The following is a 72,089-nucleotide window of genomic DNA, read 5'->3' as shown; positions in this document are numbered from 1 at the left end:
AAGTTTACTAGTATCAAACATAGCACTTAATTTCAGGAAGAAACTTCTGAGAATGTATGTCTGGAGCACAGCATTGTGTAATACTGAAACATGGACTGTGGGGGAACCAGAAGAAAAGAGAATTGATGCAGTTGAGAGGTGGTGCTAGAGACGAATGTTGAAAATTTGCTGTGCTGACAACATAAGGAATGGGAAGATTCTGCGTAGAATCTGAGAAGAGTGGAATATATGGAAAACACTGACAAGATGAAGGGACAGGATGATAGAGAATCTGTTTGACGTCAGGGAATAACTTCCATGGTCCTAGAGGGAACTATAGAGGGTGAGATCTATAGAGGAAATCAGAGGTTGGAATACATCTAGCATATAACTGTCATCACAGTATAAGGGGGTCGCGTGTGTTGGATAGCATTTGGCCTAGAGTATGTTCACCGGAAGATACAGGCATACTGCACAATATCATTAAATATACAGAAAAATCATCCCCGGCAACTTCTGCGGTTCTGCAAAACATCCTTCATCTTTATGCCATTACATAAAATCACTTATTATATACATACGAAAACACAACATTAAAAACATATTGAAAATTACTTCTGCCAGCTTCTGTAGTTCTGCTAAACACACCATTACATGGCTACGAAGTCTTTCGCGACGTATTTCTTGAATAAAAATCTCTCGGTGTACATGCCGCGTCAATTCAGGATAAAACTCCAAAGCTTTCGACCACTACCTCCATGGTCGTCGTCAGGGCTAAAACTGACTGTCGTGAACTAGCGATGTTCCCACTTTTATAAGCAAAGGACGGCTTCTGATTGGCTGGAATACGTCATAGCAACAGCGATATGGCGCGTAGTGAAGTGGTGCCCTCTACTTCCATAGATGTAGTTTCTATCCCGCGTTGCTTGCAGCGCCATCCCTTGAATCAGGAGGTAAAGTGCGGGAAGTTTTTCTCTGCGATTTTTCTTTATCCAGTGCACTCTTCCACGTGTTGCTAAGTGCATAGCCGTTGTCTCTGTTAAAGTTACCATCGCTAAGTCTAATTTCGACTGCTTCCCGGATCACAGAGTCCCAGTAATTCGATGCGTGGGCTATTACTCTGGTTTCTTCAAATAACATCTTATGCTTGTTAGGTAGGCTATGTTCAGCCACCGCTGATTTTTCCAAATACCTGTATTTCAGGTGGCGCTGGTGCTCGATGCAGCGGTCGGCAACGGTTCTTACAGACTGGCCCACGTAATTCTTGCCGCATTCCCAAGGAATAGTATAAATTCCCGAAACTCTTAAGCCGAGACTATCTTTGACTGGTCTCAACATTTCCTTAATTTTCCTAGGTGGTCGGAAAACTGGTTTTATTCCTTGCCTCTTGAGGACTCTGGCTATCTTGCTCGTTGTAGCACCGCAAAAAGGTAGCCGCGCTATGTGTTGGTCCTCTTCTTGTATGTGGCCGGCATCGTGTCTTACTTTCTTGGACAATACTGATTTAATTTCACCGGCAGAATAACCATTCCTCTTGAAAACAGTCGTCAAATGGTTAATCTCGGGACCGAGGTGGTCCTTGTCGGAAATAGTACTGGCCCTGTGTACTAAAGTATTCAACATAGCTCTCTTCTGAGATGGATGATGGAAGCTGTGGCTATGCAGATATAAGTCTGTATGGGTTGGCTTCCTGTACACAGAATCGCCCAGTCGTCCATTCGGCTTTCGCTCCACCAACACATCTAAAAAAGGTAACTTCCCTTCCTTCTCTACCTCCAATGTAAAATTTATATTTGGATGTATACCATTTAAATGTTCGACGAACTGCTGCAACGTGTCGCTGCCGTGTGGCCAGATTAAAAAAGAATCGTCGACGTATCTGTAGAAGCATGATGGGCGATGGTGAGCACTGCTCAACGCTCGTTCTTCAAAGTCCTCCATGAAAAAATTCGCTATTGCTGGTGACAGTGGCGAATTCGTCATTTCATAATAATTTCCACTGTATAAAAAGTAAGTGGTCGTCAAGGTATGTCGGAACAACTTCAAAATTTCTGAGGAAAAATGAGCAGCCAACAGTTGTAATGTGTCATCCACAGGTACTTTGGTGAACAGAGAAACATTACATGTTACATAAGAGAATAAAAAATATATTAAACGTCTTGAAAGTTCATTCAGGCCGCCCTCTGCAGCTCTGCAATACCTCATAGACATCTCACAAAAGAGAATACAATTATACAGAAGAATAAAATTTATTGAAATTACTTAATTCCACTAAAGTCCACCTCTGTGGTTTTCAAAACACATCAAATAGTAAACTTATTTTTACTCACTTTGCAGGCAATGTCCTCCTGCCTCTAATATTAACATTTTACAAAAGCATTTCTTCACACATTAAACTGGCAACTCAATTCTGCCTCTCACCAACATTTTACCACAATATCTCTAATTTTTCAAAAACTTCCGCAAACTACTCACATTATAGAATTGTTTTTCAGCTTACTTTCATCCTACACCTATTCTGGTTAGTATTTTAGTTCTCTACTTGAAACACTATCTTTCTTATGCCTTTACAACTCTATTATTTTATATCATTACACTTACAGTAGGGAAGAAGGAAAGACGATAGCAAAAGTTCTGAATGATGAAGAGGTAGGTTGACAACACGAAATGAAGGGGAAGTAGTATTGCCAACAACTCAGGATGCCTGGTGTTCGTCAAACACCTGATGACAGAAAGAATTCACGTCCCCTGAGGATACTTAGTTACTGCTGTTTAAATGTTGCTGTATTACATATCTTTTTAAGGCCACTAAGTTTCTTATTCCCAATCGCTTGTATGATTTTATCTCGACATAAAGCCTTTTTTCTTGTCGCAGAAGGACCTTCTTCTTTCCCTTCTACATTTTCATTAATATCATCAATGTTTTCTATGGTTCGGCAATAACGTATTGGCAGATATTGGACGATAGACCCTTGTCCTCCATCAAAAGGAATGGATATATTTTGCCCATGTACTATTACTACCACCTCAGTTTTTTTCAAAATCTAGCTTACACTAGGACCTTTAATAATCAGCAAGTTTCGTTCAATCTGAACACCTCCAATAGTGATAGGTATCATTAATTGCTGTTTTACTGCATTTTACTACTACCAGTAGCCACAATAATGTTCAACCCACTTACTGGCATCATAACTATTTGCTTACTTTCGGGTAAAGCATTTAAAAATTCCTGTCACACTGCACACACCTCGGCCCCACTGTCTATTAAACACCGAAATTTTTCATTGAAAACTGACACCTCTATTACGGGTTGTCTAGGATCTATTTTCATACACTTAGATTGAGGCTCGTCTAGTAAATCCTCCACCACTTCTCGTCTGTCAAAACCTACCCCTCCTGTGGAAACTAAATGTACCTTTACTGGATCCTTCTTCACGTTATTTCTACTACTGGCAGCTTTGGCTAAACTGCTCTGAATGGAAAAAGCGTCACCTTCTCCCTCATCATCATCATCATCTGAAATATCCTCTGATTCTGCAACCCTTCCCCCAGTGTTGTTAGAATTACCTACATTACCCCCTTCTTCCTCCTCTCCAAATTCTTCGTCTTCACTTTCCGAAATCACTCGAACTACTTTATTCAAAAATTCTTCGACACTTACATCCTTTTCCTCCGGTATTTCCATAGTACTAATTCTACAGTTTATAGGTAGCCTCTCGTCTGGCTCGCAGTGCTGATTCACCCCCACCTCCTGATCTAAGTCTTCACTTTCTGTACCTAGTTCTTCTTAAAATGGTTCCTGTGATCTTTATTTGAACTTTCCCTTTCACCAAATGCTGCTGAATTTCCTAGATCAAACTTAGTGTCAGTCTCCTCTGCCATACTGTTTTCGGTCAAGCCACACCCATGCTGTTTATTGGGTGCCGCTAGTGGGTTTAATTTGTACTGTTTCGGTCTGCAAATGCTAGCGCTATTACAGACTGCTACTGATTTCCCTCTTGTGCGCTGTCGTTGCATCTGATATTCCTGTCAGTGAGTGAGCTGCGCCTCTCCTTACGTCATCAGACTGCAGCTGACGGCAGTCAAAGTACCAAGCTCGATCGTTGAACCGGCTCACAACAGCACCTCCTCTACCTCTATAATCGTTCGCTCGCTGCACGCCGATCCTGTTTACATGAACTTCATCTCTGTTCTCATTGGATCTTGCGGGAGCCTATAATCTCTCCCAGCACCCTCTTCCTCTTTCAGAAGGTTCTCAACTCTTTCCAAATAGTGAACAAACCAGTCAGTGTCATCCCTAGGTGCAGAAATTATTTTGTTCCTCCATTACAGCAGCAACTTGTTTTCGATTCTCATAATTATTTGCTCCGTTTCCACTTTAGAATTCAAGTATGATAAAGTAGTAACCCATTTTTTTACAAATCTTTTAAAACTTTCCTTCTTAGAATCATACTTCTCCCCAGGCCAGAATTTATTCAAAACATCCATTTATTTTCTTTTTCCCCAATACTCATGGAAAAAAGTATGTCTGAACTCCACTAATCGGTCACACTTATCTGAGGCCAAGTTTCCCAATTTCTTGCCTCTCACATAAAATTTGAAATAATGGATCCTACCATTTGTTTATCATTCCAACATTTAGGAAAAGCAGCCTCAAAATCACTCCAAAATTCCGTTGGATGAACATTTTTACTAGGATCAAATCTCAAAATTGGTCATGTGTTACAAAAGCAATTTCATATGATTCTGTTACACCATTAGTTACTACACAGCCACTATGGTTGTTAACATTTTGCTCTACTCCGGTTAGTCTACCCTCATGCTCACACAATTTCTCATTCACATTGGTACTGAATTGCTGGACATTAGTTTCTATGTTATTTATTTTGCGAGCCACTTGCATACCAACCTTAGCACACACATATTTTCCATCTTTAACTTGACTTTGTAATGCAACATGGCTATCCTTACAGTGTTTTTCCATATTCTGAACCTGTGAAACCTTCCCGTCTCCTCAATACCTCTTTTGTTATTACGCAATATCCGTCTCCTCTATATCTCTTTTGTTAATGATAACCCTCCCTTTTACAATAAACTTTGTAACATTCCCTTAGGATTTCTATCTCTTGCTTAGTAATAACAAATGAAATCTTCCCTTTGAAATTAATTCTCTTTCTCAATCTTCGCATACAAATTTAAATGCTGCTTATTAAAAGTTATTTCTGATTTTTTCGACGAAACATAGAATGTGTCGTCGTTGTGGCCCTCAGTCGTTACTTGCAATATCCCAAAACTGTTCCTTACCTTTTTTACAGTTACTGGATCGCCATCTGGCTGCTACATCGAACTGCGACATTAAATGCTGGTGGGCTGTCATAATAAGTGGCTGTATTTATTACCAAAGCTGACGTTATTCTTTAATAGCAAAGCTGACGTTATTCTTTAATTAATTTGACTGAAGTTACGTAATTCATCGTTACTTCTTGACAACAATAAAATTTTTGCAAAGTTTTACATTGATGGTTTTTGGGATGGATTATAATCAGTAATGCAACATTGCTGGCAAAAATAAATTATATTCCGAAAACGCATCAAATATTTACTGTTGGTAATGAAATGCTTTACAAACGTTCTAATGGTACTTGCTTTTTACAATAATCTTACAACTAGCATTTCGCAAACATACCTTCAGTAGTCTTGGGTTTCGCAAAGAAAATAATTCAATAATATTAGTTCCTCTTATGATAATAGTTAGCTGATGTCTCTGTACATCCGTTTATAATCTCTTGTAAATCATAGCTGGTGGCTAGCAGGCACACTGCTCCTCTCAACCTCTCGTTTTAGACCTGCTACCAACTCGCTTCACATCTCGCTTACTACTGACTTCCTATGAACGCTAATGTGCGGTCTCTCCTGCCAATAATGCTTTCTGGTGCAGGCAATCCCTGCTACCATTACAAAATGTATCAATGCGCGGTCTTTCCCGCTCTTTTCTTAAAATGTATCCATACGCGGTCTCTCCCGCCCTTTTTAAAATTATATCAATTTGCGGTCTCTCTTGTCAACAATACTTTGGTGCAGACATTCCCTGCTACCACAATTATTTCCAACATGACAAATATTAATTATTCCTACTTAATCCTATTAATATAATATAAACATCTCTCATAAATTGTGGTTTGACAATAGACAATAGAAATATACACGTCTTACATAACTATCCACTGGGTTTCCTAAAAATTTACCTACGTCATTAAGTCATTTGGACTAGACGTAAGGAGAAAATTTGATTATAGAAATATGTGTAGTAATAAGTAAGATAATGATAGAATATTTCTTTCAACAAAATACATTCATATACTGTCATAAGAATTTATTTTTCTAAGTCTAACAACCCCCCCCCCCCCATGAACCTTGGACCTTGCCGTTGGTGGGGAGGCAACAGTCTGGATGATTGACTGATCTGGCCTTGTAACAATAACCAAAACGGCCTTGCTGTGCTGGTACTGCGAACGGCTGAAAGCAAGGGGAAACTACGGCCGTAATTTTTCCCGAGGGCATGCAGCTTTACTGTATGATTAAATGATGATGGCGTCCTCTTGGGTAAAATATTCCGGAGGTAAAATAGTCCCCCATTCGGATCTCCGGGCGGGGACTACTCAAGAGGATGTCGTTATCAGGAGAAAGAAAATTGGCGTTCTACGGATCGGAGCGTGGAATGTCAGATCCCTTAATCGGGCAGGTAGGTTAGAAAATTTGAAAAGGGAAATGGATAGGTTAAAGTTAGATATAGTGGGAATTAGTGAAGTTCGGTGGCAGGAGGAACAAGACTTCTGGTCAGGTGACTACAGGGTTATAAACACAAAGTCAAATAGCGGTAATGCAGGAGTAGGTCTAATAATGAATAGGAAAATAGGAACGCGGGTAAGCTACTACAAACAGCTTAGTGAACGCATTATTGTGGCCAAGATAGATACGAAGCCCACACCTACTACAGTAGTACAAGTTTATATGCCAACTAGCTCTGCAGATGACGAAGAAATTGAAGAAATGTACGATGAAATAAAAGAAATTATTCAGATAGTGAAGGGAGACGAAAATTTAATAGTCATGAGTGACTGGAATTCAAGTGTAGGAAAAGGGAGAGAAGGAAACGTAGTAGGTGAATATGGATTGGGGCTAAGAAATGAAAGAGGAAGCCGCCTGGTAGAATTTTGCACAGAGCACAACTTAATCATAGCTAACACTTGGTTTAAGAATCATGATAGAAGGTTGTATACATGGAAGAACCCTGGAGATACTAAAAGGTATCAGATAGAGTATATAATGGTAAGACAGAGATTTAGGAACCAGGTTTTAAATTGTAAGACATTTCCAGGGGCAGATGTGAACTCTGACCACAATCTATTGGTTATGACCTGTAGATTAAAACTGAAGAAACTGCGAAAAGGTGGGAATTTAAGGAGATGGGACCTGGATAAACTGAAAGAACCAGAGGTTGTACAGAGTTTCAGGGATAGTATAAGGGAACAATTGACAGGAATGGAGGAAAGAAATTCAGTAGAAGAAGAATGGGTAGCTGTGAGGGATGAAGTAGTGAAGGCAGCAGACGATCAAGTAGGTAAAAAGATGAGGGCTAGTAGAAATCCTTGGGTTATAGAAGAAATATTGAATTTAATTGATGAAAGGAGAAAATATAAAAATGCAGTAAATGAAGCAGGCAAAAAGAAATACAAACGTCTCAAAAATGAGATCGACAGGAAGTGCAAAATGGCTAAGCAGGGATGGCTAGAGGATAAATGTAAGGATGTAGAGGCTTATCTCACTAGGGGTAAGATAGATACTGCCTACAGGAAAATTAAAGAGACCTTTGGAAATAAAAGAACCACTTGTATGAACATCAAGAGCTCAGATGGAAACCTAGTTCTAAGCAAAGAAGGGAAAGCAGAAAGGTGGAAGCAGTATACAGAGGGTCTATACAAAGGCGATGTACTTGAGGACAAAATTATGGAAATGGAAGAGGATGTAGATCAAGATGAAATGGGAGATACGATACTGCGTGAAGAGTTTGAGAGAGCACTGAAAGACCTGAGTCGAAACAAGGCCCCCGGAGTAGACAACATTCCATTGGAACTACTGGCGGCCTTGGGAGAGCCAGTCCTGACAAAACTCTACCATCTGGTGAGCAAGATGTATGAAACAGGCGAAATACCCTCAGACTTCAAGAAGAATATAATAATTCCAATCTCAAAGAAAGCAGGTGTTGACAGATGTGAGAATCACCGAACAATCAGTGTAATAAGCCACAGCTGCAAAATACTAACACGAATTCTTTACAGACGAATGGAAAAACTAGTAGAAGCCGACGTCGGGGAAGATCAGTTTGGATTCTGTAGAAATACTGGAACACGTGAGGCAATACTGACCTTACGACTTATCTTAGAAGAAAGATTAAGGAAAGGCAAACTTACTTTTCTAGCATTTGTAGACTTAGAGAAAGCTTTTGACAATGTTGACTGGAATACTCTCTTTCAAATTCTAAAGGTGGCAGGGGTAAAATACAGGGAGCGAAAGGCTATTTACAGTTTGTACAGAAACCAGATGGCAGTTATAAGAGTCGAGGGACATGAAAGGGAAGCAGTGGTTGGGAGGGGAGTAAGACAGGGTTGTAGCCTCTCCCCGATATTATTCAATCTGTATATTGAGCAAGCAGTAAAGGAAACAAAAGAAAAATTCGGAATAGGTATTAAAATCCACGGAGAAGAAATAAAAACTTTGAGGTTCGCTGATGGCATTGTAATTCTGTCAGAGACAGCAAAGGACTTGGAAGAGCAGTTGAACGGAATGGATGGTGTCTTGAAGGGAGGATATAAGATGAACATCAACAAAAGCAAAACGAGGATGATGGGATGTAGTCGAATTAAGTCGGGTGATGTTGAGGGTATTAGATTAGGAAATGAGACACTTAAAGTAGTAAAGGAGTTTTGCTATTTGGGGAGCAAAGTAACTGATGATGGTCGAAGTAGAGAGGATATAAAATGTAGACTGGCAATGGCAAGGAAAGCGTTTCTGAAAAAGAGAAATTTGTTAACATCGAATATAGATTTATGTGTCAGGAAGTCATTTCTGAAAGTATTTGTATGGAGTGTAGCCATGTATGGAAGTGAAACATGGACGGTAAATAGTTTGGACGAGAAGAGAATAGAAGCTTTCGAAATGTGGTGCTACAGAAGAATGCTGAAGATTAGATGGGTAGATCTCATACCTAATGAGGAGGTACTGAATAGAAGTGGGGAGAAGAGGAGTTTGTGGCACAACTTGACCAGAATAAGGGATCGGTTGGTAGGACATGTTCTGAGGCATCAAGGGATCACCAATTTAGTACTGGAGGGCAGCGTGGAGGGTAAAAATCGTAGGGGGAGACCAAGAGGTGAATACACTAAGCAGATTCAGAAGGATATAGGTTGAAGTAGGTACTGGGAGATGAAGAAGCTTGCACAGGATAGAGTAGCATGGAGAGCTGCATCAAACCAGTCTCAGGACTGAAGACCACAACAACAAACAACAAGTCTAACAAAGAGAATATTCAAAAGAATATACATCAAGATATACAAATAATATGAGTCAGAAAGTTGGAAGTGTATATCAGGTAGTAAAAGTTATATATATATATTTATAATAGTAATGGATGGCAAAAATTAGAACATAGTTTATGTTTCATTATAAATTGTCATCTATTGGTACCATATTTAAGGAAGGGAAAAAAAAGGAATTGGATGGCATTGTCAAAGCATTGGCAACTGTCTGTGAACTCACTCAAAAGTCCGTTTCTTTCCCTCACATAACACAACACCAGGTTTCGCCATGTGATTCCGTCGTCTCTTTGATCCATAGTTTTAGTGTAACCAAACACTAAGTTAACCATCGAATTACCTGAGTTTCCGCAGCTACATCAGGTACAAGTTTGAACTCCAATTGTCCATTAGTAGTGATGGTGTGCATCTTGGTATGCAAGCACCTGTTGACGTACATCATGACTGTGGTGTGCATCTTGGTATGTCGACACCTCATAGAAAACATCGTAGATTGAAGTAACGTGGTTAACTATTCACTTTGTTTGTGCTCCATAACCATGGGGATGCACAGGAATTAAGGTACAGGTATAATCATTTTGTCGAAAGGTTCACGGATATGGTTGATACCTCTATTACCAAATTTTACATCATCTCTTTCCTCTGTGCTCATAAAATTATTTATTTTACGTTTAAAAGGACAAAATATGTCACCTTGTGTGACTGTAGAAAGTTTTCATAGTGTTAAACAATTGCATAAAAAACACATTTTCCATCTGTAGTGAATTCAGAATACAATACATATTACATTACGTGACAGTCAATAACATAAACAAATATTTCTGTAAGTGGAATTTAGTAGTACATTTAGGCATCAACATTTAAAATAAAATAGACAAGTACCTTAATACAAACTATGTCACTTCCTGTGACTCTAAGTAAATCGTAATCTGGTGCTTATATAAATAATTACATAAACACACTGTTATATTACTTCACAGGTTGTGAATTCAAAGTTTTTGAAATATGAAAGTACATTTTGACAAAATATGTCACTTTCTGTGACTTCAGTATGTTCGGTAATGTGTTCGTCAGTTATGAGTCATATTGTCAGTCGACTATGTATTATGTTTGAGTTGTGTAGCACACATTGTCATTCTTATTTAAGAGAAAACATTTGTATTTTACGCAGAGTGCGCATCGGTATGCTGACATTTGGTGTGATCTGTTTTTTCTATGTATGTATCTGATGTAAAAGATATCATGTTCAATGCAGAAAAAAATTTTTCGAATAGCAAAGTATATATAGTAAGCAATTTAATGTGGTTTCTCCATCCGTAGTGCTTGCGCTGTGTCACCTGTTATCAAAATAAACCATTACTAAATTATATTCCTTACATACTAACATCTTCATTCTCCTCTCTCCTTTGTACCTCGTGTCATCTCTCTGCTTAGCCTATAAGAAAATATTCATTGTTAATAATCATCAGCGCATGGCATGACTTCAATATCTCTCTGTATTACCTATAACAAAATATTCATGGTTAATAGTCGTCAGCGCATGGCATGACTTCAACATCTCTCTGCATCTGGGAAATCGCGTCAGCTCTCGGCATGACCTGTAAAGCATTTATCCACATTTCTCCATATTCCATACTTATATTATAATCAAAACTACGTTTATTTTGGTGAACTATGACAACAATTCTGCATGCACGGGTTAAAGAATACATCTAATTGCTACTACTGTATGAAAATTATTTGTACGTGTTATACATTTATATTTAAAGCAGTCATGTTAATTGCTTCACTTACCTTACATAATGTGAAATAAATGTCCTGCGAGAACGCTTCTAAGACTGCTACTAATGTTCAGTGTATTCATTTGCGGTCGAATCGAGGTGACCTGTTGTGAACGTAAATAACCCATTAGTAGCTCACTGTATTCGGGCTTTCTGGAATGTGTCAAAAAGCTCATTGTTATACTCTGTCAATATGTATCCCTGTAAGAAGGTTTTTCTGTTTTAAGAATTTCTTTATGTTTGACATATGATGGTTTCCTCTCGATTTTTTTGTTCTGAGTTTCTCAATGTGTACTACATTAACGTGCGGAATATTTCGAATTCTGTACGGTCCTGCGTATAGAAGTTAAAATTTTTTGCATCGTTTCTTCCCTTTATGTGCCAGATAATGGGTACGAACTAGTACCTTATCGCCAATCTCGTACTTGCGTAATCTACTTACCTGCTTCTGCTGTCTCTTCCGACGATCTGCAGCTCGTTTAATGTTCGCTAGTGCCATGTCTACTACCTCACAATGACGAAGTCTACGCTTTCTTTGGAAAAGTAATCATTTCAGTAAGTTTATTCGGTGGGTCTTTATTCGTCGGTATTACAGTTGGTGAGAGCATCGTTGACTCATTAGGTATTGCATTTATTACTTTCTGAAACTGTGAAATGTATTCGTCCCATGTTGTATGCTTTCTGTGGAAATAAATTCTACAAAGTTTCCCGATCTCTTTCATTATTCTTTCTGACGGGTTAGAAGAACTGTGATATCTTGATGTGTAAATTGGTGTTGTGTTCTTACTCTCTAACATTTGTTTCCATATGTCTGACCTAAACTGCGGTCCGTTATCTGAAATAACCATCTGTACATGTCCTGCTATTGATAGAAAATCTCTTAAAAATGCTCTTGATACTGATCTAGCTGTTGCTTTCCTTAGTGGAGAAAATTTTGCAAATTGGGATGTCAGTTCTACGGCTACTAGAATATAACTATAACCTTTACTTGTTCTGGGGGATTTGACCGAAAAGATCTACTGCTGCCATGTGTCTTAACTTAACCGGTATGATGGGATACAGTGGTGGAATATGTGATACTGTAGATAATTTAGCTTTATAACACGTCTTGCAGGATGCTATAACTTTGCGAATGTGTTTTTCCATAATGTTGAAGTGACAATTTTGTAGAAGAATTAGAAAGCATTTCCTAGCCCCGTAAAGTGCATAGCTTAGGTGCGTATACCATATCAATTTCTTTCTGATCCCTTCTGGAATGCATAAAAGCAAATTGTTGCCGACTGGGTACGAGCGAATAAACAGAATATTTTGATGTATTGTGTAATTATGTCTGATTTTTGCGTTGCTCTTGTCTCGCCAAAGAGTTACAATCTCTTTTAGTGTTTCATCTTTCTGCTATTCTCTCTCTATGCCCTGTAATGCTGATGATATAAAGTTTTAGAAAGCTACTTGTTTGATTTACATAATACTATGGTTGTTGTTGCAGAAGGTTTTCTTTCTCTAGTCGTTTATGCTGAATAGATCTCGATAGTGCGTCGGCAACAATATTCTGCGTGCCTGGAAAGTGTACAATAATAAAGTCGAACTCTTGTAGATATAATTTCCAACGGCTTAATCTATCATGCGCAAGTTCTGCTGGTAATAAAAACTGGATTGCTCGGTGATCGGTATATACTGTGGTGTGTCTTCCATATAGATAATGACGGAATCTCTTAAATGCCCATACTACGCATAGCGTCTCTAATTCTGTTACAGAGTAATTGCTGGAGAAAGTATCCTGCTTGCAAATGCAATATGTTTAACGATTGTCTTACCGTCCTCCTCTACTTCCTGGAAAATATGTACTCCTAGTGCTGTAGTTGAACTATCTGTTGCAATGGAAAAGTTTTGTGTTGGGACAGGATGCGATAAAAAAGGTGCCCTTAGTATCGCTTCTTTCAAATTCTCGAATTCAGCTTCAGCATCTTCATTCCATGACCAAATTGTGTTTTTACTTGTGAGCTGGTATAGCAAGGGTGTGTCTAATGCTTTATAATGAATGAATTTTCTAAAATAATTAATAAGGCCTAAAAAGCTCAGAAGTTCCTTCTTATTTGTTGGCACATTGATATCTTTCAATGCTTGCAATTTGTCGGAGTCTGGTGCAATACCTGTTTGTGAAATGATATGACCTACAAATTTTATTGCGGGTTTTTCAAATTCAGATTTACGGAGGTTTATAGTTACACCATTCTGCTCGAATGTATTCAGTAATTGTTGAAGGGTGTGGTTGTGCTGTTCCCAATTTTCTGCTGCGATTATAATGTCATCTACATATGTAGTAATTTTGTTTTTAAGATCCTGTGGGAGAATTGTATTCATGCCTCGTGTAAAGGCTGCAGACGAAATCGTTAGTCCAAACAGAAGTTTACAAAATTGGTAACATTCACCAAAGCAAAGTAATGCCGTATACTTTCAGCAATTTGGATGCAACTGGATTTGCCAAAATCCTGATTTGAGACCGAGGGTGGTATATATAGTGCTGCCATGAAACTTTTGCAGTAACTCTTCTAACGCCTGTGGTCGGTCAGTTTCTGTAATGATTATTTTATTAACCTCACGTGAATCTAAAACTAAACGGAGTGATCCATCCTTCTTTTCAAGGATGTGTAATGGATTTATATATTGGCTTGCTGCTGGTTTAATTATACCCTGATCAGTCATTGCTCGCAATTCTTTCTTAACTGCTTCTGTGTATATATGCGGGATTGGGTAGTGTTTTGCTTTGAAAGTCTCGTGCGGTTTCACCTGAAATTCATACATAAATCCTGTCATCGTTCCTGGAACATTGTTAAGAAGTGTTTTATGTTGCACAAGAATATTTTCTAATTCTGTGCGCTCTGTGTCGTCTTTTGCTATACTGTCTCCAATCTTTCGTGTAATTGTCTCTAATAAATTATACTCCTATTCTTCTGCCATGTCGTTATTATGTTTATTCGTGTACAGTGTGAGATAACAATCGTTATCTTTAGAATCTGCAATAATCTCGATCCTGTACATCTTTTGTTCTTCTGAGGATACTGTGTTTTGAAATCTCACTACCACTTCACTGTCTTCCTTCTGTAATGTTAGGTGTGACGATTTAAAGTCAATCTTTGCGTCGTACTGTACGAGAAAATTCATTTCTAATATTATATCAGTCGTTAAACGTGGAACTATCCAACAATTACTGTGGAAAGTTTGCCCTGCAAAAACAAACGTTAATTTTGTCTGTCTTTTGACTTCAATGATTTTTCCAGGAATGCTCCCTTAACTTTAGTTTTGTGTAATGAGAATACTGGGTAATCATTATTGCTGTTGCATCTGTTAAATGAGTCTTCGTTGATTACGTACATTGGTGAGCCTGAATCAATTATTGCCAAAATATTTTGTGACTTTAAATTTATCTGGATTATTGGGTGGCATACAGTTTTCTGCATGAACGGTTTTTCGTGTAACAGTGTGTCTCGCACGTCGTCGAATGTAATGGCATTCTCTATCGTTATCTTTTCTCTGTCCTTATCCATAGTGTCGTCATTTAGAGATTCATAGCAGGCTATCTCTAGTCATAAATGTTCTGACATTTCATTTTCTGTTGGGGAGTGTTACGTGTTTTCTATGAGCTGTACTGTTCTACCGTTTAGATTATTAGCGGTAGGTGGCGGACGAAATCTTGTGTGCACTGTTTGAATTTCTATGAAAATTATCATTGTAGAATGTCGTTTGCGGTCGGTGTTCGTTTTCTCTCCTTCTGTCGTCATAACTGTGGTTATACGGCAAGGCACGCGTGTTTCTCTGAAAAGGCTGTCTTTGTTCATTTTGTGTATTTTGCGGCTGACCCATGTAATTGTTTGCCCCTGTCGCATTTTCTTGGAGGTGAGTCATGTGCAAGTTTGACCGGTTCGGCATTTCCTGTCGTATATGTGTCGTGTTATTTGGATGGCTTTGTTGTTGTCTTGAATTGTAATGTACATTGTTATTATACTACTGTTCATTGAATCCCTGTGTGTATTCCCGATTAAAGTTTTCAATTTGGCTGCGAAAGCATTTATTATGTTTGTTATTGCCAAAACGTGTTTGCTCAAAATTAGTATTGTTTGTCTGGTTTGCGTTATGTCGTGAAAAGTTCTTATTAACAAACGCATAATCTGCCTGGTGTACCTCTAGCAATTGCAGGATGTCTCTAAATGCGTACACGCTGTCCTTTTCTGGCCTGTTAATAATGACACTTTTAATGCTCTGAGGAGTTTTGAAATGCACAGTTGTATTAATGCAGATTGAATGTGTGGCTCATTGAGGTATTGGTTTTGTTCCACCATATACTCGAAAAATTGTGTGATTGTTGGGAAAGTAGAATTCTCGAAATTTGGCAGACTAATTAGCAGATCTTTAATGCTACTCTGTGTGGTATCTGACCAATATGCTGCTAGAAATGCTTCCTGGAATGCTTCTACTGAAAAATATTGTCTAGCAATTGGTCGAATTCTTCTCGCTGGTTCCCCTTCAAGAAAACTAATAATAATTTCTAGATTATGTTAAACTGGCCATGATGGTGGAAGAGCCGCATTGAATTGTTGGGTCCGATCCAGTCGTTTTTAAATGTTTCAAACTTTCTCACTGAAAGGAAATGCTTGTGGTCGAAATCGTCATATCTTTGTGTGTAACTATTTTCGTAATGTTGTGAATATGAATTTGTGTGTCTTTCTGCCTGGTTAAGATCTCTTACTCTCCGAAGTATACCAACATTATATGTATTGTGCATCTGAGGCATGTCGTAATGGTGTGTGTTCTGTTGGAATTGATTGTTTGCAGTTGTTTCTTGTGTGTCAGCTATTCTTTTGCCGTAAAGAATTGATTTACGGATGTAACAAATTATTACGTGATTCTAGGTCTGCGATTGTTTGTTGCACATTTGTAATTTGCGTATCTTTACTATTAGAAATCTGTTCAACTGAGACTGGTGTAGTGTCATCTGATTTACTGTCATTGTTAGTATCTAACAGGTCTATTCTTGTAGTGAGTTCGTTGATCTTTTTTGTCAATTCGTTTCGTAATTTACGATTACTTTTGGTTACGTTCTTAAAATCTGCTTTGAAATTTTTTGTCAGTTAGTGTCATCACTTCTTCTGTTAATTTATCCATAATATTCTGGATTTCAGTGTCTGTAGAAATTTTCGCCTCAATTGTGTGTAATTGGATTACCGTGAGCCTTTCTTGTATTTGAATATTTGTCTCATTAACCGTTTCGATTTCTTACGAAATCGAGTGTATGTGATTGTCCACGTAAGTTTTTCCCTGAGCAAACAGTTTCTTTTCGTCGTCCTGTTGCTGTTTATTGATTGTTTGTGATAGTTCTTTTCGTCCTTTATTCTGCGATCGCACCAGTTTGCGGTGACGTATCAAACATTTTCTGTGTGATTGTTAAAACGTTCATCAATGTGAGCGTTTTGTTTAGAAAAGTTCTCTGTCATTGTTTCTCGTATGCTTACCGCGAATGCTTCTTGTTATCTGTTATTTCTTGAATCTTGGCGTGTAGTTCTTGGTTTGATATTTCAGCGACTGCTTGAATTTGTACTTGGATTTCGTGTTTTAGATTTTGGTACACTTTGTCTAATTTCTGATCTGTGTGTGTGCGTTCTGCCTTGATTTCGTTTTTTAAGTCTGCTGATTCTTGTGCCCTTCTGCTAAAGTTTTGATTCATGTCTTGTCTCATTTGTAGCAAAAATGCCATTGTTGGATCCGTTTCTGATTGACTTCTGTGTCTATTTGTATTCGTTGTATATCTGTGTTCATTTGAACATCCTCAGACGGTTGTAATCGTGTCACCTCTTCCGTGGTTTCGAAATTTTTGCCAATAAAACTGTGGTATCTGTTACGCAGATTGTGTAGCTGTGTACCGTTTGAATCTGTTTCGGCACGTAATGGAGTCACACTGTTTGACTGCATTATAGTGGTTTCGTTACTGAAACTATTATGTCTGCTACGCGTAATTTGTGGCTGTGTAGCGTCTGTTGTATTTAAAAACAAATTATTTTGCACTAATGACTCATTTTCAGTTGGCATATCTGAACTTGATTGTTCGTCAAAAGATTCCATATTATTACTATTCTCAATTGTCTGTTCACCTAAAGTTTCACTATCGGGTTTAAACCATGTATTATTTCTGTCTATTCCTGAAAAGCATTTCTCGTCAGTATTTTCTACACTTTTATCACTTTGAGAACGAGTAATTATTCTGCGGGACATTGTCTATAATTAGCACACGCTACAAAATATAGCACTGTTTACAGCGGATGCAACACTTAAGAAACACATTTCAACGCAGAATCAATAGAGCAAACTGAATTGCCGATGGGCTGTGAATTAAAGATATACAGTTTAGTATAAGCGTTGCGCCACTTAACACTATCTTATTCATACAATTGTCAGTATATTCATTTCCACAGTAGATTCACTAAAGAGTCTTACCGATTGGATGTCGCCAAGTGAAACCTTCCCATCTCTTCTATATCTCTTTTGTTAATGATAACCTTCCCTTTTACAATAACCTATGTAGCCTTCCCTTAGGATTTCTATTTCTCGCTTAGTAATAACAAATGAAATCTTCCCTTTGAAATTATCTCTCTTTCTCAATCTTCGCATACAAATTTAAATGCTGCTTATTAAAAGTTATTTTTTGATTTTTTCGACGAAACATAGAATGTGTCGTCGTCGTGGCCCTCAGTCGTTACTTGCAATATCCCAAAACTGTTCCTTACCTTTTTTACAGTTACTGGATTGCCATCTGACTGCTACATCGAACTGCGACATGAATACGCTTACTCTGGTTAACTATACCCTATTAACTGCTGGGGGGCTGTCATAATCAGTGGCTGTATTTATTACCAAAGCTGACGTTATTCTTTAATAGCAAAGCTGACGTTATTCTTTAATTAATTTGACTGAAGTTACGTAATTCATAGTTACTTCCTGACAACAATAAAATTTTTGCAAAGTTTTACGTTGATGGTTTTTGGGATGGATTATAACCAGTAATGCAACATTGCTGGCAAAAATTAATTATATTCTGAAAACGCTTCAAATATTTACTGTTGGTAATGAAATGATTTTACAAACGTTCTAATGGGACTTGCTTTTTACATTAATCTTACAACTAGCATTTCGCAAACATAACTTCTGTAGTCTTGAGTTTCGCAAAGAAAATAATTCAATAATATTAGTTCCTCTTATGATAATAGTTAGCTGATGTCTCTGTACATCCGTTTATAATCTCTTGTAAATCATAGTTGGTGGCTGGCAGGCACACTGCTCCTCTCAACCTCTCGTTTTAGACCTGCTACCAACTCGCTTCACATCTCGCTTACTACTGACTTGCTACGAACGCTAATGTGCGGTCTCTCCTGCCAACAATGCTTTCTGGTGCAGACAATCCCTGCTACCATTACAAAATGTATCAATGCGCGGTCTTTCCCGCTCTTTTCTTAAAATGTATCCATACGCGGTCTCTCCCGCCCTTTTTAAAATTATATCAATTTACGGTCTCTCTTGTCAACAATACTTTGGTGCAGACATTCCCTGCTACCACAATTATTTCCAACATGACAAATATTAATTATTCCTACTTTATCCTATTAATAAAATATAAACATCTTTCATAAATTGTGATTTGTCAATGGACAGTAGAAATATACACGTCTTACACGTGTACATGAACTTTATTTGGTTCAGAACCTACTTGCTCTTCCAGTTGTTTGCTATCCTCAGCAACTTGCTTAAATTGAACAGTCAATTCATCTTTTACTGTTTCAACAACCTGGTTGCATTCTTGTTTTATCTGATTAATTTCACATTATTACTGAACAAAATTATATCATTTTTCCAAGTATCCCCCAGATTCGAAATTTTATCTTCCATCCTAGCTTCCATTTCTATTGACAAGTTAGTGAACCCCTGATCAATTTCAGCATGTAGCTCATTTATTTCAGAACTTAAGGAATTCTTTATATTAGTAACTAATTTACTCATTTTAGTTTCAATATCAGAACTTAATGAAGATTTTATTTCGCCACCTATTTCCTTCATATTAACATTCATCTGATTCATATTTTTAGAATATTTACTAACATATCTGAAACACTATGTCTTGGTTTACAAGCCACTGATACTGGCTCCTGCTTCGTTTCTTTTATAGTTACAGGTATGTATTTAGCATCGACTTCTACGATGCCCAGTTCATTATCTACACCATAGTTAGACGACCTTGACTGAGGTAAACCACTGTCCTCTGTTTGTGATACATCAAAACTGACATTACCGATCATGGAATGATTTTCGTAATTTACATTACCTAAATCTACCTTCAGTTTCTAATCTACTGTCTCTGAATCAGTTTCAGCAATTTTGCAAAGTTTCTTGGCACACACACACAAAACTCTAAGTAGAACACCACTTATCTTTTGCCTCTTCCAGCTGACTGTATGGCGAGACGAAACAGCGGGTCCATATACCAGGCGCTGCTTCTACCAATCCAGTTTACGGACCAGCACTCCATACACGGCTGGCAGCTGCTCCGTCCACCTGGCTGCTACTGTAGAAAGCCGCCTCTCGAAGTTCAGCAGTTGCCAACATAGCCAGCCACCTCGTTCTCCTTATTGCCGTCTCCCGACGAAAGTTCATTTAACTCGCGCCTATTGTCCTACTATAGTTCCTTTAGTCACATGTGTGAATACTTCACGATCTCACTTGACACTGCTGCGTTTATAAACTTCCTACGCATCCGGACTATACCATTGTTTATCCCGGGCGATAAAGACTGAAACTGCAGCGGGCTGGGGTGTGAATTTGTTGTTCATAGTACTGCTCACTTGCAATAGTTCCACCTACCTCACTACGGCGTCAGTTCACCATACCATTTCTCTGTAAACGTAGGTAATATTAGTACATCGAAAAAGCAGCGTTGGTAAAACGTTTTTTAACAGAAACTGCTCGCCAAATATTCCATATATGAATAAGAAACATGCCATGCGGAATTTGCACACAGGCCAACAGTTCACACGGCTAACTTTCCAATAAAACAATTACAAAACTTCCAACATTCAACAAAATTGTTCGAAAATGCAACTCCTTTCATGGCAACACAATCTAGACGCAAGAAACCAATTACTTCTTCATTTTACGCATAATGAAGACTGAAACGTTCAACATGACCTGAACTTCCAATAGCTGACTAGCGACTCCCCAGATGGTGCTTCTACCACAGCATATCTATCTAGCAGTCCTCGGGAACTGCTTAATTCTGATGGCCCATCATTTTGGCTGCCCAATCAGAACAATTATTCGAGATCATACTCGCGCCAAAACTGGCCTGCGCCAGTGATCATTCACGTGTGCAATTACGTCTTTGCAACATGCAAATACTAATAAAAGATGCGATGAAACCAAATTAAAAGAGAATGATTCTTGGAAAAAATTTAAAATATGATTTTACTTTCAACTGTTATTCTGGCTGCCTCCTTACAAAACCAAGTACACTTAGACGTACATCATCAGCAAAGTGGGCACAAACATCTTTCCCAAGCTATGATTACGTAATGTATTACATAAATTTTATCTTGAAATATAATTTATGTGCCACATACATACTCTCACTCACTCTCATTTACTCCCACAACAATATTAGATACGAATAATAATTTTGTCTGATTTCTAAATTACGAATATGTAAAGTAGTTAAAGATTTTTAATCTTAATTAAATAATAATAAATTTTTAATCTTAATTAAATAATTGTCAATTGAGAGTTCTGGTTATGTTTTCATATGATAATAAAAGGTAAAGTATTATACGAGGGCTATCCACAAAGTACATTAGGTTTTGGAATTAAAAATAAATAAAGTATTGGAAATTTTTTTTATTATATACAGATCAAAGCCACATTTAAATACTACTTTTCTACATAGTTGCCATTTAAATTAAGGCACTTATCGTAGCGATGGACCAGCTTGGAAATTCCTTCATTGTAAAATTCGGCCGACTGCGCCTTCAACCACGTGGTTACCTCTTTTGGGACAGAAAAGGTGTAATTTTTGTGCATTTCCAGGAAAGATGCACTACAATAAAGGTATTGCCAAACTCTGCACAACCTCAGAAGAGCAATAGAAAACAAGCGCAGGGGAAAGTTGAGCTCAAAGATCTTGCTGATTCACGACAACGCCCGTGTCCACACGGCAAATGCCACTTGTGAAGTTCCCGAATCTTTTAAGTAGGAGTTGTTTCCTCATCCGCCGTAAACTCCCGACCTGCCACCGAGCGACTTTCACTTATTCCCAGCAATGAAGAAGTGGTTGGCTATGCAGCGTTTTGATGACGACGCACAGCTTCAAGAAGAGGTAACCACGTGGTTGAAGGCGCAGGCGGCCGAATTTTACGACGAAGGAATTTCCAAGCTCGCCCATCGCTACGATAAGTGCCTTAATTCAAATGGCAACTACGAGTATGTAGAAAAGTAGTATTTAAGTGTGGCTTTCATCTGTACATAATAAAAAAAATTACAATACTTTATTTATTTTTAATTCCAAAACGTAATGTACTTTGTGGATAGCCATCGTAGTTCCTAACTGAATTTCTTTTAGTCTAAGTGTCGGTTTGGGGTGTTTCAGGTAATTTCCTCTAACTTCGAAACTATGGCAGATAGAAGGTTGAAATTTTTATACCATATTCTCTTGAATAACAAAAACTAGTGTTACTAAAATGTAGGCTTTCACGGCCGGAAATGTCATCTCCATTATAATTATCCGGGCTGTTATGCCGTCGTCGATTGATGAATTCTATGTCAATTCGCAACGTTTCGTCCCCGTCTGCGGGGGACATCTTCAAGGGGGTCTGTAGCTCTACATTTTAGTATCAGATACCTCTACGGGGAGGAGAAGTCAAGAGAAGTGCGACGCCTGAAAGGAATCCAGAAGAAGAGAGTGCAGCTTTTTTGTGTTCCTTCACATTCCTGTCTCGTTCCAGAGCCGTCGGCGTTAAACTGAAATTTCTGAAGATAAAGTGACTTTTCTATTCGGGAAAGGCACAACGCATTTTCAGACGCACTGAGGAGACCTTACTACGAGAGCGCATTCAGCAGACCCGACGGGACTTGGCAAGCACAAACTGTAAGTTAATGTCTCTGCATATTACTATCAGTAATAAACTGTGCACCGGTGACTGGGATAAAATTGATAGACTACTGCATGATACCATGGGGAAGCGTATGTTGACAACGTCTGGTAGACAGAAGAAGAAGTTGATAATTTGCTACCTAATCAGATTGTTCGGCATTTAGACGTTTCCCGGACCGTTATCAATTTATCCAAACGTTCGTTATCTGACGATGAGACGTCTGTCCTTGCCAAGGGAGGAAATTTTGCTGTTAGTCCGCGTTTTGTGGCCATGGAAGAAATTATAGTCAGTTTAGAAGCAATAATTCGCAGTGTGGATTCTGTAACAGTTGAAGAAATCCGTATAGAAACAGTGAGAATATTAGCCAATGCAAAACCGCGGAAGAGTAATATAACTGTGGGTGAGAGAAGAGCTTTAAAACTCCTGAATGACGACGATAGTATTTTGATTCTCCCAGCTGACAAAGGAAGCGCAACTGTGGTTTTGGATGTGGTCGGCTATCAGAGTAAAATTACTGATATACTGGACCCACAAGCATATAGGAAGCTGAATAAGGACCCTACTAACAATGTTCTTAGAACTGTGTCGCGGTTAATAAAAATGTTCTCCATTGAAGAGAGTGTATATAAAGGTCTCTGAAATTCGGTTGCGCTACCACCGAGGCTTTATGGATTGCCAAAAGTTCATAAAGAAAATGTCCCGTTAAGACCGATACTATGTGCCATAGATTCGCCCACCTACTTGTTAGCCATTTCATGAGTGTACGGTGAATATGAAGAATCCGGTAAACCATCAAATCTCCCACGTCGCTGGGGCCAGAAAAAGAACCTGCAAGATCGAGACCAACGACGACTGAAGAGTATCATTAAACTTGACAGAAGTGCAACCCTTCCGCAAATTGCTGCAGATTTCAATGCTGGGCCATCAGCAAGTGTCAGCATACGAACCATTCAACGAAACATCATCGATATAAGATTTCTAAGGCCCACTATTGTACCCTTGATGACTGCACGACACACAACTTTACGCCTCGCCTGGGCCCGTCAACACTGACATTGGACTGTTGATGACTGGAAACACATGTTGCCTGGTCAGACGACTTTCTTTCGAAATTGTATCGAGCGGATGGACATGAACAGGTATGGAGGCAACCTCATGAATCCATGGACACTGCATATCAGTAGGGGACTGTTCAAGCTGCTGGAGGCTCTGTAATGGTGTGGGGCGTGACAGTTGGACTGATATGGGACACCTGATACGTCTAGATACAACTCTGACAGATGACACGTACTTAAGCATTCTGTCTGATCACCTGCATCCATTAATGACCACTGTGCATGGCGACGGTTTTGGGAAATTGCAGCAGGACAATGTGACTCCCCACACATCAAGAATTGCTACAGAATGGCTCCAAGAACGCTGACCACCAAACTTTACAGGCATGAACATTATTGAGCATATCTGGAATTTCCTGCAATGTTCTGTTCAGAAGAGATCTCTACCACCCACGTACTCTTATGGATTTATTGACAGCCCTGCAGGATTCATGGTGTCCGTTCCTTCCAGCACTACTTCAGAAATTAGTCGGAGTCCGTGCCACGTCGTGTTGCGGCACTTATGCGTGCTCACGGGGCCCCAGAACGATGTTAGGCAGGTGTACCAGTTTCTTCGGCTATTCAGTGTATAGCTAACCTGGGCATCGTTAACAGACTGAAGAACATAAAACTTCTGACCAGAACACAAAGTGTGATTGTCACTAAAGTTACAGAATAGAGAAGATGAAGAATTAAAAAAGATTGCACAAGAATCCTTTATTCTTAGTCGTTTCAGTATTTCATCAAATTGCATCACTGGTAATTAAAAGAGACTCTTTATCGGCCCACAAGCAATTCATTCAGATAGTTTGCCACTAACATTTGCTTCCTACTATCTTCATGAGTTACTGCTGGTCACATCTCCACCTGATGTACCGGACCATGTGGATCCCCATCCATCATGTCTGGTTGACGGACTGACCGTACTGTGGCTGATACCTTTCTCAGCTTCCCAACAAAAAATTAGTATGGTCCCTCATGGTGACTCAAATACACTCGCTGTTTTGGGTGATACACAGAGTGCAGTTGCTCGATTTTATTGTTTAACTAAACATACAAATTTATGACAGCAGGTTTGCTTCAGTGTATGCAGTTTCCTGAAAATCACTTTTTGTTGATGATGTTTGATCCGAATTCCTTTACTCTGATTATTTTTGGTTTACCTTCGAAGTGCAGGATGACATGAGAACGATTTGCAGCAAAGGAGAGTCACATTTTAAACTATCATACAACGGCTGGTCCTCTATAGTTACCACTAAATTATATAAACTTTATTTTCAAGATATATCCATTTATCAACATATTGCATTTATAACGGAACTGAATTCACTGGGACTGAGTGAATGTAAGCCGTGGGAATAGCAACAATGAAATTTTAGTAACGTGACGTAGAGTAGTAATTCTTTCAGAAAATCAGGGCTTCCAGTGTAACAAGTATCCCGAGCTGAATATGGATCAGTATACCACTACCCACTATGGCAAGTCGTGTCTCTTCCTTGGAGCCACCAGCACGCCACCAGGACTGATGCAAACACCGATGTTTACTACCCACTTCGTAGCACTTACTTTATGACAGGGTACGGTACAGTCTTCCGCGAAATTAGTTGCTGCCGAAGAAACCCTGACACTAGTGTTTCGATATAACAACAGTTAAACAGTGTCAAATGTTACAAGATGTTCGAAATTCCGAGGAAAATAAGGGTAGGCTATGTGGAGAGACGGATAGTATATAACACGTACGAGAGCCGAGGGGGAATAGTGGAAGTGGAAGACCAAATACGAAGTGCTCGGAATAAAAAGGATATAAGACAAAGATGTAGTAGGTGGAATTAACAGTATAATGAGTACAGAATTTGAACTGCGAGTAAATAGAAAAAGAAATGGTTGAAATGGCTCTGAGCACTATGGGACTTAACATCTGAGGTCACCAGGCTCCCTAGAACTTAGAACTACTTAAACCTAACTAACCTACGGACATCACATACATCCATGCCCGAGGCAGGATTCGAACCTTGACCGAAGCAGTCGCGCGGTTCCGGACTGAAGCACCTACAACCGCTTGGCCACCGCGTCCGGCTAAATAGGAAACTACCAGAGTAATGTGAAGTAGCAGAAATGATAACAGCGAGAAACATCAGGGTTGATGGTCACGAAGCAGATGAAGTAAATGAGCTCTACTACGTAGACAACAAATTAACTAATGAATGACGCAGAAAGAGCATCCAAAACAGACTAGCATTGGCGAAAAGTGCATTCCTGACCAAGATAGGTCTACTAGTTTCAAACATAGGCCTAATTTGAGGAAGAAATTCCTGAGAATCTATGTTTGGAGCATGGCATAGTGTGTTAGTGAAACATGGACTACGGGAAAAACGAAACAGAAGAGACTCGAAACATTGAAGTTGTTATAGACGAATAAGTTGATAAAATCAACCAACCAGTTGCAAAACAAAGATTTGTTAGCCCTTCACCTGAGTTGGGTTATTTCTAAAAATATCTTCTTCAGAAGGGGTAGGCCTTGTTACGTCACATGGTGGTAAATTACATCAGCTAAAGGCGAGCTGCTCTTGTCATATAAAATTAATACAAAATCCAGAAACACCGCATGCCATGGCTTAGGACAGCAGACATATTACATGTAGCGTATGTTAGAATTAATGCATACATGTATTCGCTCACTGATAAAGGCTCTTGTCAACATAAAATTATAACAGGAGTCGAAGAATAAAATATTTACATAACTTAAGCATGTACCAAGCCAGAGACTAAGGCCAACTGTTCTACTCTTCGCCTTCAAGCTTTTATTCAGTACTGCTCTGTTGTGTCTATTGTTTGTTTTCCGTACAGTATTGGATGTACGTTAAAGATGTATGCATTCTCTGGGAGATACCCAGTTTGATAACAGGTACGCCTTTCTACATATAATCTATATACAAACTTTGTAAAATACTGGGATGTCGATGGCATAGTGTGCTTGGAAAGGTACGATACGTCCAGGTTTGATCCGTTTGAGTCGTGTCTGGAGACTGGGAAAAATGACAGCTTAAATGTCTCTGTAAGAGCTGTAATTAGTCTGGTATCATGTGCCTGGTCTCTACTAGTGTGATACGTAGAAGTTGAGCCTAATGCGTGTTTGATTAGCACAGGGAGACGTGCAATAGTTTACATTCCAGTTGGAGTCCAGGAAGCGTGTTTATTTAGAAGCTAGAGTGACAGATGGGCCGATCGTCAAAATACTCGTAGTGTCTATTAAAGGGAAACAAAAATCCGGTTGAATGCCTCAGTCAAAACGCTGTATAAACTTGAATGATAAACTTAGTATTATGTTTCCAACACTCTCTCAAAACATTCTGGGGAGGAGAAGATTAAGGAAAAAATATGCGTCGCTTAATTTGTTGGCTGAATTTCACACGGCCTAGACGATTTGCATACTTGAGATTTGTGGAAAACTGAATGGATACTCTTTCCAAGAAAGTGTAGGTCCTCTCTCTCTCTCTCTCTCTCTCTCTCTCTCTCTCTCTCGCCCATGCACGCGCGCACCCCACCACAAATTCCGCTCCTGTGCCAACCTCTTCATCTCAGCGTAGCACCTCCAAACGGCGTCCGCAATTATTTGCTTTCTCTATAGTTTTCACACTCCACAGCTCCCTCTATCGCATCTACATCTACATCTACATCGATACTGCGCAAGCCACCGTACGGTGCGTTGCGGAGGGTACCCTGTGTCAGTACTGTTCATTTCCTTTCCCGTTCCACTCGCAGACAGAGTGGGGGAAAAACGACTACCTATATGCCTCCATACGAGCCCTAATTTCTCTTCCCTTTTCTTCGTGGTCCTTACGCGCACTATATGTTGGCAGCAGTAGAATCGTTCCGCAGTCAACTTCAAATACAGGTTCTCTAAATTTTATCGATAGAGTTTCTCGAAAAGAACGTAGCCTTTTCTCCATGCATTCCCATTTTTGTGACTGAAGCATCTCTGTAACACTTACGTATAGTTGGAATCTAATGGAAACAAATCTAGCAGCCCACCTCTGAATTTAATCGATGTCTTCCTCCAATCCGACAAGGTATGGATTCATAACACTCGAATAGTATTCAAGAATAGGTTGCACCAGCGTTCTGTATGTGATTCCGTTTACAGGTGAACCACTCTTCCCTAAAATTCTCCCAATAAATCTAAATCCGCCACAGTTCTCACATGCTCGTTCCGTTTCATATCGCTTTGCAACATTACGCACATATACACTCCTGGAAATGGAAAAAAGAACACATTGACACCGGTGTGTCAGACCCACCATACTTGCTCCGGACACTGCGAGAGGGCTGTACAAGCAATGATCACACGCACGGCACAGCGGACACACCAGGAACCGCGGTGTTGGCCGTCGAATGGCGCTAGCTGCGCAGCATTTGTGCACCGCCGCCGTCAGTGTCAGCCAGTTTGCCGTGGCATACGGAGCTCCATCGCAGTCTTTAACACTGGTAGCATGCCGCGACAGCGTGGACGTGAACCGTATGTGCAGTTGACGGACTTTGAGCGAGGGCGTATAGTGGGCATGCGGGAGGCCGGGTGGACGTACCACCGAATTGCTCTAACACGTGGGGCGTGAGGTCTCCACAGTACATCGATTTTGTCGCCAGTGGTCGGCGGAAGGTGCACGTGCCCGTCGACCTGGGACCGGACCGCAGCGACGCACGGATGCACGCCAAGACCGTAGGATCCTACGCAGTGCCGTAGGGGACCGCACCGCCACTTCACAGCAAATTAGGGACACTGTTGCTCCTGGGGTATCGGCGAGGACCATTCGCAACCGTCTCCATGAAGCTGGGCTACGGTCCCGCACACCGTTAGGCCGTCTTCCGCTCACGCCCCAACATCGTGCAGCCCGCCTCCAGTGGTGTCGCGACAGGCGTGAATGGAGGGACGAATGGAGACGTGTCGTCTTCAGCGATGAGAGTCGCTTCTGCCTTGGTGCCAATGATGGTCGTATGCGTGTTTGGCGCCGTGCAGGTGAGTGCCACAATCAGGACTGCATACGACCGAGGCACACAGGGCCAACACCCGGCATCATGGTGTGGGGAGCGATCTCCTGCACTGGCCATACACCACTGGTGATCGTCGAGGGGACACTGAATAGTGCACGGTACATCCAAACCGTCATCGAACCCATCGTTCTACCATTCCTAGACCGGCAAGGGAACTTGCTGTTCCAACAGGACAATGCACGTCCGCATGTATCCCGTGCCACCCAACGTGCTCTAGAAGGTGTAAGTCAACTACCCTGACCAGCAAGATCTTCGGATCTGTCCCCCATTGAGCATGTTTGGGACTGGATGAAGCGTCGTCTCACGCGGTCTGCACGTCCAGCACGAACGCTGGTCCAACTGAGGCGCCAGGTGGAAATGGCATGGCAAGCCGTTCCACAGGACTACATCCAGCATCTCTACGATCGTCTCCATGGGAGAATAGCAACCTGCATTGCTGCGAAAGGTGGATATACACTGTACTAGTGCCGACATTGTGCATGCTCTGTTGCCTGTGTCTATGTGCCTGTGGTTCTGTCAGTGTGATCATGTGATGTATCTGACCCCAGGAATGTGTCAATAAAGTTTCCTCTTCCTGGGACAATGAATTCACGGTGTTCTTATTTCAATTTCCATGAGTGTATTTAAACGACTTGGCTGTGTCAGGTAGAACACTAGTAATACTGTATCCGAAAATTACACACATAATCTTCCTACTCATCCGCATTAACTTGTTTTCTTCCTCATTTAGAACTAGCTGCCATTCATCAAACAAACAGGATATTTTGGTTAAGTCGTTTTTTACCTTCGTCCACTCACTCAATTTCGACACATTACCTTACATCACTGCATCATCAATAAACTACCGCGTATTGCTGCCAACCCTGTCCGTCAAATCATGTGTGCATACAGAGAACAACAGCGGACCTCTCACACTTCAGTGGGGCACTCCTTACGATAGTCTTGTCTCTGATGAACACTCGCCGTCGAGGACAACATACTGGGTTATGTTATTTATGAAGTCTTCGAGCCACTCACATATCTGTGAACTTATTCAATACCCACGTACCTTCGTTAACAGCCTGATACGGGGTACCGTGTAAAATGCTTTATGGAAATCTAGAAATATGGAATAATCATCTTGGGATTGAAGCTCTTTTTTTCTGTGTTTGCTTTAACAATATGAATGTTTTTGGATAGGGTCTGCCTTTAGCAAAACACAATTTTGTATTTAACCCAAACATGTTTCACTGCAGCTGCAGCATCTTCAGTGGGCTTTTATTTTTCATCTGTTAAAGATAAAGAATATTCTTTACTGTTTGTATGCATGTAACTATTATTTTTTAAATCGTAATTACAGATGTAAGGAAAAACACATAAATTATGAATTCATACCTTTTTACCACATGGTGTGTTTTTTCTGATGTTGTGTTTCTACAGTGATTGTTAAAGGAAATAAATTGATTTGAAAACTGTTATTTCTATACCTGAAATTAATTAATTCAATGTGTGTGTGTGTGTGTGTGTGTTTGTGTGTATGGAATTTGCCTGTTGTTCTTCATCCAAAGTTCTCAGTATATACGTGAGAGAATGCCAAGCTGAGTTTCACACGAGCTGTACTTTCTAAAACAATTTAGATTCGTGGACATAAGCTTCCCAGTCTTAAGAAAATTGGTTGTAATCGACATGAGAATATGTTCAAGGATTCTGCAGCAAGCAGAATTCAGAGATGTTGCTCTTTAATTTTTCGAGTCCGTTCTTTTACCCTTGTTATAAACTGGAGTGAAATTTAAAACTTCGGCTTTTTTCTAAGGTGTCACGGTGGTAATTGTTGTATACTTCGCGCATAGATCTTTTCACTGACGCCCAAACCTCGCTTGTCGTCATTTGCGCGTTCCCTCTTGAACTGAGAGTGCAGCAGCCTCTGCTTCCTCAGCATACTCGGATTTTTTTTATTAAACCATGGTGCATCTTTTCCATCCTTCATTCACTTACTAGCCACATGACTCTCCAGACCACCATTTACAATCTGCTCATACTTTGCCCATAATTCCTCTACATCCATCTTACCGGAACTAAGTGACGCCAATTCACTGTCTATGTGAGATACTAATACTGCTTGCCTGCTGTATTTAGCAGAAACACTCTCCCAACCTTCTTGTCTGATTTATTAACTTTCGTTATCATAGTTGCTATAATGACATCATAATCGCAAATCCCCGTTTCTACACTGACATTGTCGATAAGGTCCAACCCATTTGTAGCTACATGGGCTAAGATATTTCCATTGCTTGAGGGCTGCCGAGCTAGGTGTTGAAGACAGTTCACAAGAAACGCGTTCAACAGTATTTCGCATTACTCTCTGTAACCTCCCCCCTGCAGTGAATCCATAGACATCCCAGTCTACATTCGATAGGTTGAAATCTCCTCCAACTGGTATTGCATGGTCTGCGTATTTACGCGCTATTGACCCTAAAAATCGGGTGGCCGGTGAAAACATCCAACAATTAACTTGGTTTCACCTACACCTGTTATTTGTTCGGGTTTCAGCCAGCCCTCGGTCCAAAGAACAATTTGAGCGCGAGAATTGTCCTGGAGGACAGTATATTTGGGAACTTTATTACGAATACTTCGACAGTTTACTGATAAAATTATGAGTCGAAGTGTCTTTATTCTGAATTCCATTCGGCTTCCCTTGCTACATAACGACTAGCAAATGTTCATCAGAGTATCTAAAAAAAAAAAAAAAATCTGGGCAGAACATCCTCATTCCTTAATTCCTTACCTTATCAGTCCATCTAATTTTCAGTATTCGTCTGTAGCATCACATCTCCAGTACTTCGATTTTCTTCTTCTCCCGTTTCCCCACAGTCCATATTTCACTACTGTAGAATCATATGCTTCAAACGTACATTCCCAGAAATTTCTTCCTCAAATTTAGTTTCCATACCAGTAGGCTTCTCTTGGCCAGGAATGCCCTTTTTGCCAGCGCTAGTCTGCTTTTTATGTCCTCCTTCCATAATGGGTTATTTTGCTGCCTAGGTAACAGAATTCCTTAACTTCTGATGATTCCTGCCAGTATGTTTGCTCTCCATGCGTTTTGGTGGCGTTAAGATTTAGGAGTAAACGTATATTTGTGCTGTTCGCATTCGTTCTCATTACTCATTTTGTGAAATCTCTATTTAAAAGTAGTGGCCGAATTACTGATTATAATGAGGTCAATTTAAAGTCGTTGATGTTGGCTACATTACTTTTCCTTGAAAGTACCTTTTATGAGTCAGTAAAAAAATCTATCTATTTTGAAACATAATTACCGATGTAAGAAACTGATTTAGTTTCGTGACACTGCCACGTTTTACTGGAGAAGAGAACTAAAGTGCTCAGTGCATGCCCCAGAGCACACACACACATGCACACTGCTACTCCTTATTGCATTTGGCAATCGCTGGTACATCAGTTGCAGTTGCAACGACTATAAAAGAGTTGATTAGTGCGAGGAGATTAAAATAGTCATGGAAAGCGCTTATGTAGTCAGGTTTCGTTTCCACAGCACGCAACGTTCTGGAAAAGATGCAATAACTTTTGTGGGACCCAGTAATTTGTTAATAATCGCGTGATGAATGGTATTTTCTTCTACATAGGGTTGAATGTTGTCAGACACGTTCTGTTTCATTCCTTTGCATTAGTCAGGGCACCGGCAACCATGCCTCCGTTCAACCAAAACACTCAAAAGCTATTCCGAACAACCTCTGGAATTTGTTTATACTAACTAACTCTTCATAAAATATTCTTGTCCAAACTCTTGAATTTTATTGAGGTAGTTCAGATTTACCATGCAAACTACCAAGGACAGTCCGCTTTTTTCATGCATATTGGCGTTTTTCTACAGATCAGTTCCTTATACAATTAAACAAATATTCATGGTCTTTCTACTAATGTTCTGAAGTGCTAATAATACACTACTGGCCATTAAAATTTCTAAACCACGAAGGTGACTTGCTACAGACGCGAAATTTGACCGACAGGAGGAAGATGCCTTGATATGCAAATGATTAGCTTTTCAGAGCATTCACACAAGCTTGGCGCCGGTGGCAACACCTACAACTTGCTGACATGAGGAACGTTTCCAGCCGATTTCTCTTAAGAAAAAGCAGTTGACCGGCGTTTCCTGGTGAAACGTTGTTGTGATGCCTCGTGTAAGGAGAAGAAATGCGTACCATCACGTTTCCGACTTTGATAAAGGTGCGATTGTAGCCTAATGCGATTGCGGTTTATCGTATCGCAACATTGCTCCTCGCAATGGTCGAGATAAAATGACTGTTAGCAGAATATGGAATCGGTGGGTTCAGGATGGTAATACGAAACGCCGTGCTGGATCCCAACGGCCTCGTATCACTAGCAGTCGAGATAACAGGCATCATATCCGCATGGCTGTAACGGATCGTGCAGCCACGTCTCGATCGCTGAGTCAACAGATGGGGACGTTAGCAAGACAACAACCATCTGCACGAACAGTTCGACGACGTTTGAAGCAGCATGGACTATCAGCTCGGAGACCATGGCTGCGGTTACCCTTGACGCTGCATCACAGACAATAGCGCCTGCGATGGCGTACTCAACGACGAACCTGGGTGCACGAATGGCACAACGTCATTTTTTCGGATGAATCCAGGTTCTGTTTACAGCATCATGATGGTCGCATCCGTGTTTGGCGATATCGCGGTGAACGCACATTGGAAGCGTGTATTCGTCATCGTCATACTGGCGTATCACACGGCGTGATGGTATGGGGTGCCATTGCTTAGACGTCTCGGTCACCTCTTGTTCGCATTGAAGGTACTTTGAACAGTGTACGTTACATTTCAGATGTGTTACGACCCTTGGCTCTACCCTTCATTCGATCCCTGCGAAACCCTACATTTCAGCAGGATATTGCACGACCGCATGTTGCAGGTTCTGTACGGGCCTTTCTGGATACAGTAAATGTTCGACTGCTGCCCTGGCCAACACATTCTCCAGATCTCTCACCAACTGAAAACGTCTGGGCAATGGTGGCCCAGCAGCTGGCTCGTCACAATACGCCAGTCACTACTCTCGATGAACCGTGGTATCGTGTTGAAGCTGCATGGGCAGCTGTACCTGTACACGCCTTCCAAGCTCTGTTTGACACAATGCCCAGGCGTATCAAGACCGTTATTACTGCCAGAGGTGGCTATTCTGGGTACTGATGTCTCAGGATCTATGCACCAAAACTGCGTGAAAATTTAATCACATGTCAGTTCTAGTATGATATATTTGTCCGATGAATACCCGTTTATCATCTGCATTTCTTCTTGGTGTAGCAATTTTAATGGCCAGTAGTGTAGTAAAACAGCACACTTTCATGCTCAAATACTCGTACATGCTGGCGAAGCAGAGTTGAAATAGAGACTATGGACACACCGAATATACAACGTAGTGGTGGAGGTGTGAGGGCTGCTGTGGTTTCCGACAGGTGTTGCTGATCTGGACGATGGCGGAGCAAGGCAAGCGCGCGTGCAGCCTGGCCTGTGGCTCTCGATCGGCAGTCTGCGGACACCTGCGGCCACGCACGCCGGGTCGCCTACCCGCCGAGGCGCAGCGCGAGCTCTCGCTGCTAGCCGACTGCCTGGCACCGCCGCAAGGAATCGACTGCTGCATCTCCGCCGCTGGCTTCTTCGGCGTGCGCCTGCAACTGCTGGGAGACATGGTCGCTGGACTCACCATGCTGCTTGTCATACTGCTCCAGACACACGTCTGGTGATCAGGCACCAAAATTTCTTGTGCTCTGACGATTTAATACTGGGTGCACTGCATTTTCCGCTAATTATCAATGACATTTCACCTGCGCTTCTAAAATATTGATGGCAGTGCGAAGAATGTTTCTGCGGCATATGAACTACGTCTTTCATTCATCCTCCGATCACATCAAAAGTTGGTTAGCAATCATTTCCAAGGAACTGATCCTAGTAATATCCCAGATGGAATCAAATTTTCCCCAAGGAAAAAAGAAATAGCGAAAGATCTCTGCAGAATTTTGGAAGAGCAATGAATCTGGGAACGACAGCTACAAAATTTAAAATGTCACGACTGCGAATTTTACACAATAAAATAAGCCGTAGTGCCCTCGTCAAAAGTGATTCTTTGTTAAACCCAATGTTTCGTCCATATCTGCAGAGAGAACGTGTAGAAAAGTGATTGTAGTTTCTATGAAGGTCTGATGGACGGAGCGATTCGAACTTTGGACGAGTTTACAGACCTCCTCCCCCACTCCCGCCCCCTTCCCCCCATGAAAGTATCCTTCACAGATGGGGATGAAACGCTGGATTTCTGTAAGAAATTCATGCTATAACGGCACAATAACCGGATTACTTTAATAAATGGAAACAACAGACAATCGCAGCATGCACGAATTCTCTTGCCTTCACGGAATTCAAAATTTGGAAAAATATTACAACGTTAAAAAAAACCGAAGCTAGTAGTTTCTTTCGATATTTCGAATCCTTAAACGTGGTGACGTGGTTCAAAATGACACATAAAGTAATGACTAGAGATGTATCAAGCTAGCCACGAAAGATTGCGAAAGACATGTTTTTAGTGTTCGCCTATTTGGTCCTGGCAGTCCTTCCAGTGCTTAATTACGATGAAAACCACTGGATAGATAAGATGGTCAAAACTGCTACATTAATTGATTTCTTAGTGCCTAATCTCGCATGTCAAAGATTACTCATCTTCCACAATTGTAATACAAGGTCTCATACTTCCGGCAACTTGCCTAAGAATGACATTAAATATTTCTCCACCTTCTTCCACGTTTTCACAGTTCTACTTTTGAGAAGACTAGCAAACAATCAATTCGCATATCAAGAGAATGATTATCTATTATCTCACTCTTGGCACATTTCAACTCTCCTCCTTCTGCTCTGCAGTGAACCGTTACTTCTGTTGATGCTTTCTACATTCCTATGTATTTTTTGCTCCTCACCCCCATCTAATCTGTTAATGTAACCCTACTATTTCGTGTTGTTCTACAAGCTAATCAACGTCTGCCCCAAATCTGATTCTTCTACTGACACCATAACATTCAGTTGTCTGTCGTTATTCTCATTGCTCAGAAACATTTAGATGAAATCAGATAGCGCAGTGTTAACTACAGCGTTTGAAAATATCACACAATCATTATTACACCTATTATTATTAATATAGTTATGATTAATAAATACTAATATATTAAATTATTATATACTACATCATGTACCATGTATACTTAGTTAAATTACATCTAGTACTATCGTTATTAATTCTTCTTCTTATACTGCACATACTGAAATTAAAATTTACGAAGGACATCCAGGCGTTAGTTTTTTATCATAATCATCACTAGAAATGTTCGGTTTTGTCAGGATTATTGAAAGCTCTGTACATGTTACTACAGTGATCTAAGAAAAGTGATATTTCTTGGAATGTTGCACAGGAAATAGTTTGTTTGCAGATCATTGACAACAGGGAATCCGGCATTCTTCAAAATCTGAAAGCAAAGGGTTTATCCTATTTATGAATACCTACTAACATAAGTTCAAATGTGATAATTTGAGAAAGCAGTCTGACATAACGCACTCCTTTTCCTGTGGGGAGCTCTTTAGAGTTAATGCAAAAGTATACGTAATTAGTGAGTGAACTTTAGCTTCAGGTATTACCTACCAAGCAAACCACCAAGCGAGATGTAATAATAAGGAGTAGGATTCACTGGCGTATGTACGTTGGTTCACATCTCCGCCCAGTCATCCACATTTAAGTTTTCCATAATTTCCCTAAATAGCTTTAGACGAATGTTGAGATGGCTCAGTTCAAATACCGTGACCACTTTCCTTTTTTTTAACAATCCTAATTCACAGCTTGTAGTCCATCTATAATGACCTAATTGTCATTTACCTTCCTTTTCTTTTATTTATTTGCTCGCTTAGCACTCGCTGCTTCACTCGTGTAGACTGTATGGTCTGCGTAGTTTTCTTTTCGTTTCTTTTATCGAGTTTTTCTGTTCTTACAAACTTCAATATCTAAGCTTTTCACGCTAATTAAGGCCATAGAAGCAACGTCCTTCCCGAATGTTCTTCTGACTTAAAAGCGATTCTAGTAGATGCAGTCCATGATGTTTCTTAATCATGGCTTTTGTTGCTCAGATGGTTCAAATGGCTCTAAGCACTATGGGACTTAACATCTGAGGTCATCAGTCCCCTGGACTTAGAAATACTTAACCTAACTAACCTAAGGACATCACACACATCCATGCCCGAGGCAGGATTCCAACCTGTGACCTTAGGAGTAGCGTGGTTCCGGAGTGAAGCGCCTAGAACCGCTCGGCCATACCTTTTGTGTTCTTGCGATATTTCCATAGTACGTTTTATCCTCCGTCACATTCCTTACATCGAACCAATAAGCGAAATAACAGTTTTCATTAATTAGCTCCAAACTTTTTTTTAATAAAACGAAATCTTTTCCTAAAAAATGTCATCCCCTATTTCACCCCCTTAGGTGTTCACTTTCAACAAATGCTGAAACACATAGTTTTTTTATTTATGACTGAGAAACAAAATACTAATCTTTATAGTTGTATCTTCAAGTCTGCCTTAACAGCTATATATTTTCAAAAGCTCTTTAATCCTTTACGTCACTCACTAGGGAGAGGAATTTCGACAACCATTCCTAAACTATGCGTACATTATAAGATCCACATCCTAAGAACTTATCCTTAGCGGTTTGGGCTAGGGGATGATGAGTCATTTAATCAGTTTGGCCTTACTTCAGCTCCTTCTGGCCTGAATTTCCGAAAGCCGTAAAACATGTATTTTTTTATTTGTAACCGAGAAGTCAAATTCAATTTTTCATAGATTTAGCTTTAAAATGCTTACATAATAAAATATTTCATAAAATATTTCAGTCTTTATTTCACCACCTTAGGGGCTGAATTTCTGAAAACACTGAGACACGTATGATTTTGGTTGAAACCGAGAAGTCAATTGCCAATTTTTGTAGATGTAGCTTTAAAAATAGTTTAGTAATTCTTTAATAATGGTTTATTTTCAAAAAAGTGTCACCCACTATTTCATCCCTACAGGGGTTACATTTCCAAAAATGCTGAAACCTGTGGTTATTTATGACCGATAACCAAAATTTTTAGTAGGCCTAGTTTCAAAATCGATTTAGAAGCGAAATATTGTCACAAAGTTTTCCATCCCCTAATTCGAAAAATGTCTTACTAAACGACGCCTGCAGTATAAGTTTCCATCCTTAGTGGTTGGGACTGGGAGATAATGATGAGTGAATGAGTTGGTCAGTCAATCCGGACATTGCCTTTTGCATATAGAGATTTTTCCAGAGAACGGATATACCGAATACAATACTGAGACTTGGACCTGTTAGGACCGTTTAGAGAATTTCTCTTTTGCTTTGAGCATAGAGTACCTCACGACCCATAGCACACAGATACAAGGGACGATCAAAAAGTTTCTGTTTGAGGGCGTTGCTGCAACGTATATGCAACATAGCACCGACACTTAGTCAAGGGATTAAAGTCTTTCCGACGTGGGTGTGGTAAACGCTGAAACGTGAACTATGTGGACGTTTTAACCAAACGAGCGAGAAAAGGACCAGCGTGCTGTTATTCTTTTCTTGGCTGTCGAGGACAAACAGCGGTAAATGAAGAATATTTAGGCCAGCACGTATGTCGAAAACCACCGTTATGGACCAGTGCGATAAAGCGTGCTGTTGCTTCCTTATAACGCACCACCTTATATCATAAATATCGTGGAGTAGAAGTTGTGCCAAATGAAGTGGCAGACATTCGCGCTCCAGTGCTATAGTCTTGATTTCACCCCATAACATTATCACGCCTTCGATCCCCTAAACAAGGCCTTGAATGGTTGACGATTCCTGTCGGACGTTGATGTGCACCAGACAGTCAAGGACTTCTTCACGCAGAAGGACACAGTGTGCTACCAAATGGCTACCGTCAAATTCGTGCCCTCCTGCTCAGGGTGATTTTGCTTGATTGACATACCGATTCTTGACTGTACGTTCTTCGAACGGACACTTTTTGATCTACCATTACGTTAGGCCCTTGTCTATACCCAGCCCTAGCATACAGTTGTCTAACATGATTTATCTGCAATTATCGCGTAACCTAAAAATTTAAAAACAATGTCACACATTTTTACTGCAATCCCAATCGGCTCAAAAGCGTTAATCAGTCTTACAAATCGCTCCCACCGGGCAGAAAGGCAGTATAAATATACTCCTAAAACACGAAGGCAAGCACCATTCCGCAAAACCAGAAACGGCTGACCTCAATGGTACACTTACTCCCTACGACCGACTTCCACCTTTACAACATGACTGTGAAATATCTAATGCTTTGAGTTACTCTCTATAATGCATCTAAATGTCAAAAATAACCCCTCTCTCTCCAACCCATTACGTTGTTGCATTAAGTTCTTAGAGGTTTGGTTTCTCACGTTGTTATTCCGATTGCTACGGGCTTATTTACCGATTTTCATTTATTATTTGTGGTTCACTGTTGCTCTTTGAGTTCATATGTTGATATTTTGTCATGTTGAGGTAGTGAGGTGAGCCGTGGTCGGTAGTAAATGAAATACCAACTGGAGACCTCTGGGCATTTCCGATTTATTCTTCTGATTTAGTTAAGTAGAGGGGTGACAGCAGCAGGGGCAGAAAGAAACATTTATGCCCTGTGTGGGGGTAACACCACTGGATAGAACACAAGGAGAAAATTGTTTTCTCATTTTGAGGTGGATCGTTTTGAGATTAGTGACTCCCCATGTACAAGGAAGACTTTCGCGGTTTGATGGGGAGCATTTACACGCACTAATACACAATGACCCACGTCTATGTACTCGAGAATTGGCACATGTGATGAACTGTCATCATTCCACCCTCGTGCGATATTTTCATGCACTGAGGAGGGTTGAAAAATAGGTTGTGTGGATACCGCATGATCCAAGCCAAAATCACAAAAATCTGCATCTCTGCTTGTTCGCCGTCAACTGGCTCGTGAACGACAATGTCCATTTCTATTCTGTATTGTTAGTAGTAAATAGAAACAGTGTCTTTATGCTAAAAGAAGGAAAAAAGGAACGGTTGAGCCCAAAGAAAACAGCAGCTCCCCGACAGAAACCTGCGCTCATTCACAAAGGATGATGTAATGCATCTGGTGGAAAGGCGACGATGTGACGTACTTCGAATTACTTCCCCGAGTCATAACAATTACTTCTGACATTTATTGTCAACTACTGGGTCATCTTGCAGACGCATTTCAAGACCAACGACCAGAACGACTGCCTGAAGTGACGCTACTCAACGAAAACGCCCTCCCGCAGTCCGCTAGATTGAGCAAAAGCATTATATAGGCGTTGGGTAGGGGTCATTGAGCGTCAGCCTTATTTATCTGGTACTATGCCCTCAGATTTTCATCCTATCCGACACCTATCGAAAAACCTCCAAGGACCTTCTTTTTTATGAAAATATGCTCCGCACATGATTAGACAAGTTTTTCACTTGAGAAACTCGTGATTTCTATACTCGCAGAATCTAAAATGTACCCGAGCGTTGCAGACTGTTGTAAATAGTGTATTTTTTGGTTTGTTTTTTGTTTTATTAAATCTTATGGGACTTAATTGCTAAGGTCATCAGTCCCTAAGCTTACACAATACTTAACCCAAATTATCCTAAGGACGAACACTCACACACCCATGCCCCAGGGAGGACTCGAACCTCCGCCGAGATCAGCCGCACAGTCCATGACTGCAGCCCCTTAGACCGCTCGTCTAATTCCTGCAAATAGCGAAAGAGAATGTATTATTGATGACTTAAGTTTGTTTGAATGGTGAAAGAGATAATACATTGAAGCGCTAAAGACAGTGGTATGGGCAAGCGTTCTATGTAAACAGGCAGAATGGGGCGCTGCGGTCGGCAACGCCTGTATAAGACAAGAAGTTTCTTGTGCAGTTGTAAGATCTGTTACTGCAGCTACAATGGCAGGTTATCAACATTGAAATGAGCTTGAACGTGGTGTTATACTCGGCGTACGAGCGATGGGACACAGCATATGTTCAAATGTGTGTGAAATCTTACGGGACTTAACTGCTAAGGTCATCAGTCCCTAAGCTTACACACAACCTAACTTATCCTAAGGACAAACACACACACACATACCCATTCCAGAGGGAGGACTCGAACCTCCGCCGGGCCAGCCGCACAGTCCATGACTGCGGCGCCTTAGACCGCTCCGCTAATCCCACGCGGCGGACACAGCATCTCCAAGGCAGCGATGAAGTGGGGATTTTCCCGTAAGACCATTTCACCAGTGTACCGTGAATGTCACGAGTCCATCAAAATATCAAAAACCCGACGTTCCTGCGGCCGAAGAAAGGTCCTGCATGAACAGGACCAAGAGAAGAGGAAGAGATGAGGAAGAGAATCGTTCAACGTGACAGAAGTGTAACGCTTCCGCAGATTGCTGCAGATTTCAATGCTGGGCCATCAAAAGTGTCAGCGTGCGAAACATTCAACGAAACATCATCGATATAGGCTTTCGGAGCCGAAGACCAACTCGTGTACGCCTCGCCTGGACCCCGTCAACACCGACATTGCACTGTTGCTGACTGGAAACATGTTGTTGGTCGGACTAGTATGGTTTTAAATTTTATCAAGCGGATGGGCGTGTACGGATATGGAAGCAACCTCATGAATCCATGGACCCTGCATATGAGCAGGGGACAGTTCAAGGCGATGGAGACTTGTAATTGTGTGGGGCGTGTTCAGTTGGAGTGATATGAGGCCCCTGATAAGTCTAGATACGTCTCAGACAGGTGAAAAGTACGTAAGCATTTTCTCTGATCACTTTCTCCGATTCATATCCATTGTGTATTCCGACGGGCATGTCCGAAAGAACAGACATGCTCTTCATATAGAGGGTGATCAAAAAGTCAGTATAAATTTGAAAATTTAATAAACCACGGAATAATGTAAATAGAGAGGTAAAAATTGACACACATGCTTGGAATGACATGGGGGTTTATCAGAACATAAAAAAACACCCCGTATTTGCTAGACACGTGAAATATCTCTTGTGCGCGTCGTTTGGTGATGATCGTGTGCTCAGCCGCCACTTTCGTCATGCTTGGCCACCCAGGTCCCCAGGCCTCAGTCCGTGCGACTATTGGCTTTGGGGTTACCTGAAGTCGGTGTATCGTGATCGACCGACCACTCTATGGAAGCTGAAAGACAACATCCGACGCCAATGCCTCACCATAACTCCGGGCATGCTTTACAGTGCTGTTCACAACATTATTCCTCGACTACAGCTGTTGTTGAGGAATGATGGTGGACATATTGAGCATTTCCTGCAAAGAACATCATCTTTGCTTTGTCTTACTTTGTTCTGCTAATTATTGTTATTCTGATCAGATGAAGCGCCATCTGTTGGACATTTTTTGAACTTTTGTATTTTCTTGGTTCTAATAAAACCTCAAGTCATTCCAAGCATGTGTGTCAATTTGTACCTCTCTATATACATTATTCCGTGATTTATTCAGTTTTCTAATTTATACTGACTTTTTGATCACCCGGTATATATATATATAGTTAAGGCTCACCGGCCATTTGACGATTTTCTTCTGTGCGAATACACAAACAATGCTCGAACTCTTACGGGAGTCGGCGGTAAAGCCGCGAGTAATGAGTACAATGGGCAGGGGCACCATGAATATAGTGCGGGACAATAAGTTGCAAAAGTGGGTCTCACTGGAGATGTGACAGAGATAAGTCCCTGCAGTCGCACTCACCTCTGTGTCCTGGGTGGCTCAGAAGGATAGAGCGTCTGCCATGTAAGCAGGAGATCCCGGCGGGGGCACACATTTTCAACTGTCCCCGTTGATTTATATCAACACCTGTATGCAGCTAGGGGTATTCATTTCATTGTAATTTCCTTACAAAGAGCTGCATGGTCACCGATGGCATGGCCGAAAGAACAGATACCATCTTCATACATGAATCTTTTTTGATGTGTTTATATTCACCCTCGAGAAATGAACGACATGCGACGCGCGACGACGCTCAATTATCGACGCCTTTTTAACCAAATTAGGGCCGGAATTGCAAATCAGCGCTTGCGATCCCTCAACATCGTTCAGCGGGCGTATTATGCCAATGTATACCTTGCGTCCCGCATACCGCATGTCGCCCAACGCTACCCCTTCCGAAACCCTTGGCTCGTAGCATTATGGCAGCGCTGGGATACTTCGTCACCGCTGGTGTGTTACTGAAGATCAGATACGTATCTCTTACCCTCCCCAAGGAAAAAGGTGGTCTCGGTGTAGTTAACGTCCATGATAGGGCAATTGCCCTCTACGTTAGCTCACATTTATGTCTGCTGCGCCGTCGTCCTACGAGCCTCACGAGTGTGCTTCTGACGGCGCTACGACCTGCTTCACTAAGAGCGCCCGTGTCACTACAGGACACCCCTCTTTTATGTAGGACGTTTCTATTTAGAACAAAGTTACTGTAGTGTAGTGCTCACGACACCACGATTGGCCACAACTCGACGCCTATACCACGACATGCTGCAACGCCGCCCCCTAAATATGGTCGAACTAAAATATCCTGTACACGACGCCATGCTTGATTCCCATGTTGTTTCCCAATGGTACGTAGTCGTTCATGGGAAGCGGGTGACGCAAGAACGTCTCTACAATATCCACATGGCAGAATCTCTCAATTGTGTGGGTTGTAATACAGTAGATTCTGACGAGCACCGTCTCAGCTGTGGAGAGGCGGAACCGGTTTGGCACCTTGTGCGGCAGATGCTGGCTTATCTCTTGCGAGTTAGACCGGAGCATATATCTGCACGCACGTTATTGTTTCCGGATGAGACATTTTACCCCAAGACTCGAACCAACTCCGTCACCTGGATACGTGGACATGGGGTCCATTACCTCTGTCGTGACGGACACAAGAATTTTGTTGTCTTCTGGCTCTATTTGCAAGAAAGACATCATGTTATTTCCGGACACACCAGATATCGACAGTGCTTCCCAAACTACCTACGGAGTGCCTTTCACAGCCCGCCGTGTAACTGGAATGTTCCAGGCAGTGGTAGATGACGACAGAACGAACTGCAAACGATCATATATTGAACAATCTTTACCAGTGGGCGCAGTCGCTGGGAAGCCTAACTACGAAGTAATGGCTTTATTTTTATGTTTACAATCTTCGATGGTGTCTTGAAAGGTATGTGCTGAGATTCGATCAGGATAGAGCCGGTGAAAAATGTCGATAGTTCCCGACCGCAAGGTTGGACGAGTAGTACATCTTCGAGTAGTAAGATCTTTGACAGCTAACAGAGCTATGTGCACGCGGTAAAAAGTTTGAGTAGTGGTGAGGAGATGCGCACAGACAGCAGACATGTTTCGAGTCGGAGCTAGATGCCTGCAGGAGGCAGCCGGGTCGTGACAGCATCAAAGTAAGGATTGGCGCTACGCACATAATAAGCTATATGTTGAGAGAAACTCGGCACATACCTGGGGAAACTAGAAAGAATAATTAATAAAATAGGTTTTCTTTGGTTAAATAATGTCTAAAAGCTAGATAGAAATCGCATTGTTGATGCAATAAGCGTTTTGTGAAACTTTCTCGTAAATCCATGGTATAGAAGTTTTTTTTTAGTTTTTCACATGTGCCTTAAAAGTTTGAACAATAAATATTTTTTAGATAAAATTAGAGTTTCATCTCACACGTTATGTCGTTCTTCGCATCCTGTGCTTGCATTGAACCAAAAGGTACATCAAAGTAAAGTTCCCATGAGTAAAGCTAATAATTTCATTTATCAGAGTAAAATAATCTATATGCCATTGCACAGTTGGCAAATTATTCAGATCACGACAGAATTTTTATTAAGTAACAAACAGGACCAAGATGAGTAAATTTATCTAGAATGACAATTTTATGCCATTGCACTACGGCTGAGTTGAATATATGTTTTATTATCGGCTAAACGGGAAGGAGTGCACGAGCTAAGTCCACAGACGCAGTCAGATGCAGGTTGCTGGCCTTCATTTATTTTTACCAGTAAACTTTCATGCAGTCAGATGTGTATTTTGAGTATTAATTTTCCAAAAATATTTTCATGCAGTCAGATAAAGTTCAGTTCAGTTAAATACGCAGTCAGATGCAAGTTTTATTAACGACTAAAGCAGTCACATGCAGTTCAGTCTAGTTTAAATAGAGAATTTTTATTAACAACACTTTCAGTCTTCATTCTGTTTTAGTTTTCCAGGCTTGATTAACTATGACTGTTCGCACATTGATATCTATATAAACCAAGGAAAAAAAAAGGATACCATCTTCATACAAAAATCTTTTTGTTTGTGTGTATATTCACCCTAGAGAATACAGACAGGCATTCATACAGACACGTGAGTGTACTTGACTTCGCTACTGGACGTAGGCACTCGGGCATTTTAATTATCCGCTGACGGTATCGCTACGATATTATCGCAGTGTTTGCCGCGCGCGCAAAGAGCTGGCGACCCGGCGGAATGCCGGCGGCGGAGTTGCGACGCGCTGACCGGAATCCATGATACCCTGTTTGCCGGGTAACAAGCTCTGCTATTGAATTTTCGGATAATCAAGCAATTCCCGAGCGCGTTTAATAAAGCACGAGAGGATCGTTAATACTTCATAACCGATCGCGATGACGGTGGGCGTGGCGCGTTGTAGCTCGGACGGCAAGCGGTCAACCCTGCGTCCGCGCGGTATCTTTTTTTTATCCACCTAACTCGTGCATTACTCCGGCTCGAATACATTAATTCGGTCAACAGTGCGGACACGCAGCCTGCACATCGGAAAGCTGTCAAAACGTCAAAAGGTGCAAGCGCAATCCATCAGATATTCAACGAGTCCGGCCGCCTGGGCGATGATGGACAATACCAGTAACATTCATTCAAGCTAACGGTGACTGTACAGGTCATATCGTTTTCGAAGATAAACATTGAGTAAATGAAGTAATTACTCGAAGTGAAGTTTTGTAATAAATTCTGTACCAAACCCAACCACAGCAACGTTTAAACCCAATAAATGTCCTGCGAGATAGTACCATGCGGAGTATCTTCGTAAATATGCAATTTTATCAAGAATTATTTAAACGCGAACATTTTTTAGGTTAGGCTTTGCCGTGAGTGTTACTGACATTAAATCAAACAAGTTCACTGTTACCAGTAACCGTTTTATTTATTTCCACGACGCGTTTCGAAGGTTTAAACCTCCATCATCGGGTGGATTTACATTAGTTAGTATTACATTTGTGTGTGTGTTGTGTTACGATTTTTTTTTTGGAGGAACATGTGGCACTGCCTAGTGGAGAAACAAGACACGGTTTCAGAATATGGTTTAGGATTATTTTTGACAAAAATTAAACTGATATCTAATGGTAAACATTAAATAGGTAAACTAGAGTACCTCCAGTGGTCACAGGACCCTTTTGCTGTCGTAACACATCACATGTATACTGCCACATTTGTAAACAAGTATGGCGACTGAAATGAGCTGGGTGAAAGGTACGTATAGCAGAAACGAACCTCCTCCTAAGTAGCTATCAGTCGTACTCATGGCATTACTGTATTTATGTATTCTTCTACTATGCCCGATGGCATACAAACGTTGTTGCTTAAAAATTTCTTATTAACAGAACTGCGTATTTCAATAATAAATGTTTATCGTTCTGCACATTAATAGCGCAGACCTAACTCCACTACAACTTGTCGTAACCCTGTTGACTAAATTAGAGAACGAGTATTCGAAGAAACCTGCGTGACTACTATGACGTTATAAATGCGTACCTGATATAGGGATTATGAGAAAAGATAACGGAGGTTAGCCGGCCGAAGTGGCCGTGCGGTTAAAGGCGCTGCAGTCTGGAACCGCATGACCGCTAAGGTCGCAGGTTCGAATCCTGCCTCGGGCATGGCTGTTTGTGATGTCCTTAGGTTAGTTAGGTTTTTACTAGTTCTAAGTTCTAGGGGACTAATGACCTCAGCAGTTGAGTCCCATAGTGCTCGGAGCCATTTGAACCATAACGGAGGTTAGGGAGCGCACTAAAGCAAAATAGCAGTCATTACACCTCTCTCAGTACGCAACTGGAAAAAAATTATAATATCGACATAAATGTACACTCCACCACCTGATGTATAGTGGCATGTGGAGCGTTAATGTAGATACGCTTGCAATAAAATACTTGTCAGAATGTAACAGCCCGTGAGGTCTCAGTACTACTAGACGCTGCATTAACAAATTGAATAAGAATTGCCCGAAATAGATGTTATGGCCTGATTAAATGAGGCTACCTGACATCCAAACATCTGATTTAGAGAAAGCATGTAAAATACAAATCAACATAATAGCATAGGGATGTGGACTCAGGTCTTAGCGGAGTGTAGTGGATCAACCACTTTATCACTTCCTAGCAGGTGCACAAGTTTACGCCGAACGATTACTGCAGTACATTCAGATTTATCTGCGATGCAAAGGACTTTAACTGGGTCCACTCTGCTAATGAGACGGCCGCGGTGGTCTAGCGGTTCTAGGCGCGCAGTCCGGAACCGCGCGTCTGCTACGGTCGCAGGTTCGAATCCTGCCTCGGGCATGGGTGTGTGTGATGTCCGTAGGTTAGTTAGGTTTAAGTAGTTCTAAGTTCTAGGGGACTGATGACCACAGTAGTTAAGTCCCATAGTGCTCAGAGCCATTTGAACCATTTTGAACTCTGCTAATGAGGCCAAATGAGAACTGCCTGAAATAAATAAGTAGCGGGGATGACACGGAATCCTCCGAAACGGTGACGAATTAATATGCTTGCGTCTAAATACAAGCCACACAACATTGTTCTTTTTTTATTAATTTATTTTCATGAATCATTAAACACAGTGAAGTTACAATCGTAACGCTACTTAGTTAAAATATTAATTGACGAATATTAATTCGAGATAGGCTACAGTTGTCGTTTTTGTAAGTAACTTTATGAATGTACATGTTTCAAATACGGCACTGGTAAACACGTTGCTAGTACGAGGTTTGTGATTTAACATCCTCTCACACATCTTCTTCTGGTTGGTTTGCAGCAGAGCACCATTCCTCTCTTCTTTCTGCCTTCCTCTTAATTTCCACGTGTGTGTTACATCCAACGTCGTTCATAATGTGTTGCATGTAGGATATCCTTTGTCGCTCCCGCCGATTCCTTCCCTCAATAGCTCCCTCTGCTATTGTTCCAGTGATGTTGTTGCGTCGTAGGATGTGCCCGACACGTTTGTCTCTTCTTGTTTGGATGTGCCTCCACAGAGATCTGGTTTCCTGTACTCATCTAAGCACCTCTTCATTTGTTACTTTGTCTCTCCATCTTATCTTCATCATCCTTCTATAGCACCACATCTCCAGGGCCTCTAGCCGTCATATCTCCTGTCTTCCCATTGTCCAAGTTACACATCCGTATAGGACCACACTCCAAACTAAAGCTTTCATGATACGTTTCCTTATTTTCAGACATATTTTTGCTGGCGAGTAAGTTCCTCCTCAGATTAAATGCAACTTGTGCCTGTTGTATCCTGCTCGCAATTTCTTGCAACTTCTTCTGTCCCTTGTGATTTTGCTTCCAAGGTAGGTAAATTCCTCTGTCACTTCCAGCTACTCTCTTCCAATTATTCTCAGTGGTTCATATTCTGCTTCTGTACTGCATACCATCACTTCATCATTTTACGAGGTGTGGCTAGAAAAAAACCGGACTAGTACTGGTGAAACAATAAAACGAATGCAATAAGGCTGAAAGTCGCGTGGCCTGTCACGTGACTCTCGCTCCGCCTACTGCTCGAGTTTCATCTGCCTCCTGCACTCAGTCTGCCCGTGGCGTCTGTTTTAAGTAGTTGACGTTTTGTCTGTGCGTCGGAAAATGTTGAGTGTACAGAAAGAACAGCGTGTTAACATCAAATTTTGTTTCAAACTAGGAAAATCTGCAAGTGAAACGTTTGTAATGTTACAACAAGTGTACGGCGATGATTGTTTATCGCGAACACAAGTGTTTGAGTGGTTTAAACGATTTAAAGATGGCCGCGAAGACACCAGTGATGACACTCGCACTGGCAGACCATTGTCAGCAAAAACTGATGCAAACATTGAAAAAATCGGTAAACTTGTTCGACAAGATCGCCGTTTAACAATCAGAGCAGTGTCTGAGTTAACAGGAGTTGACAAGGAAAGTGTCGAACAAGTTTACCGATTTTTTCAATGTTTGCATCAGTTTTTGCTGACAATGGTCTGCCAGTGCGAGTGTCATCACTGGTGTCTTCGCGGCCATCTTTAAATCGTTTAAACCACTCAAACACTTGTGTTCGCGATAAACAATCATCGCCGTACACTTGTTGTAACATTACAAACGTATCACTTGCAGATTTTCCTAGTTTGAAACAAAATTTTATGTTAACACGCTGTTCTTTCTGTACACTCAACATTTTCCGACGCACAGACAAAACGTCAACTACTTATAACAGACGCCACGGGCAGACTGAGTGCAGGAGGCAGATGAAACTCGAGCAGTAGGCGGAGCGAGAGTCACGTGACAGGCCACGCGACTTTCAGCCTTATTGCATTCGTTTTATTGTTTCACCAGTACTAGTCCGGTTTTTTTCTAGCCACACCTCATAGTCTTTTTTCTTATTTATTATCATTCCAAACTGACTGTATAGAACCCTTTCCATTGTTCTGAGGACGCCCTCTAGATATTCTTTTGTGACTATAGCAATCTCATTTGTATAACGTCGCATGTCTATCTTCTGCCCATTAATTTTGCTCCTCACCTCAGTAGTTCCTAGAACTTGATCTATAGCTTCCTGGATGTAAGCTTTCAGTATGAGAGGAGAGAGAGCACATCCTTGTTTTACCCCTTTTCTGATATTTGCGTGTTGTTCCTGGTGACAGTTCCTAATCACTGCCACCTCATTCTCATACAAACTGGGTATCATACGGATGTCTTTGTACTTCATTCCACTTTCCCTCAGCACAACATCTCCTGGCAGATAACGTTATTAAATGCTTTTTCCAGGTCTACAAAGGCAATATAAGTTGGTTTATTTTTCTGTAATTGCTTTTCGATAAGGAGTGTCAGTGTCAGAATCGCTTCTCTTGTTCCCAATCCCCTTCTGAAACCAAACTGATCTTCGCTGAGCATATCCTCCACTTTCTCTTCAATTCTCCTCAGAATTATTTTTATGAGAATTTTTGATGTTTTTGATATTAGGCTTAAAGTTCTTTACTGTTCACATTTTGTAGCTGCTGTCATCTTTGGTAGTACATAAGGTCCTCCTAACGAAATGGACCTTCTTTACGTCATAGGCTCCGAAACAAAAAGTCCGCGGTATATTTTCCCACATGAAGCCATCACGATCTGTTCTGCATTCCTGAAATAATTACAGCATACAGTAGAGGTAATGCATATTGATCTCTGTATATCATGGCAATAATGGTTTTCCTTCAATTTAAACATCATTGATCATTATTCAATTCTGAACTTTAACAATCGCTAGGAAACCGCTGTAGTCCTCTCACAGCTATTTACTAAACAACTTGTACCTTTCTGCTACACGTCATAGAAACTCATAGGACAAAATATTAGTAGTCCCCAGAAAAAGAACATTGGTTTGAGGGCAGTAGATTGCTTAGAACAAAGAAGGCAGTCATATGACCCTCCAACGCTGACATAAGTCATTACAGTGAAGTGGTATGTTTGTACCAGTTGGTTGTATGCTATCAGTGCAATAAGAGTGGAAGAATGTGGTGGCGTGACAGGATAACAGAAAGGAGCTATTGTTTTTGAATGTTCTCGAGACTACACAGTGGATGAGGTCATCCAGTCTGTTGGTGTACCAGTGTGAACAGTTCAGCCACGGACAAGTCTCATTTCCTGTCGATGAGAATAGGTTTCAAACCACGTTCCGGGCGAACGTTGAGAAGAGAGCTGTATGCAGTGGATCATAGGAGTCGAGTACCAGCAAAAATCGATTTCTCACAGCAACATATAGAATGGCACGTTAAGCTTCAATGGACAAACAACGCACGAAATGGACAGTAGACGACAAGGCCTACAATGACATCCATCGAGTCGTGACTTTGCGAGGGAGTGCTGATATGTCCTTGGCTTTTCCTAGTTGATTGTGATGTACATTAATTCTCATGTTTTGGAACGAAACCTCGTTAGTTACATTATTTGTGATACCGTAGTAATTGCGCAGCAGTAACATTGGTTTTTATTTTTCCGTGTATGATTTAAGCGAAAATGGTGCAAGAAAATAGAGAAAATACGGTGAAAAAGACAAGTGATAGGATGAAGCCTCTTTTTAGGGTTCCGTACCTTTACAGGATTACTTTGTTGTCTGTCTGTCTGTCTGTCCGACTATTAAAAACTCTTTTTCTCAGTAATGAATGTATCACACTGAAATATATGTCGCGTAATAAGAACTAAGATCCCTTGGTGAAGTAAAAAATTGTAGTTTCTGAGTCAATGCAGTCAAAGGACACGGCCATTTATGTGACATGTTTTGATACCCACAAGCTCACTCATCAAAACCTATAGACTTCCCTTTGACCTAGAATCATGGAATTTGGCAAGAAGCTAGGTTTCACAGTACAACAATACGAACAAATCCTAAAACTGTAGATTTTTAATTATATCACGCGAAGAAGAATATTTGTCATTTTTCCAAAAATGGTTCAAATGGCTCTGAGCGCTACGGGACTTAACATCTGAGATCATCAGTCTCCTAGAACTTAGAACTACTTAAACCTAACTAACATAAGGACATCACGCACATCCATGCCCGAGGCAGGTTTCGAACCTGCGGCCGTAGCAGTCGTGCGGTTACGGACTGAAGCGCCTAGAACTGCTCTGCTACCGCGGCTGTCATTTTTAATTTGACTGTCAGCCCGTCCATCTGGTAAGACCTTTTCCTCTCAGGATAGGATAGACGCATCAAGCTGATGTCACACAGTACGGTCTACGGTCCTTGACGATGTGAAGCACTAAAGCTTCTAAGGAAAAGCAATCAAAAGGTATAACCATTTGCAGGGGCACAATTATTGATATATATGAAAAAATAAACGTAAATTACTTACAGACGATGGAATGCACACACTTTATTCAACATGTAACGTGACTACATGTATTCGGATTTACTTTAAGACATGTTCGATACGCATGCCATCATTGGCGATGGTATGGCGCAGACGAATTACGAAATTCTGCATGACCCGCTGCAGTACCGGAACATCGATGCTGTCGATGGCTTCCTGAATGGCTGTTTTAGCTGGTAAATAGTGTTTGGGTTACTTCTGTACACCTTGTCTTTACTGTAGCCCCACAAAAATGAGTCGCAAGTGTTGATATCCGGAGAATGTGGCGACCCCCGCCAGTGGCCTCTGGGTTCCCGAAAGGCAGAATGCGGTCCCGGTCCCCAAAGGGGTTATTTGTCTTGCTTCGGTGGGATCGAGCTCCGTCTTGCATAAACCACATCTTGTCGAAATCAGGGTCACTTTTGATAATGGGGATGAAATCATCTTCCAAAACTTACAAGTACCGTGCGGTATTCACCTTGCCATCAAGGAATATCACACCGATTATTCCATGACTGGACACTGCACACCACACAGTCACCCGCTGAGGGCGGGGAGAGCTCTCGATCGCGAAATGCGGATTCTCAGTTCCCCAAATGCACCAATTCTGCTTATTGATGAACCTACCCAAATGGAAGTGGACTTCGTTGCTAAACCAGATCATACACGTGCATACTAATTACCACCATACATCGCGGCCAGCCGTGCTGTTTTAACGCTGACACAGGCCGTTCAGAAGTTATGTCAGTTTTATTTCATATAGTTCAATTATTGTCACCCTATATGTCACACACTTTGCTACTCACAAACTCGCTCATCAAAACCAGTAGGATATTTCCCATTGGCCTACAATGACGAAATTTCGCAAGAAGCAAGATATCAGAGTAAAACCTCAGGAAAAAAATCCGAAAACTGTAGTTTTGTAAAAATGTCACATTAAAAATTGTCGTTCCTTATCTGACTGTCAGTCCGTCCGCCTGTTAAGTTCCATTTCTTTCAGGAACGGACAGACATATCAAGTTCATAACATATAATAGGATCATTCCATGTTTCTGGATGACCGGAAGGTAACTGATAAGATGATAGCAGAGATTATGGACGTATTCAGACAACGTGTGGATGAACTATATTATTCATGAGATTCTGGATACGAGAACGGTCACGCAAACGAATCCCCAAATGTCCCGATGCATACCAAAAGCGTCAGCTAGTGGTTGCTTCACAGTCAACTTTGGTCCAGTTTCGCCGGGATTATACGGGCCTTTTGGATCGTTTCGTCCAGATTGATGAAACATGGATTCACACTTATGCCCCAGAAACCAAATAACAGTCGAAAGGATGAAGACACAATGGTTCTCCACGTCCAAAGACTTTCAGAAGATCAGCAGACAAGTTGGTCACATTCATCTTTTGGGATGATGGTGGAATCCGACTTAATGGCTAATTATAGCATTGCTGAACTTTTCGACAAAATGAAGCAATAATTGGTGCCCAAACGTCTAGGAAACCTGTGAAAAGGAACCTCGTTTCTACATGACAATACTCTCCGCACAAGGGGTCTATTACGCAGTAAAACTTGTCAGATTTCACTTTGATATTATAAAATACACACCCTTTTCTCCTGACGTGGTCCCCTTAGATTATTATCTGTTGCAAAACCTCCACGGAAATCTCAAGTGAAGACGATTTTTCAGTGCTGAGGAAGCCGTCTGTGAATGAGTGATTAGCAGCACAATTGCCTTTGAGATGAGTCAAAGAAGCTGGAACGAAGACGCCGCAAATGCGTTGAGCTCAGCGGAGAGTGTGTAGAACAAATAAATTTTTCAAGTCCTGTCATCATTTTCCCTTATTAAAGCTAAATATTTATCACACCCCATTCACACCTCTCTTCGCCGGCCGCGGTGGTCTCGCGGTCCTAGGCGCGCAGTCCGGAACCGTGCGACTGCTACGGTCGCAGGTTCGAATCCTGCCTCGGGCATGGATGTGTGTGATGTCCTTAGGTTAGTTAGGTTTAAGTAGTTCTAAGTTCTAGGGGACTAATGACCACAGTAGTTGAGTCCCATAGTGCTCAGAGCCATTTGAACCATTTGAACACCTCTCTTCAACTGATGCAAAGTTTCAGGTGCTTCGAAGACACGATTAAGCACTATCCCGCAGTGTGCTTGAAGTTTCTAATTTAAGCCGAGCGGGAAGTTGTGATTGTCTGTGCAGTCTCGTTCTGCCTTACCACCGCCCCCCCCCCCTCCATCCACTTCCCAATCCAAAATACCCTTTAAGGAGCCTACTGCAGTAAGAATAAAATGTGTATTCTGTTTCAGTACAATAGCAAAAATTTGTTGACGTCTATGCTTAGTACAGCCTTCCCTATAAATTGCAAGAAATTGCTACGAGTGAACTACAGTATTTGAAAAGCATTCGTCAGAAAATTTCAGAATTAAATGTGACATGCATATGATTTAAGATATTTAATAGCAACAGACTGTAAAAACTTTGTCCACGTCTAATTTTAAGCAATATGAAATCGAAGTGTTGATCCACCATTATCAGTATTTCACTTAGCAATACGTTTATTTACATTTCTGCAGGCTATGGCTGTGCTAGTGTGTAACTGAGATAAATGTTACTTTCAGTCATTTCCGCATACGTTATGGAAGTTAATCTGTCTGCTATTTGTAGTCAGCGAAACGCGCTAATTCGCAGTCTTACCGTATGGTGGAACTCAAGTCCATCCACATGTTCTTGAATCTTGAGTTTTCTAGAATTCTTGCGATTTTCGTTACTCTTTATGAAACTTTGTTCTCCGAAAGTTGCCCCAGATATTTGGTAACTTATTCATGTAAACAGATAAACAGTTTAAGGGGAATGACATACATCATGCACGAGAGAGACTGGGCGGAGCGAAAAGTGAAAACATGGTTTCCATTGTAAACGTTTAAACTCCCCTTTCCACAGATTCGTGAGATTTGCAGTTAACAGTGATATAGAAAGAATTGTATTTGACAGTTATTTCGCTAATTCCATTACCCGACAACACTACAGTTCAAATGTTCATATATGTGTGAAATCTTATGGGAATTAACTGCTAAGGTCATCAGTCCCTAAGCCCACACACTACTTAACCTAAATTATCCTAAGGACAAAGACACACACCCATGCCCGAGGGAGGACTCGAACCTCCGCCGGGACCAGCCGCACAGTTCATGACAGCAGCGCCTTAACACTACAGTACGATGATCCGTAGTCGACGTTTGCTAAGAGAAATATTTCGGGTGGTTCCTAAGATCTGCACGAAATAATGACAGCTTTCTTGTTTTTGATGGTATTCTGACAGTCTCCAGTAGTTTAGAGTCACGATCAACTTGTAACGACCCTTACCTTAATATTTCCTCGATGTTGAGTTCCACCATACGGTTAGACTGCGAATTAGCGCGTGCCTTCAGTTTTCATCCTAAGGGAAACTATGAGTAGGAACGAGAAACAGTTATACTTACTTCTGCAACCGAATTACCACAGATACTTTCCAAAATGTAATATGAGTCTGACTTTACAGGCATCACTTTCAACACTTTAATTTACGTGATACTCTATTTCAAGTGTAAAAAGCTTATAAAACTCACTTCAGCAGATTTCAATAAACGGATCTGCACTATCATAGAAACACTTACACATGAAATGTAATGCCATTTTCCCCGACAAAACGCTGAGTACAGCCATAAGCGCAACACGAAACAACCATGTTTTGCCAAAATTCACGTGACTTCAGCCCAGAGATGTTGGAGCCAAGAAAATGACGTCAGGGCCAGTCTATTATATTTATGATCGAAGTTCGTGATACGTTACCCGTGTTAAAATGGACCGTTTACCAATTGCGAAAAAGGTCGATATCGACTTGATGTATGGCTATTGTGACCAAAATGCCCAACGGGCGTGTGCTATGTATGCTGATCGGTATCCTGGACGACATCATCCAAGTGTCCGGACCGTTAGCCGGATAGTTACGTTATTTAAGGAAACAGGATGTGTTCAGCCACATGTGAAACGTCAACCACGACCTGCAAAAAATGGTGATGCTCAAGTAGGTGTTTTAGCTGCTGTCGCGGCTAATCTGCACTTCAGTAGCAGACAAATTGCGCGAGAATCGGGAATCTCAAAAACGTCTGTCTTGAGAATTCTACATCAACATCCATTGCACCCGTACCATGCTTCTATGCACCAGGAATTGCATGGGTACGACTTTGACCGTCGTGTACAGTTCTGCCACTGGGCACAAGAGAAATTACGGGACGATGACAGATTTTTTGCACGCGTTCTATTTAGCGACGAAGTGTCATTCACCAACAACAGTAACGTAAACCGGCATAATATGCACTATTGGGCAACGGAAAATCCACGATGGCTGCGACAAGTGGAACATCAGCGACCTTGGCGGGTTAATGTATGGTGCAGAATTATGGGGGGAAGGCTAACTGGCCACCATTTTATTGATGGCAATATAAATGGTGCAAAGTATGCTGATTTCCTACATAATTTTCCACCGACGTTACTACAAGAAGTTTCACTGCATGGCAGAAAGGCGATGTACTTCCAACATGCTGGATGTGCGGCACATATCTCTCGTGCGATTGAAGCGGTGTTGAATAGCATTTTTCATGACAGGTGGATTGGTCGTCGAAGCACCATACCATGGCCCGCACGTTCACCGGATCTGACGTCCCTAGATCTATTTCTGTGGGGGAAAGTTGAAGGATATTTGCTATCGTTATTCACCGACATCGCCAGACACCATGCGTCAGCGCATTTTCAATGCATGTGCGAACATTACGGAAGGCGAACTACTCGCTGTTGAGAGGATTGTCGTTACACGTATTGCCAAATGCATTGAGGTTGATGGAAATCATTTTGAGCATTTATTGCATTAGTGTAGTATTTAAAAGGTAATCACGCTGTAACTGCATGCGTTCTCAGAAATGATAACTTCACAAAGGTACATGTATCACATTGGAACAACCGAAATAAAATATTCAAACGTACCTACGTTCTGTATTTTAATTTAAAAAAACCTGCCTGTTACCAACCGTTCGTCTAAAATTGTGAGCCATATGTTTGTAACTATTACAGCGCCATCTATCGTAAAGCGAAAAAAGTGGTCCAACTAAAACATTTATATTTCTTTACGTACTACACGAATATGTAATAAATTAATGGGGGTTCCTGTTTAAATAAACGCAGTTGATATCCGTTTGACCTATGGCAGCGCCATCAATGGGCCAACCATCGCGCCATCTGGTTTCCCCCTTCAGGCTAGACGAGTCTCGTTCTTTGTAGTTTTTTCACTTGACGCTTATTTCGTGAGATGTCTGGCCCTGTTACGATCAATGGACCACCCTGTATATGCAGACTGAAACGACGAATGAGAATTTATAAAAAGACCTAGATCTAAACCGCGTCTCCTGCTCACTACGAAGCACTTTTTATAGTACAGGTGTTCATTTCACAGACATTCTACAAATTATGATGAAAATATAATGAAACATAAATTAATGGACTCAAACGGTTTCGAAACGATCATAGTTTTGGAATTTTCTATTTAACGAAAACGGTTAGTACAAGTAAAAGTACTAATTACCTACATCTACATGACTACTCTGCAATTCACATTTAAGTGCTTGGCAGAGGATTCGTCGAACTACAATCGTACTATCTCTCTACCATTCCACTCCCGAACAGCGCGCGGGAAAAACGAACACCTAAACCTTTCTATTCGAGCTCTGATTTATCTTATTTTATTTTGATGATCATTCTCCTACCTATGTAGGTTGGGCTCAACAAAATATTTTCGCATTCGGAAGAGAAAGTTGGTGACTGAAATTTCGTAAGTAGATCTCGCCGCGACGAAAAACGTCTTTGCTTTAATGACTTCCATCCCAATTCGCGTATCATATCTGCCACACTCTCTCCCCTACTACGTGATAATACAAAACGAGCTGCCCTTTTTTGCACCCTTTCGATGTCCTCCGTCAATCCCACCTGGTAAGGATCCCACACCGCGCAGCAATATTCAAACACAGGACGAACGAGTGTAGTGTAAGCTGTCTCTTTAGTGGACTTGCATCTTCTACGTGTCCTGCCAATGAAACGCAACCTTAGGCTCGCCTTCCCCACAATATTATCTATGTGGTCTTTCCAACTGAAGTTGTTCGTAATTTTAACACCCAGGTACTTAGTTGAATTGACAGCCTTGAGAATTGTACTATTTATCGAGTAATCGAATTCCAACGGATTTCTTTGGAACTCATGTGGATCACCTCACATTCTTCGTTATTTAGCGTTAACTGCCACCTGCCACACCATACAGCAATCTTTTCTAAATCGCTTTGCAACTGATACTGGTCTTCGGATGACCTTACTAGACGATAAATTACAGCATCATCTGCGAACAACCTAAGAGAACTGCTCAGATTGTCACCCAGGTCATTTACATAGATCAGGAACAGCAGAGGTCCCAGGACGCTTCCCTGGGGAACACCTGATATCACTTCAGTTTTACTCGATGATTTGCCGTCTATTACTACGAACTGCGACCTTCCTGACAGGAAATCACGAATCCAGTCGCACAACTGAGACGATACCCCACAGGCCCGCAGCTTGATTAGAACTCGCTTGTGAGGAACGGTGTCAAAAGCTTTCCGGAAATCTAGAAATATGGAATCAACTTGAGATCCCCTGTCGATAACGGCCATTATTTCGTGCGAATAAAGAGCTAGCTGCGTTGCACAAGAACGATGTTTTCTGAAATCATGCTGATTACGGTGATTCATAATGTTTGAATACAGTATATGCTCCAAAACCCTACTGGAAACCGACGTCAATGATATAGGTCTGTAGTTAGATGGATTACTCCTACTACCCTTCTTAAACACTGGTGCGACCTGCGCAATTTTCCAATCTGTAGGTACAGATCTATCGGTGAGCGAGCGGTTGTATATGAGTGCTAAGTAGGGAGCTATTGTATCAGCGTAATCTGAAAGGAACCTAATCGGTGTACAATCTGGACCTGAAGACTTGCCCGTATCAAGCGATTTGAGTTGCTTCGCAACCCCTAAGGTATCTACTTCTAAGAAACTCATGCTAGCAGCTGTTCGTGTTTAAAATTCTGGAATATTCCATTCATCTTCCCTCGTGAAGGAATTTCGGAAAACTGCGTTCAATAACTCCGCTTTAGCGGCACAGTCGTCGGTAACAGTACCATCGGCACTGCGCAGCGAAGGTATTGACTGCGGCTTGCCGCTTGTGTACTTTACATACGACCAGAATTTCTTCGGATTTTCTACCAAATTTCGAGACAATGTTTCGTAGTGGAACCTATTAAAGGCATCTCGCATTGAAGTCCGTGCCAAATTTCGCGCGTCTATAAATTTTAGCCAATCTTCGGGATTTTGCGTTCTTCTGAACTTCGCATGCTTTTTCCGTTGCCTCTGCAACAGAGTGCGGACCTGTTTTGTGTACCACGGGGGATCAATTCCATCTCTTACCAATTTATGAGGTATGAATCTCTCAATTGCTGTTGCTACTATATCTTTGAATTTGCGCCACATCTCGTCTACATTTGCATAGTCAGTTCGGAAGGAATGGAGATTGTCTCTTAGGAAGGCTTCTAGTGACACTTTATCCGCTTTTTTTAAATAAAATTATTTTGCGTTTGTTTCTGGTGGATTTGGAAGAAACGGTATTGAGCCTAGCTACAACGACCTTGTGATCACTAATCCCTGTATCATTCATGATGCTCTCTATTAGCTCTGGATTGTTTGTGGCTAGGAGGTCAAGTGTGTTTTCGCAACCATTTAGAATTCGCGTGGGTTCGTGGACTAACTGCTCGAAATAATTTTCGGAGAAAGCATTTAGGACAATCTCGGAAGATGTTTTCTGCCTACCACCGGTTTTGAACAAGTATTTTTGCCAACATATCGAGGGAAGGTTGAAGTCCCCACCAACTATAACCGGATGAGTGGGGTATTTATTTGTTACGAGACTCAAATTTTCTCTGAACTGTTCCGCAACTATATCATCGGAGTCTGGGGGTCGGTAGAAGGAGCCAATTATTAACTTAGTTCGACTGTTAAGTATAACCTCCACCCATACCGATTCGCACGGAGTATCTACTTCGACTTCACTACAAGATAAACCACTACTGACAGACACAAACACTCCACCACCAATTCTGCCTAATCTATCTTTCCTGAACACCGTCTGAGACTTCGTAAAAATTTCTGCAGAACTTATTTCAGGCTTTAGCCAGCTTTCTGTACCTATAGCGATTTCAGCTTCTGTGCTTTCTACTAGCGCTTGAAGCTCAGGGACTTTCCCAGCGCAACTACAACAATTTACAACTACATTTCCGACTGTTCCTTGATTCAAGCACGTCCTGTATTTGCCATGCACCCTTTGAGATTGCAGCCCACCCCGTACTTTCCCGAGGCCTTCTAACCTAAAAAACCGCCCAGTCCACGCCACACAGCCTCCGCTACCCGTGTAGCCGCCAGCTGAGTGTAGTGAACTCTTGACCTATTCAGCGGAACCCGAAACCCCACCACCCTATGGCGAAAGTCAAGGAATCTGCAGCCAACACGGTCGCAAAACCGTCTGAGCCTCTGATTCATACCCTCCACCCGGCTCTGCACCAAAGGTCCGCAGTCGGTTCTGTCAACGATGCTGCAGATGGTGAGCTCTGCCTTCATCTCGTAAGCAAGACCGACAGCCTTCACCGAATCATATAGCCGCTGGAATCCAGAGAGAATTTCCTTAGATCCAAAGCGACACACGTCATTAGTGCCGACATGTGCCACCACCTGCAGCTGGCTGCACCCTGTGCTCTTCATGGCATCCGGAAGGATCCTTTCCACATCAGGAGACTCCACCCGGAATGCACACGGAGTGCACACTGGATTTCTTCCCCTCCTTAGCCGCCATATCCCTAAGGGGCCCCATTACGCGCCTAACATTGGAGCTCCCAACTACCAATAAGCCCACCCTCTGTGATTGCCCGGACCTTGAAGACTGAGAATCATCCTCTGAATTATGATACATACTCACTTTTAAACTGCCAATCTGAATGTAACTAAGAGTAAAAATCCTAGAAAGGATTGGCAATTGGTGAGATAATTAATTGCCTTCAGGGCATGCGCACGGGCGCTACTACCCGCATATGGGGGATTTTAAACAAGATCCTGTACACTACAATATGCTAAAAAAGCAGTAAAGGAAATAAGAAACTGATGTGGCTGGAAATGTCCTAACGGTTGTGACAGGAAGTAGGTCGGAGTTAAGAATTTTCAGTACAAGAAGTAAATTTGTTTGCTGTCACAAAATGTAGCTACAGTAAGAGTGGCTGGCTGAATACAAGCTGCTTTTTCCTGCCCGTAATGAGTATGTTTTCCAGTGGAGTGCGAGGCGTTCGGAATGTGTGTGTGTGTGTGTGTGTGTGTGTGTGTGTGTGTGGGCACTGCTGGGCCTACCGCCTTCCCTATTTCAGTCGACCGAATACAAGTACCACAGTGCTGCTTCGCAGCGGCGTAGTGTTCTCAGAAGGTTATTGCCGAGGACAAATAAAGCGCGTGCGAAGTGAGCATGTGGTGCCAGATGAAATTCCCCTGACTCCGTTTTCATTTGCATGCTTTTCGGGAAATGCAACTCGTAAATGAAGTAGTTGTTTTTCGCTTTACTCTTCCATGAACTCGCTGGGAAGTAATGTAGGTGAAATAAGGACAGCGAGAATATGTCTAGACTATACAACTTTTACGCAAGCAGTACATATCCAGTTTTCGCTGTAATGCCGGATGATGGAGAGTAAAACAATGCAAGTGCTGTTTCCGATCACGTACTCTACGAGGTTCTTGTAAGGGCACAGTAGTACGGACTGGTGCCAAAACGATAGGTAAATTAATGTCAACAGTAACGGTCGCAACCCTCGGTGAATAGCAATTATTCCCCTGAATAAAATTCACTGAATTCAAACGAGAATTACTGAAGATTAAGCCTTTAAATCGAAGGGATTCTGAATAAGTGAATTCTGTCTAGATATGGTGGAGAAGATACTGTTTCTTCTACATTGCTCTCATTTCACTTCAGTGGAGCCTTGGTTCTCCGTCGTGACCGTTCTCATAGTAGTATTTATGGAAGGGGAACATCCGAATATTTGTCTCAAAAGATGAGAAAGAAACATAACGGCACATCGAAAGATATATCCCACATTGGGGGAGAAAGTTGTTGATTGAAATCTCACGTGAAGATCCTGACGCAAAGATATATAGCCTTTGTTTCAGTGATTTCCACTGGAATTCGTGTGTAAGATCCATGTCACTCTCTCCCCTATTTCGCGATAGTTCAAATCGAGCTCTTCTTCTTTGAACTTCTTCGATGTCCTCCATCAATCCCATTTCATGCCTACCCTACACAGCGCAGCAATACTCCAGAAGAGACAAACACGAACAGTGCAGAGAGTGTCTTCAGTACACCTCTTGCGTTCTGCCAATACATTGTAGTGTTGGTTCCATTTCCCCACAACAGTATTAATGTGATCATTCCAAATTAAGTTTTTCTTAACTATAATTCCTAAGTATTTAACTGAAATAACTGTTCTTAGATTGTGCGATTTATCTTGTAACCGACATTTAGTTGATTCCTTTCACACATTCCATTATTTAGTATAAATTGCCATTTTCAGCACCATGCATGTATCTTGTACAAATTATTTTATACTTAGTTTCAATCTTACGATGACTTTGCGGAATGGTAAATCGCAGCATCATCTGCAAACAATCTAAGAGGGCTGCTCAGATTATCTCCTAAATCGTTCGTATAGATCAGGAGCAGCAGAGGGCATACGATACGTCCTTTATGGAACGTCAGATATTACTTACGTTTCACACGATGTGCTTCCGTCAATTACTGCGAACTGTGATCTTTCTGACAGGAAATCATGAATGAAGTAGCACAACTGAGATGATATTTCACAAGCACGCACTCTGATCAGAGGCCGCTTGTTAGGAACGGTGTCAAAAGTGTTCTGTATATCTGAAAATATGTAATCACTTTCACACCCCTGTCGATAGCAGTCATTATTTCGTAAGAATAAAGAACTAATTGTGTCTCACAAGAACCATGTCTTCTGAACCCGTATTGAATATTTGTCAATCGTTTTATTTGAGGTAATTCATAATGTTGCAACACGGTATACGTTCCAAAATACTACTAAAAATCGACGTTAGTGCTATAGGCCTGTAATTCAGCCTATTTCCCATCTTGAGTGTAGGTGTAACCTGTGCAGCTTTCCACTATTTAGGTATGGACCTTTCAATGAGCGAATGATTGTATATAGTTGTTAAATATCGAGCTATTGTATCAATATACTCTGAAAGGAACCTACCTTGAATACAATCTAGTCTTTGAGGTCTTGCTTTTATTAAGTAATTTACCGAGGATATCTGTAGCTAAGTCCCTCGTGTTGGCAGGCGTTCTTGAATATAATTCTGGAATATTTATTGCCTCTTCTTTGATGAAGAGATTTCGGAAAGTCGTGTTTAGCAACTCTTCTTAAGTGCCGCTGGACCACACCACTGCTATCGCTCAGGAAGGTACTGGTTGCGACTTAGTGCTGGTGTACATCATATATGGCGAGCTATGTTTGCATTTTCTGCCGTATATCGGGTCAAAGTTTCCTTGTTGAAACTATTAAAAGCATCTACCGTTTATGTGTGCGCTAAATTTTGAACTTTTGTAAGACTTCAACAACATTTGGGGTTTTTCGTTATTTCAGTGTGGGTCGTTAAGTCAGTTTCTTCTTCTTTCGTATGTGGTGGCACATTCCCTTCCCCTATTACGTCATTTTTAATTTTGAGTACAAAACCTCTAGTTCTATGCTGGTTTTTGTGTTAAATTCCCTTGGTATTCCGTCTGATACAAGTGAGTTGAGGTCGAGACCATTTCTAACTTCAAGCTATAAGAATGGAGATATGACGTGAAAATATGATCTTAGCTACGCGACCCATCCAGAAATTAAGTTTCCAGATGTTTTTTCCTTTAAAGAAGGCGCATTTAGAGGGGAAAATTGCGCTTACGCAACAGATCCAGGACGTGAGAATCAAATGACGGTTGGACAGGTCGCGCCTGGTCACAGTGCCGCGGCAGCAGCGCCCAGAAACTGCGTCTCTTATTCGTTCTCCTTCCGCCTGCGTGGTTCGGACAGTGATAAGGTTCCTTGATGCACTGAACGTAGCACCCATCGAAATTCATCATCCGCTCAGCAAGGTCTACACGCAGAGCATCATGAGCAAACAGATACTGCGTTGCTGGTGTGGGCTTTTCTTCCGAAGCTCGTCAAAGTGTCCACGATGAGGAGCGCAGTCGGCGACCGTTCCTCATCAAAGACGAGTTGGTTGATCCGGTGCGGCATCATATAATGGAGAACCGTCGCTTCACGACGGTTCAATCCCGCGTCCGGCCATCCTGATTTAGGTTTTCCGTGATTTCCCTAAATCGCTCCAGGCAAATGCCGGGATGGTTCCTTTGAAAGGGCACGGCCGACTTCCTTCCATAATCCGATGAGACCGATGACCTCGCTGTCTGGTCTCCTTCCCCAAAACAACCCAACCCGTCGCTTCACGATTACGGAGTTCAGAAACAATTTACTGCAGATATCGCGATTCTTGTTGCATGAAACTGTCACTAAGCATCTGCTGTTCAAGAAATTGTGTGCCGGATGGGTTGACAGGCTGCAGACTTCTATGACACAGAAGTACAAACGTTGATCCCACGGTATGACAAGTGTCTCAATTCTTTTGGCGACTATGTCGAAAAATAATCCCAATATTGGAGTACCTTCTGCCAAAGTTGTTTCATGTGACTATGTGGTCTTTGTTTCTAAAAATAGGGAACCTTTCTTTCTGGATACGCCTCACAATATCGTCAAAACAACCACAAACGAATTACTTAGAAAGATTATATATATTTCTGGAATTCCAACATTGTGTTGAAAGAAGGACCAGCAACTTCATTAACTATTTCCTTACTTTTATAGACCTTACTTGAAATCTGAGTTAATAGTGACTCTATTCGATCATGTTTTTTCATCTACGCTTGGGACTAGCCCCATGAACTGAAATATGAACGCAACTATAAAAATTGAAGAAATAGTTGTTAGATAAAGATATTCACGTTGGAGGCCCCATTGAGAGTGAAGGCATTAATCAACTGATTGTGTAAGTGGCCACATTGAACAAACAAAAAATTTATGTAACACTATCAACAGATCACCTTAATTAATAGCCAAAAATTTTCGGAATATTATTCAATATTAAGCAGGTTGTTTATATGGAAAATTCATTATAGCAGTAACGAATGAACTAGTTTAGGACATTACTTTAAAAATTAAGAAGAAGAAATCATCGTGAACAGTTATCAAACGATATAATTAAATCAAAAAAAATATCGGAGAAAGATCAAAGGAAAACAGCATTTATTCTAAGGACGCCTCTCGTGTCTAGCGAGCTATCGATTCAGTTCAAAAGTCTGCTATTTCCAGTAAGATGGGCATTTAGTATCACAATAAATAAGGCACAAAGATAATCTTGAAGATGTTGTATTAATTTGAAAGAATCATGCTTTTCTCAAAGTCATTTATATATAGCTTGCTCTAGGGATAGGGAACCTGAAGTGTTGGAAGAAGAGCCAACACCGTGTTGCTAGAGGAGGCCGAAATGCACGCTTTTAAGCTCACGCAGATTGGCGTGAGGTCGGGAACAAGGTAAAGTAATTATCCTATAAAGAAAAGAACGTAGTTCTTGGAATACTTAACTTTAATCCATAATTGGAGAACATCGTTCTTGCTGATACATAATTATGATCTCAATATAAACTGGTAATGGCGCCTTGCTAGGTCGTAGCAAATGACGTAGCTGAAGGCTAAGCTAACTGTCGTCTCGGCAAATGAGAACGTATGTGTCAGTGTAGCATCGCTAGCAAAGTGTGCTGTACAACTGGGGCGAGTGCTAGGAAGTCTCTCTAGACCTGCCGTGTGGCGGCGCTCGGTCTGCAATCACTGATAGTGGCGACACACGGGTCCGACGTATACTACCGGACCGCGGCCGATTTAAAGGCTACCACCTAACAAGTGTGGTGTCTGGCGGTGACACCACAGAACCCAAAAGAATTTATGTGTCTACTCACCAAAGAACAAGATGACAAATGTAGTTCGTAAGCGAGTATTATGATAGAATAATCTGATTAAGTACGAATTTGGGAATCTGATTAAATACGAGTTTGTGAATCTGCCACTAAATTAAATACAACTGTATTGAGAATATGATGATTTACGAGTGGTATTGCCTTGCAATTTTTGTATTTAAACGTTGATTCTTTTGGTATACGTGCGTGCATGTGTGTGTGTGTGGTTTTTTGTGTGTGTATGTGTGCGTGTGTGTGTGTTTGTGTGTGTGTACAACGTACAATGTACCGCCAGCCACAGGTTATTGAGCCAGCGATATCCTCGATTCCCCTGTTGCTCACTGCTTGCCCTGAGCGCTGTTGAATGTAATTGCAATTACAACCTGTTTGACGTGGGAATCCATCTTACCTGTTGAACGATGTATTGGCACCTCCTCTCCTTCGTCAGTAGAGCCTGTGATTCCGAACGCTCCCCACTCACTTGAAACAACGCTGTGAGCAGTAGCAAATCCCTGGCCTTCACTCGTCACAATTCGTCCTAAGATTGTTCCTATGATGAAGTCATCCATATCGTCTCTGGGTACATGTTGTAAGAAAGAATTAACACACTACCGTACCTGCTCGGTGATGGACACGAACTCGTGAATTTTCGCGTTCCACCGAGTGCTTCGTGTTGCGGGGTCAGTCTCGTATGGCGCTGTAGTCACACTGACCTCGCGTCATGTGACGTCCAGAATTTTGTGCACAACTTGGAGAGCTCTGGCAGCATGGTTCCACCCCGTCATCCATTTCCACCGAGTAGATGCTTTGGTACTTTACCTACCTCATGGCTACGCTTTGCAGAGCACTGTCTCTTAGTGTGCAATGCAGTCAATCAATGTACCTTACGATACCAACATGATCTGTGTCCGATCCCTGCCATGATGATTAGGTCATAAGTCTGAGAACCTTCCATATCTGTTTCTGATTGGAGCTGCAATTCTGTCGTCTCCTAAACTGTTTTCTCTTACTGACCTTGAAGTTTGCCTAAGTTGGAATGTTTTCAGGGTTGAAGAACCACGATGTTCAAATGTACGGTTGCTCACGTTGAAAATTTACATGAGCTTTTGCAGTGTGGTGCATACTGTGGCGGAAAAGAAGGAGTTGTGTGACGTAAACGGAAGTTGGTAGACGTGTTTCTTCCTATAAAAGACAATATCTCTCCAAATTGATCTCAAGGCGCATAAGCGTAGCTGACTAGCGTCACTATGGGAATGCAACCCAGGTTTGCTTTAAATACACACTGTAACGACCGTGAGAGCTAGTTACCTTTGAGATTTGAGGTGGAGAGCTAATATCAGTCAAGAATGTCTTTAATGCGACAAACACACCACTATCAGCACCTCACTGAGTTTGAACGAGGTCGTGTAATAGAGCATCGTTTTGCAATATGCCCATTGATGAAAGAATTGGTAGGAATGTAGCCATTGTACGTTACTGCTACCAGCAGTTGTCACGAGAATGTTGTTTGTTGTTGTAGTCTACAGTACTGAGACTGGTTTGATGCAGCTCTCCATGCTACTCTATCCTGCGCAAGCTTCTTAATCTCCCAGTACCTACTGCAACCTACATCCTTCTGAATCTTCTTAGTGTATACATCTCTTGGTCTCCCTCTACGATTTTTACCCTCCACGCGGCCCTCCATTACTAAATTGGTGATCCCTTAATGCATCAAAACATATCCTACCAACCGATCCCTTCTTCTAGTCAAATTGTGCGACAAACTCCTCTTCTCCCCAATTCTATTCAGTACCTCCTCATTAGTTATGTGATCTACCCATCTAATCTTCAGCATTCTTCTATAGCACCACATTTAGAAACCTTCTATTCTCTGCTTGTCCCAACTATTTATCATCCATGTTTCACTTCCATACATGGCTACACTCCATACAAATACTTTCAGAAGCGACTTCCTGACCCTTAAATATATACTCGATGTTAACAAATTTCTCTTCTTCAGAAACGCTTTACTTGCCATTGCCAGTCTACATTTTATATCCTCTCTACTTCGACCACCATCAGTTATTTTGCTCCCCAAATAACAAAACTCCTTTACTACTTTTAGTGTCTCATTTCTTAATCTAATTTCCTCAGCATCGCCCGACTTAATTCGACTACATTCCATCATCCTCGTTTTGCTTTTGTTAACGTTCATCTTATATCCTCGTCCCAAGACACTGTCCATTCTGTTCAACTGCTCTTCCAAGTCCTTTGCTGTCTCTGACAGAATTACAATGTCATCGGCCAACCTCAAAGTTTTTATTTCTTCTCCATGGATTTTAATGCCTAATCAGAATTTGTCTTTTGTTCCCTTTACTGCTTACTCAATATACAGATTCAATAACATCGGGGATAGGCTACAACGCTGTCTCACTCCCTTCCCAACCACTGCTTCCCTTTCATGCTTTCATGCCCATGCCTGTCATCTGGATTCTGTACAAATTGTAAACAGCCTTTCACTCCTTGCATTTTACCCCTGCCACCTTCAGAGTTTGAAAGAGAGTATTCCAGTCAAGTCACGAGAATATGCGGTCGCAAGAAGAGTGGGCTCCAGGCGGCTAATTGGCACTACCGAGAGAGAAGATCATCGTGTTCGGTGTATGCTGTGACGCATTGTACTGCATCTGCAGTAGCATTTTGAGCAGCAGTTGGCGCCGCAACGGCACAACGAACTGCTACAAATCGGTTATTCCTAGGTCAGCTCGGAACTATACACCCTGTAGGTTGCATTCTACTGACCCCAAACCAGCACCATTTGCGACTTCTGTGGTGTCAAGCGACGGCTAATTGGAGAGCATGGTGGAGCTCTGTGGAGTTTTCTGATGAGAGCTCTTTCTGCTTCGAGGACAGAGATGGCCATCAGTTAGTTAGAAGGAGGTCAGATGCTGTCCTGCAACCACCCTGTTTGCGTGCTAGACACACTTGACCTACACCTGGTCTTATGGTCTGGAGTGCGATTTCACACATCAAGGTTACACTCGTGGTTATTCCGAGCACCCTGAGTGCAGATTTGTCCCCTCACGAACAGCATTCCATTAAATGTTTTTCAACAGGATAGCGCTCACCCTCATACCGCTCTTGTAACCCAACATGCTCTACATGGTGTCGACATGTTATCTTCGCCTGCTCGATCACCAGATGTGTCACAACCCAGCACATATGGGCCATCAAAGGACTACAACTGCAACGTCATGCTGGCCGAAGTGGCCGTGCGGTTCTAGGAGCTGCAGTCTGGAACCGCGAGACCGCTCCGGTCGCAGGTTCGAATCCTGCCTCGGGCATGGATGTGTGTGATGTCCTTAGGTTAGTTAGGTTTAACTAGTTCTAAGTTCTAGGGGACTAAAGACCTCAGAAGTTGAGTCCCATAGTGCTCAGAGCCATTTTGCAACGTCATTCGCAAACGACATTAACCGTATATACATTGACCGACCAGGCGCAATAGGCATGAAAAATCGTCCCATAGTTTGTCGGTTACACCTGTAATTAATATATATACAGGTCATTAAAATTGCTACACCAATGCAGATGATAAACCGGTATTAATTGGACAAATATATTATACTAGAACTGATGTGTGATTACATTTTCACGCAATTTTGGTGCATAGATCCTGAGAAATCAGTACCCAGAACAACCACCCTTGGCCGTAATAACGGCCTTGATACGCCTGGGCATAGAGCCAAAAAGAGCTTGGATGGCGTGTACACGTACAGCTGCCCATGCAGCTTCAACACGATACCACCGATCATCAAGAGTAGTGACTGGCGTATTGTGACGAGCCAGTTGATCGGCCACCATTGACCAGTCGTTTTCAATTGGTAACAGATCAGGAGAATGTGCTGGTCAGGGCAGCAGTCGAACACTTTCTGTATGTAGAAAGGCCCGTACAGGACCTGCAACATGCGGTCGTGCATTTTCCTACTGAAATGTAGGGTTTCACAGGGATCGAATGAACGGTAGAGTCACGGGTCGTAACACATCTGAAGTGTAACGTCCACTGTTCAAAGTGCCGTCAATGCGAACAAGAGGTGACCGAGACGTGTAACCAATGGAACCCCATACCATCACGCAGGGTGATACGCTAGTATGGCGATGACGATTACACGCTTCCAACGTGCGTTCAACGCGATGTCGCCAAACACAGATGCGACCATCATGATGCTGTAAACAAAACCTGGATTCATCCAAAAAAATGACGTTTTGCAAATCGTGCACCTACGTTCGTCGTTGAGTACACCATCGCAGGCGCTCCTGCCTGTGATGCAGCGTCAAGGGTAACCGCAGCCATGGTCTCCGAGATGATAGTCCATGCTCCTGCAGACGTCGTCGAAAAGTTCGTGCAGATGGTTGTTGTCTTGTAAACGTCCCCATCTGTTGACTCAGGGATCAAGACATGGCTGCACGATTGGTTACAGCCATGCGGATAAGATGCCTGTCATCTCGACTGCTAGTGATACGCGGCCGTTGGGATCCAAAGCGGCGTTCTACACTCCTGGAAATTGAAATAAGAACACCGTGAATTCATTGTCCCAGGAAGGGGAAACTTTATTGACACATTCCTGGGGTCAGATACATCACATGATCACACTGACAGAACCACAGGCACATAGACACAGGCAACAGAGCATGCACAATGTCGGCACTAGTACAGTGTATATCCACCTTTCGCAGCAATGCAGGCTGCTATTCTCCCATGGAGACGATCGTAGAGATGCTGGATGTAGTCCTGTGGAACGGCTTGCCATGCCATTTCCACCTGGCGCCTCAGTTGGACCAGCGTTCGTGCTGGACGTGCAGATCGCGTGAGACGACGCTTCATCCAGTCCCAAACATGCTCAATGGGGGACAGATCCGGAGATCTTGCTGGCCAGGGTAGTTAACTTACACCTTCTAGAGCACGTTGGGTGGCACGGGATACATGCGGACGTGCATTGTTCTGTTGGAACAGCAAGTTCCCTTGCCAGTCTAGGAATGGTAGAACGATGGGTTCGATGACGGTTTGGATGTACCGTGCACTATTCAGTGTCCCCTCGACGATCACCAGTGGTGTATGGCCAGTGTAGGAGATCGCTCCCCACACCATGATGCCGGGTGTTGGCCCTGTGTGCCTCGGTCGTATGCAGTCCTGATTGTGGCGCTCACCTGCACGGCGCCAAACACGCATACGACCATCATTGGCACCAAGGCAGAAGCGACTCTCATCGCTGAAGACGACACGTCTCCATTCGTCCCTCCATTCACGCCTGTCGCGACACCATTGGAGGCGGGCTGCACGATGTTGGGGCGTGAGCGGAAGACGGCCTAACGGTGTGCGGGACCGTAGCCCAGCTTCATGGAGACGGTTGCGAATGGTCCTCGCCGATACCCCAGGAGCAACAGTGTCCCTAATTTGCTGGGAAGGGGCGGTGCGGTCCCCTACGGCACTGCGTAGGATCCTACGGTCTTGGCGTGCATCCGTGCGTCGCTGCGGTCCGGTCCCAGGTCGACGGGCACGTGCACCTTCCGCCGACCACTGGCGACAACATCGATGTACTGTGGAGACCTCTCGCCCCACGTGTTGAGCAATTCGGCGGTACGTCCACCCGGCCTCCCGCATGCCCACTATACGCCCTCGCTCTAAGTCCGTCAACTGCACATACGGTTCACGTCCACGCTGTCGCGGCATGCTACCAGTGTTAAAGACTGCGATGGAGCTCCGTATGCCACTGCAAACTGGCTGACACTGACGGCGGCGGTGCACAAATGCTGCGCAGCTAGCGCCATTCGACGGCCAACACCGCGGTTCCTGGTGTGTCCGCTGTGCCGTGCGTGTGATCATTGCTTGTACAGCCCTCTCGCAGTGTCCGGAGCAAGTATGGTGGGTCTGACACACCGGTGTCAATGTGTTCTTTTTTTCCATTTCCAGGAGTGTATATTACCCTCCTGAACCCACCGATTCCATAT

This window comes from Schistocerca nitens, chromosome 7 (genome assembly GCF_023898315.1).
Source record: "Schistocerca nitens isolate TAMUIC-IGC-003100 chromosome 7, iqSchNite1.1, whole genome shotgun sequence".
In the NCBI taxonomy this organism is placed as follows: domain Eukaryota; kingdom Metazoa; phylum Arthropoda; class Insecta; order Orthoptera; family Acrididae; genus Schistocerca; species Schistocerca nitens.
This window is presented reverse-complemented; position numbering follows the sequence as displayed.